The following is a 72,089-nucleotide window of genomic DNA, read 5'->3' as shown; positions in this document are numbered from 1 at the left end:
CATTTTTGTGGATTGATGACTCTACCCAGAAAGGGCATTTATACCTGATGGAAGAGGAAAATTCTGTAGACAGATTTGTGCCTTTCTTCAAACCTTTCACCATCTGAATAACCCCTGAGGTTAAATAGCTGGTAGACATCTGTAGGCAGAACTAAGAGAAATGAGATCATCAAGGAACGGTATCGTGCTTACAACATGTGGCGAAATGAGTGGCTCTTCACCATCTGTTATTTGTGTGTGTATTTTATTATGTAAATGTTCGTACACACTGCATTCTAAACAAAGGAACATTACTTCCACTTTGTTGGTGCTGCCAAGCTTGCGTATGTGTCCTGGAAAAAGAAAGTGGCAGACAGGAAATTCAGGGTTCATCCAGCCACTTGTGTCCCCACTCCTTTCACCAAGAGGGTGAGAGACTTTCAGTAGGTTTGATTTCTTTTCTGCATCCTCTTAACAAATACAAAGCTTGACTGTGAATGGAAAACAGTGTCTTAAATACTACAGTTATGGTCTAAAGCTTCTTTTGCTGGCGTCCACGGGAAAAAGATACTGGAAGCTGGGATGCCCTGGGATGGTTCCAATGTACACTAGTGATAAATCCAAGCTAGAAAATAAATTTGGACAGAGAAAACAGGCTCTGTTCAATTTTCTCTCATCTATTTAATTCCTGGCACATATCTCTGGGTCATGGGAAGGTTCTGGTGGACTGCTGTCATTGTCTCCCCCAAAACAAGAGGGGTGTGTGTGTGCATGTTTGGGAGGAATGAAAGTGAGGAGATTTGGGCGACACATATTCTGGTTTAAATTTTCATAAAATTACCAATTTAAATTGAAATGTAATTATCCTAACTGGCATCTTTTTGGCAGCGGCTTAAAAAAAATCCCTCGGCTTTACTGTACCAAGCAAAAGCCCAGAGGAGTCCTGACACTGGCCTTTAATCAAAAGCTGAAAAGACACAAAAGCTTTCAGATAATCTATGCCAAGCTATCTTGGACAGCATGGAATTGCCTGGAGCACCCTTCTGGTGGCATTTAAAACACCTGGTGCCCTTAGAAAAAAAAATACATCTGCGTCTGCAATTTCTCCTTCTGTAATTTCCTTAAATCTCTATCTCAACCCATTCTCCTATCTTGAAAAATAGGGATGCTGCAGTGATAGTAAAATAAAGCAATTTTATTTACCGAGAGAAGGATACTTGTCATTGGCTCTGCCTGGAGGTGACAGACTCAGGTGCCCATCTGTACAAACACTTCCTCACTGTTTATTTCATGTGGTTTAATATAATTAAACTATCATTGTGCTCATTGATTCAGCTCAAATTTTAATTTGATAATTGGGGAAAAGGTGTGCATTTGAAGTGGAGGCAATTAATTGACACTTTAAATGCACTTGAACAGAAATAATTTAAGTTACACCATACTTAGTGGTGACTTACACTGTTGTGTTTACGTGGATTCTTTTATTTAGCTCCTATCATTAATGGGTAGAGGTAAATAATGTTACTCAGCCTAAGTCTTTTCGATACTGGCAGTATAACTTTGCAATTTGGAAATATTTTCGCTGCCACAAACAATCCCATTCATTTCATAGTCATTGGCTTTTCTAAAATAAAGACATTTCAACTTTGAACAACAATCTAATCATTCATAACTAGTCTCCCATATATGCAACATAATTATGCAGATTGTCACATAATTTTGTCAATAGCCTGATTCTCGTTCTAACAAACTTCTTGCACAAAGAAATAATGAGAATAACAAAGACACAATTTCTCAGCTTCTAATACCCATGTTTCCCATGATTTGAATAAAAGGAAGAAAAATAAGTAGTTTTTACTTATTTAATTTTTCTCCAATACCAGTTTTACTTTAATTTGTTCCAAGGGAATTTATATATTTTGGTGAACTTACTGAAACTTAAAAAGGAACCATATTTATGGATAAAGCAAATTTTTTTGTGTTAATTATCTTCCATCTGGAAACAAATATGCTTTCATATTTTTTGAGAACTCAAGAACAAAAGCTAGTTTGTTTTAGCAACTTGCAAAATCTTCATCATTTCTACTGGAGATCTTTTTTATTCACAGAGCCTGAAATAAATAGTTTTAATCAAAACTGAAGCAAACTCAATTTTACAAAATGGTTAACCACCGCAAATGATACCTGTAGCAAATAATGTTACTTAATAAGAATTATTAGTTGTTTCTACATATGCCCTGAGAGGACTTGTTCTTAATATAAAGGATTGGAACAACCATTCTGCCCTTTAGATGAAAGCTTATGCTCTTGCCTCAATCTATTATTCAATATTTTTAATATTCAGTGTAACCATAGATGAACCTAGGAAAGTTTTGGCAGGTCATTTCAGTTAAGTAACCACACTCTTTTTATTAAAGCTGGAAAGCTCATTAAAATAGGCTCTGTGAAGATTTTGTAAACTCCAGCTTCAAATCAAAGTTGGCAATAATGCTCCAAAAAATCCTTTCATATAAATGTGGTTCTTTTGGCACTTTTAAGTTTCTGAAAGCAAGAAATGCTAAAGAACAAAAAAAGGCAGGGAACAAAGAAAACAAACAAAGGAACACATGAAATACACACACGTCACACATACACTCATATATGTAAGCGTGGGTGACCCCAAAACAAATCTGTTTCTCATATCATTTCTTCCCGTTATCTACTTTTCAGACAAAATTCTCCAAAAACATCTTTGCTAAATCAGCAATTGTAACAGTTATAAAGAAAGAAAACATAATCCTAAACATAACCTTTAACCATCCTTGAAAAGAGCCCTTGGTTACTGAGCAGAATTGAGAGGTCTTCTGAAAGATCACAGAATTTTAAGGCTAGAAAGGAGCTGATAGATCAACTGATCTGATAACTCAGTAACAGCAAAAGAGACAATGGGCCAGAGATGAAAGACTTTGCAAACTCAACAACTAGTTAGCAACGGGACCAGGATTATAAAACAAATCTTCGGATTCTCAGCTGAATGCTTTGTTCTATATGGCATTGTTTGTAATTTCAATATTCCTGGCTGAAATGTTATTAATTTGACACAATCTGACATCTAGATTAGTAAATCCATTCATGATTAGAACAATATTTATTGTTTTATTTATTTTTAATTATTTTTGCAGAAAAGCCAGATTTCACAAATCTAAGTCCTTACTTCCTAAAATATCCTCATTTTTATCAACTCCTTAAACATAAGGAACATTGATACATTGTTGTTAATATTCTTTAAAATATGAATTCATGAATAGTCCCTTTTTAAAATCTATTTTGTTTGTTTTCTTAATCTATTTTGTTGTTTGTTAATTAATTCACAGAAAGATCCTTCTCTTTTTCTCCAACATTTTCTCCTTAGTTTTGAGAACATTTTTTGAAAGCTTATTAGTCACTATTTAGGTAGGTGAAGATATTAAATCCTTAACTCACAAAATAATGGCTAGTTACTGGGTAATTTTCCTTTGGTTCAGGCTCAATATCTCATTAAAATAATAATTCTTTTTAAAAATGGAATATCAAATCAAGTGATAGACATATTCTGTTGATGCTTATTCAAATGGCAAAGGCCATCTCTCATAAAGGAAACCCAAAATTCCTCAATTTGATTTTAGTTCAGCTCAACAGAATTAGTATCTAGCCCTGGTTTGGGTTTTTACAGAAAAAAAACATATATGAGAGAGTTACTCATTTCAAACTAGTTGAGCAATTCATATACATTCACAAAACCTGCCACAACGTTCAAGAGAGGTACAAGATAGAAATAAAGGTGGTTCAATGTGCTGTGCTAGTCACAACAGGTCTTAGACTGATAATATTTTTTTATCTACAGAATAATTGAATATATTTTGCATTTAAAATTTTTTTTCAGACTAAATATCAATATAAATTGTGTGAGGAATGTAGTTTCTGGTTCTGTTAAATAAACACTTTTTCTGTGACCACTATTTGCCAAGAACCGTATCAGGTGAATAAAACACGGTGAGTTTATGTGAGGAACCTACAACCAACAGTTGTAACTGTGATAGCGATGAAAACCTAAGAGCTGGATCCCTTATCTTGTGTGGGGATAACTGAGTAAGATATTTCTGAGCTATGAGGATACTGGAAATGGGCAAAGAGCAGACAGAAATAATTTAATATAATCAGTGCCTAGAACAAGACATGAAGATATCGGACAATCTGCAAATTACTTGTTGATATCAGTAATCGTTGCATGTTGTCTACTCCTTTATATGTACATACAATATTTCTCAGTTTGGGGGAATATTTGCAATAGATTTTTTTCTAAAACTGGAACACATAGCAGTTTCTCAGAAATCCTACCCTTATTTACCAAATGATTTCTTCGACTTAGAGAAAAAGTAAAATATATTATTTTTCAGCAAATTGTGATCTCAATTTTCAAAGTTAAAAATAACCTGAAGGTAAGTTTAAACAACTCCTTGTGGCCACTAAAAGATAATTGGCGCTCATGTAAACATTTCCCTAATTTTCAAAACCTTGACGTTTAAACAGCAGCTTCCACTTGGTTATATTATCGTCTCTCTCTGCGTATTAACGTTGGCCTGCTGTTTTACAGGCTTTCCAAGTGTGCAGAAAATTTGGCTGAGTTAGCAGTTTTGTTTTAATATATTCCTGGAAATTTTATCTTCAGCAGTTCTGTGTGCTTTCAGCAAGAGGCTAAAATGGATGTAGGTTTTCTAAGTATGACGAGGTCATGACTAATAACACCATCAGTTGCAAGAAAAATCATGTAGCAGCAGATTCTGATGGCATACGAGAAATGGCATGTGTGTCAACTTGCCATCTTCCCCCTACTTCTTTACATTAGTTTCACTGTAATAAAATCAGAAGGAAGATCTCTAGGCGCTGAAGCTGCTCATGCCACTTTTGAAAGCCTTAATAATTGCACTGGCAGTTTAGAGGCCTTATTAAACCAAGAGAAGCAATGTGTGCATGACTCCTTTTCTAAAGGATTGCCAGGGACAAAGACAGATACTCTGGAAAGCATCACACAGAGAGCAGTGAAAGTCCTCTAATCAAGAGTGTGTCCATTTCCCAGCATTTCTGTTGTTATCAGAATACGTTTACATGCAGTCTCAAGGAGAGCTTCTCAGAATGAATGCAAGGGTAACACTCACTCTGCAGCCTGCAAGCTGCGTTTAGGGCTCATGTGTGCTTCACTCTAATTTCGGTCTTCGGTACCCAGTTCTGAGCTGATGTGGTTTTCCGCTACACCGCAGGCAGTGAGAGCCATCTACACCTCAGAGTCCTCACTGAGGAACCAGCCTTCCTCTAACCCAGTTTCTCAGTCCAGATTCACCTACTGAAGAGCATCGGGCTGCTCGAATATTGGCTTTTATTTTCCAGGTGGGAAGGATATTGCCTTGGGCATGTCATTAGAGGAAAGGCACCCAAAATTTCGCCTTGAGTTCAAGGTATGAAAAGCTGAAACCGACCTGCAACTTCGACTTTAATCCCAAAGAGTTTAGATTCAGTCTGTTTTAGACTGAGAAGGGGAGTACTCTGAGATGAAAGCTATTGTTTTATGTGTTAATAAGGATAAGAATGGGTTTTCTGTAACTAATAGCACTCTTCTGAATCACTGCTTTATTTACAGTGGAGGAATGTCGTAGATATCGTATTTCATCAGCCATGATGGCTTGAATATGTTCCGTGAATAATTACAGTATCTTTTCATCTCCCTTTTGTTATAGGAAACCTTTATAGTAAAGGCTTTTAAATATGCAGTGGGAGTGTGTAATCCAAGTATCAAGTCTGACGAGAAATTGTTTTGGCAAGTTCAGAACCCTCTCAAAATTCATGGGTTTGGAGTTTCATATCTAATTGGAACCTTTTAATGTTGGAATAGGTTTGCTCTTATGAAAATAGTGTAAAGCTTTTAAGCAAGGGGGAAAAAAACCTATAAGAAATACTCAGCAGGATTCTGTGACATTAAAATTATGTTTATTTAAAAACAGAAACTCCCGTGTTCTGGTGTCTTAACATAAAGAGAGTCAAAAATGGGAATTATATACACATCTACAAGAATTACAAGGCTTTGAAAAATTGCTTGTGCAAAAGGCTTTGTGAGTTGCTGTTGAGCCAAATAATTGAAAAATACCTTGAGACTGTCAGAGATGTAATGGGGAATTCTGTTCAACATGTTGCCATTTGCTAGAAATTTTCTCTCAAGAGTATGTGCCAGCTGTGTAAAGACCTAATTCAGGTTTTTACTCTCTTAATATTAACTTAGACCATCGTGAGATCATTTACTGCTGCATTCCTAGGTTTTCCAGTGAGGAAAACTACCTTCTCCCCTTTTATGAACGTGTTTTCTAGTTGTCACTTTTGAACTCTCATCTGTAACACAAGGCAGGCACACTGGTCATGCTAAGTGATCAAATAAAAGGAATTAGAAAATCTATCCTTCCTCATCTCCTTCCAGTCTCTGTATGTTCAGTGCAAATGACTCCCATATGTTTAACCTTAGTGAGAATGTTATGTGTATTGAATAGAATGAATCCTTTCTAAATATTAAGCTTGGAAAGAAGTTGTCAATGTAAAGCATCATAATGCACAGGTAAACCTAGCTCAAGAAACATTGCTTCTCGTCAGTAACAAGCAAAAATTGCTTTGGCAGCATCTACCAAATTGAGTTTTTAGAAAACTGGGCTTCGAAGTTGGAAAGAATTACTAAGAAAGGTGGGGCAGCTCCCTGGTTATGTAAACATATACTTGATGCCCATTTTGGAGCTTCATGTTTTAATTTTGATAAAATTTAATTTATCAATTTTATTATTTATTTATTTATTTATTTGTGAGGAAGATTAGCCCTGAGCTAACATCCGATGCCAATCCTCCTCTTTTTGCTGAGGAAGATTGCCCCTGGGCTAACATCCATTCCCATCTTCTTCAACTTTATATGGGACATGGCCACAGCATGGCTTGACAAGCAGTGCAACGGTGCACACCCGGGATCCGAACCTGCAAACCCGGGCCGCCAAAGCGGAGCACGTGCACTTAACCACTACACTACTGGGCTGGCCCCTAATTTATCATTTTTTAAAAAGTGATTCAAGCATTTTACATTTCATTTTGCATTTGAAGGTATATTTACCTATCTAAAGGTCTCAAAGACTATCTTTCCTTATTTCTTTTAGGAATTTTCTAGTTTTGATACTTAGGTCTAAAAATTCTTTTGAATTAAGTGTTGTATATACTCTTAGGTAAGGACCAATGTTCACTTTTTTCCCCATATAAATATCCAGTGTTGCAACATTATTTTGGAAAAGACTTATCATTCTCTCATTGAAAGGCCTTTATTTTATTTATTTATTTATTTATTTATTTATTTGCAGGGAAAGATTCACCCTGAGCTAACATCTGTTGCCATTCTTCCCTCTGTTTTTTTTTTCCCCCCTCCCTAAAGCCCCAGTGCATGCTTGTATATCCTAGTTGTAAGTCCTTCTAGTTCTTCTATGTGAACCACTGCCACAGCATGGCAACTGACATACAAATGGTGTGGTTCCCCACCAGGAACCGAACCCGGGCTGCCAAAGTGGTACGAGTTCTGAACTTTAACCACTAGGCCATCAGGGCTGTCTCTATACTTTTTTTGAAAATCATTTGGCCAGTTATGTTTGGATCTATTTCTGGAATCTTCTCTTCCATTTATCAATATGTCTGTTTTTTTCTGCAATACTACATTCTCTCGATTACTGTATATTTGTAGTAAGTCATGAAATCAGAACATTTAAGTTCTCCAATTTTTTCCCTCTTTTAAAAAATTGCTTTGGCTATTCTTCTTCATTTGCGTTTCCATAAAAATTTTAGAATCAGCTTGTCAATTTCTGCAAAAACGTGCTGGAGTTTTAATTGGAATTGCATTGATATTATAAATTTGGAGAAAACAGATTTCTTAACAATACACACATGACCACCTACAATTACTAAAATCATGGTACTAACATGGGTTCAGTACTAGTAAGTGATTTATAGACTTTATTCAAATTTCATCAATTGCCCTACTAATGTCCTCTTTCTGGACCATGATGCAATCCAGGGTCACACATTGCAGTTAGTTGTCATGTCTCCTCAGTCTCTCTTTTTCTGGAACAGCCCTCAATCTTTCTTGTCATTCATGTCCTTGACACATTTGAAAAGTACTGGCCAGTTGTTTTGTAGACAACCTCTCAGTTTTGGTTTGTTTGATGTTTCCTCATGATTAAATTTAAATTATTCATTTTCAGAAAGAAAACCATAGAAATGATGCTGTATTCTTCTCAGCATACCATATTAGGAGGTAGAAGTTGTCACTGTGTCTCATTACTAGTGATGTTAACTCTATCACTTGGTTAAGGTGGTGTCTGCCATTTTCTGCACCATAAAGTTACTCTTTCTTTCCTTTGAAATTAATAAGTATGTTGTGGAGGATGTATTTCTTCACGTTGGATGCAGTCTATTAATATGTTTTCAAATTTACTGACCCTTTTATTTCTATTTATCTTAAGCATATCCAGTGGGCTTTTTATTTCAAGTATTAACATTTTGCATTGTAAAATTTCCAATTTTCAATATTTGTAGAGATACCTTATGTTTTCATTCACTACAAGTCTAATTTTCTTTATGTCACTGAGCATAATTATAACTGTTTCTTTAAAATACTTGTCTAATAATTCCAACATCTGCTAACCTCAGGGTTGGCATCTGTTTATAGTCTTTTCCCTTGAGACTGGATCATATTTCCCTGGCTATTTATATGTGAATAATATTGGACTGTATCCTGGACATTCTGAATATTAGGTTGTGGAGAATCTGGATTCTGTTACATTGCTTCAAAAAGTGTTGATGATTTTGTTTTAGCAGGCAATTAGCTTGGTTAGACTCAAAGTGCAAACAGGCATGTCTGTGGTGGGCGGCTGCTTCAACCTCAGATTGGTTCCTTAAACCATAGCTGTGAGCTGCTTTCCACTTGTCCCATTCACATGTGGTTTAGTGGTCAGCCAGAGACTTGGGCTGAGTTTAAGCACAGAAATTGGGATCCTCTTTCTCTGGCTCTCTCCTTTCTGAGTCTCCTCTCACTGTCTGGTAACTCTAGTTGCCCTGTGCTTCTTGTCCAATTTCCTTCAGCCAGTAAGCCCTCAGGCTTTCTATCAGTGTTTGAACCATCCCTACACCACTGCCACTGCGGCTGAGGCTGGCCTCAGGACAAAATACAAAAAAAAAAGAAACTCAATCTGTCTGATTGCTTTCCCCATGTTTTGGCTCTGCTCCAAAATCTGCCTATCATACTTTAGTTTCCAGGAACCTCAGGTAGTTATGACTGTAATTTTTCCTGTTAGTGGGTATTTTTTTCTGGAGGCTCACTTTGTTAGATGATCATTTCTCCATTAACATGAGGACTTAAGAGATGAGCTGGAAATTGGATTTTGAATCGTGAAAAGATGTTATCCTAAAAATTACAGTGAATATGAAGAGTAAAGTACTTAAGAAGGAGACTTTTAGACAAAACTTCACTTACATAATATAGCAGACTCCTTTGGGTATCTCCTAGCTCATAATGAACCACTTAATTACTCCCACCTGCTTCAGACCTCCTCCTACCCATACTATTAGCACCTAGCAGCCATATTTATACCGTGGCACCTTGAGTCCTTGGCCAGAGTTAATTGAGAAATGATTGGACACTCTGCCTGGTCTGGGCCCAAGGCACTTCCTTGAGAATTACGAATTAGGGTCAAGAGAGCCCATCTCTCCAATATGACTTGAATTCTACCATATATAGTTGTGTCTCTGTTCTTTTTCTGCTATCATGTGAACTGAGTAGAAGAAAAAAAAAAGCAGTTTGACAAAAAAGAGAAATAAAGTAAATGCACAGGGAGAAGCAGAATCAAGAAATGGTGAGAGAATGGTCCCAGGGGCCAATAAGCTTCTAATGCTTCTTCCAGTCCTACCTGACGTCTGGCTGCATTATTTTTTCTTTAACTACTATTAGCGATTGCTGTATCCTAATGAGAAATCCCCTCTTTTTCCTTAAGCTGGCTTTTGTAATTTGCAACTCTTAAGAATTCTGACTAATCCTTATACTTGCCGTTATTACAAGCATTGCAAGGAGGTTTACGTAACTATAGTGATGGATATACGCAGAACAAATGTGCCAGGGGATGTTAAAGTGGCAAGATATGGGCCAAAATTTTTTGGTATTTATAGTGAGATAATTTTGAAATCATTATGTTAAAATTACCATATAGGTCTTAGGCAAAGATCATAACTGTTAATTTGAATGTAATCAGAAGGAAATAGAGGCAAAAAAATTTTATAAGCTGTGGATTTTTCTCCCTTATTCAAGTATCTGCTAAATGAGATAATGTTGTGAGTTATAAACTCTGAAAATGCAACATTTGTGTCCTGTCCTGGTGCTCATTCCTCACCTTAGGGTCAATCCCATTACTGTAATTAAGTTTTTGCTTAATCAGTTTTATTTCTGTACTTAATAAAAAGAGGCAATTTTTCTAGATGTTCTGTTTTGCCAATTATATAACCACTAAGAAATCAATTGCTTAACAAAAGTTAAAGTAATATGATTTGAACGTGAATTACTCTCTAACAGAAGGACATAACGAGCCAGATGAAAAATCAGAACCTATCTCCCATCCCCCCAAATAAATAAATAAATAAATCTCAGCAAAAGCAAATCTTGGGATCCTTTGGATTTGTCAAACATTTCATGGATCTTCCAAAACATTTTGGCAGGATAATTCCCTAAAGTGATTCATTATCCCTCAATTCATATTTCAATGTCACTTAATATTTGTTGAATATTCACAACATGCCAGCATTGCACAGCTGCTGAGAACATGCTTCTCTGTCTCTCAACCTCACACTGCATGTTTTTTTAAAGATGAAAAAATAACATATATTTTAAAATTTGCCGAGAGGATGGGGGAAAATTGGTCTGAAAACAAATCAGCACATGCACCCTTCAAGAATAAATCTTCATGCCTATTAGGAAGATAATCATTGGTTATGAAAGCACAAAATCGTGCTTCTTATTTCTATTTCTATATATTATATTTATTCCCTTATTTTTATTTATGTATAAATTTATATACATATGTTTATATATATCTAGAAATCTAATTTTTATTTAATTTTGACATTACTTTTATGTATCTATATGTACTTTAGTTCTACTATTACTTCTATAAAAATTTGTTTTATCCACAATCTAATTTTCCTCCACAACATAATTTTTAAATCTGTATTAGATATATGAGTATTTCCATTTCTTAACAAATACTGAAATTGTCTCTTATTTGTATTTCTCATTTGAAAATAATTACGTATATACTTCTATATTCCTTTGGTTTCCATAAGCGGAAGTTCTTAATCTTCATTTGCCCTGTAAATCAATAAGCTTCACCTCCTCACTTCATTCAAGTATCTGTTTAGAGCGACTTTTGCAGACCACACTGTCAAAAATTACATATACACAACTCCTGGCCACACTCTTGATTCTTGGACTTTGCTTTATTTTTCTTCCCTGATGTATTGGATTGATCTGAATTTGTTTATTGTCTCTTTCTGCCAATTCTAATAAGAAGTCCATAATACAGGGATTTTGTTTTTGTTCTTTCCTATACCTCCATAGATCGGAATGGTGTGTAGCACCTATAGGTGCTTCAGAAATATTGTTGAATTAATGAATGAATTCTCTAAGAAAAAGTATTAGTTTCCTCTTTATTCCAATCTTAATTTCAAAGCAGAACTCAATTTGCAAACATTTCTACATTCTTATTTTTTTTCCCATTTGAATTTAAAATTTATTCCTTTTTGCACAAACTTCCCTCCATCCTGATTATACAAGGTCTAGCTATGCCCATTTTTGTGAAAACATGTCATTGTGAAAACATCACCAGCTTTTTTCTGGTGGAAATCTTCTTTAATTGTTTTTTTCTTTACATTTAATTCCTTCATCAAGACTTTTTATAAAGAATGTACATGGTGAGAGTTGATAGTGTAAGATAAATAAAATGAATTTCTTTGCAAAAATATTTAGATTCAAGAGCTTAGACCCTCATATGCTGATTTTGGTGTAGTTTCTCTAATATTTTAATGGATTCTAAAAGCCTTCAATTAAGATAAAATATTAAAAAACACAGGTTTTTAAATACTCATATAAAATCTCTTTTCATTCGAGTGAATGTTAATGTTTTATTACATGTTATTGACCTAAAAGATAATAAGGGAGATAATATTATTAGCTATTATATGGTGTAATTAACTGCCATTTTTCCATAATAACATTAGAGATTCATAAAGAGCATGAAACCCTATAAGAAGGCTAAGATGAGAACAACGTTATTTGGGAACAAATAATTAAATTTGCTTGTTGTAGCAATTTTGTGAGATATAACTGATTCAGTATGGCTCCAGAACTCCTATTCACTATTTTTTCTCCTTCAGAATAATGGACTACTGCTTCCCCCCAAAACACAAGAGGAAATTAGGCATTGTGGCATCTGGTTGCTTTCCTTTTGTTTCTTTCAAATAAAATATTGTGTATTTCAGTCCAAAGTTTCCTTAAAATGCTGTATTTACCAGTGCTTTACAGTGCCTGGCATATTTTAAATTAACATTAAAAGGAAACAATAGTGATGAGCATCATAATTATTCAGTAATAGCCCAAACAGCTGCCTGACTTTCTTTTTTGTTCCTGCTTGGAATTTCTTTTCATATTTTGAACGAGGGAAAGTGTGGAAAATAGCCTTTTTGATTGAAGTTGTGTGTGCTTTCTGAAGGTAGAAATATAAATCATATTAGCTGGAAGTTTAGAAAACAAATTCTCACTCTGTTTTCTCAAAAGAGTATAGAGAAATAATGAAAGGTTATGGTAATAATATCAACACATTTTTGTTTTTCTGAGAACAGAGTACTACTTCCCAATAGCCTTTTCTGCTGGTAGAAACAAGTTAAGGTGATGGTAGTTTTACTGTTATCTGTATAGACATCTGGCTGTTTTTTCTACTAATTTCTTGACCTGAAAGTCTACGTAATAAGTGATAACTTGACCACAAGTAAATATTGCTGCTATATACTCTGATAACATCTTATGCATACCCATATTTCAGCACTTACTTTGTTGAATTGCATTAATCTATTTATGGATTTTCTCCTTATTAAACCATGTGCTCTAGAGGGCAAAGTTCATGGTTACATAGCTTTTTACACCAAGCACAAAAACAGAACCTATATTATGGAGTAACTATGTTCACTGAAGTAGCATGTCGGACAGGGCTTATGTGTTCCTCCCACATACCTTACTAATAAATAGATTAAATGAAGTTTTTTCCCAGAAATTTAACCAACATTTAACTTTCTCCAAGATGTTTGGAAGCATAGCCAACTATTTATATCTGTGAGGATGTTTCCAAAATAATCTAGACATTTTTCTATCCAAAGTACTCTGAATGTAAGATAAGCAAATGACTTAGGAATTAATTTTCTCTTCATTTGCATGATGCAGTACTTGAAAGAGCATTGGGCTGGGAGTTAAAAAAATGTACTTTCTACTTTCTCTTTAGCTAATCTGCTGTGTAGTTGTGTGAAATCGGTAAACTTCTCTAGGCTCAATCCTTACAGTCTGGAAAATGAGAAGGATGGTTTATGTTGTCTCTATGGTTCTGTTCAATTTCAACATCTCAGATTCAAACTTCATCTAACAGTTCATCTGCCATGAACTGTTGCATTTGAATTCCCCCCACTTCGTTGCAATAGGTTAGAATTCAGGTCCCACTCCCTCCCTCTGATAAAATAACCTTATTATGACCCTACAAATCACTGTATCTCATTTTATTCCTATAAATCATATTTAGTTGGCTCTGCAAAATTAAACAGGGTAATTTTACCTGTAATTGTAAGCAAAGGCTCAATAACAAAATCTCAATATTAATGCTATTAAGAGCTACTATTTATTGAGTGCCTAATTGGTAAGGACTATGAGGTGACTTTTATATTTTTACCCTCATAACAACCAGTTTGAAGTAGGTATTAGCATTCTTATTGTTCCAACTACATAGTTGGAAACCAAGGCTCGGAGAAGTGCAATGCATTATCTACATTTCCAAGGCGGTACATCCAAAGATTGTTGAAGCAGAGGTTAAATCCAGTTCTTGTTTTTCTTTTCACAAATTAAAAAAATGTCAGGCAACATCTTAAATCTAAAAACATGTGTGTCACATGGGCGGCTGGAAGTCTAGAATAAATAATATATTTACAAAAACATCACATAAATCAACAATTGAAAAAGAGTCATTCAAATTTTAAAATATGAAAACAGAAAGCCTCTAAAAAGTGAATTTTGAGAAGGATAAATATTTTTTCCAGAATTTGTTGTCATTATTATTACATACACCAAAACTGTTGCCACACATGCCACTCATACTTTCCTCTTCCGTGGTGGGGTTCTTTAGAGATAATGTGTCTGTGATTTCATGTACATCTTTGACCAAATCTCTTTCATGAGGTATTTATTTTATAGCCTATCATTCCTGAAAGATACTTGAGGTAGCAATCACCTCTATAAAAGTAGTTTTATATCTATAAAAATATATATAGAAACATTAAATTTTTTAAAAGATAAAAAGATCAAAGGTCACTCTTCATTGTTTTTTGTCTTTTTCTCCAATCCTCTTTTGAGCCATAATTCAAATAAACAATTTCAACTAAGAATCACATGTCATATTTCAAATGGTTATTTAGTTTGTGTAGTATGGCTTGTTTCCATGCAAAAATGAGTGGTTGCCCCAAATTATTCTGGAAGATATTTCCTAAGGAGCTTGAAAAGGACTCATGTTTAATTTTATGATGTAGCAATTCATTAATACTGCACTGAGTCCCAGCACACTAATAGTCTGATGACTTCACGTAAATTGCATCAGTGGGGAGAGATGGAAGGTGTTCCAGAGAGACAAGAATGTGTAATTTAAAAAATTGTAATATTTAAGATATGAGAGGTGAGAAAAAAGGAAAATTCAAGGAGGAATATTGGGCTTCTCATCTGAGTAGGTAGATGCATAGTGATGTCATTCAGAGATCAAAGATATAGAAGAGGACCAAATTGAGGGCAGGGAAGAGACAAATGGTGATTATAAAATATTGGTATATTTCTTCTTGCATTTGATTTTTTTCCCCAATTTTCTTATTCTGATAAAATACACATAACATAAAATTTACCATCTTAACCATTTTTAGGTATACAGTTCAGTGATATTAAATACATTCATAATATTGTACAATCATCACTACCATCCATATTTATAACTCTTTTCATCCTGCAAAACTGAAACTCCATATCCATTAAACAATAACTCCTTATCCCTCCCTCCCCCTAGCTCCTGGCAACCACCATTCTACTTTCTGTCTCTGTTATTTTGACTACTTTAAGTACCTCATGTAAGGGGAATCATACAGTCAGTATTTGTCGTTCTGTGACTGGCTTATTTCACTTAGCATAATGTTCTCAAGTTTCACTCATGTTTTAGCATATGTCAGAATTTCCATTCTTTTTAAGGCTGAATAATATTCCATTGTATATATATACTACATTTTCTTAACCCTTCATCCAATGATAGACACTTGGGTTGCTTCCATTTTAGCTATTGTGAATAATGCTGCTATAAACATGGGTGTGTGAATATCACTTCAAGACCCTGCTTTTAATTCTTTTGAGTATATACCCAGAAGTGGGATTGCTGGATCATATGGTAATTTTGTCTTTAGCTTTTTGAGGAATCACCATACTGTTTTCCACAGTGGCTGCACCATTTTACATTCCCATCAACAATGCACAAGGATTCCAATTTCTCTACATCCTCACCAACATGTATTTTCTGTTTTTTGAGAGTAGCCATCAAATGCATGTGATGTGGTATCTCATTGTAGTTTTGATTTGTATTTTCCTAATGATTAGTGATAAGTATCTTTTTATGTGCTTATTGGCCATTTGTATATCTTTTTTGGAGAGACATCTATTCAAGTCTTTGGCCATTTTTCAATTGGTTTGTTTTTTTGTTGTTGAGTTTTAGAAGCTCTCTATATGTTCTAGATATTAAAGCCTTATCAGATATATGATCTGCAAAAATATTCCTATATTGATCTGTCTAAATGGAGATGTTGAAGAGACAATTGTATATGTGGTTCTTGAACTGGAGATGAAAGTTGAGAGTTTTCAATATATAGATGGTCATAAAAAATTTGAGTATGGATAACAGGGCATAAGAAAGTTTTAAGCAGCAGTAAAGACCTCCAAAGATGGATTGCATCTCCCTAATACTTTTAATTAAAACCCAGACATCACTAACCTTTCAGGAGTGGGAAAATAACTAAAGTACAGATTTTAAATAAAAATCCTTGCTGCTTGCAACCTGCATTTTATTTTTACTACCCTAACTTAGTTCTTTAAAATGACTTTACCATTTTACATTTTCATCTCCAGGCCACAAGTTCTGCTGTATTCTTACTCATGCATTCACTCACACACACTTACCATCAGCTGTCAATCAATATAATAATGTAACATCAAAGAAATACATTACCACATGGGATCAGTGATTTTCCCATGTAATCCCGTCAGCAAAACATAAAGCCAGCTTTTTTTTTAGAGTCAGTTATCCTAAATAAACCATAAGCATTGTGAATGACAGTAAGTCATAGGAAATGATTAACAGAGATGCTAAACTTTTGGCTCACTGGTTTCTGTTATGATCTACACTTGGTGTCATCATGAGGTAGGTTGCCTTAAGAATTACCTAACTCACTAGCTAAGTAAATTATGCCATTATAAATTATAAATACAATAGAATAATATGCAGGCATTTTAATGAGACCGATATTTGTCTACCAGCATAGAAAGAAACTCATGCTATGTTGTCTTAGGTTAGGTTCCCAGGAAACATTCTGAGAAGAAGAGGCACGTGCAGAATGTTTACTGGAGAGTGAGGAAGTGAGGATTAGGTAGAGGGACAATCTGATCTGCAGTGTAATCATCACTGAGGCCTTAAATGATATTACAGAAAATGTTGACCTGGGATGGTCCTTGAGATTATACCAAAATGTGGCAAAGTAGGGAGGAGGGATTGTATCCCTGTACTATGCGGTCCTTGGTCATAGCCTTCCTCAAAAGGAAACATAACTTTGGGTCAGGGAATTCCCTGTGGCAGAGGGCAATTCCCAGTTTGGAGTAGAGCTAAAACTGTCAGCAGCTGACATTCCCACTCTCTATGAGCGAGTTCTTTGGCCCTGATGAGGCATCTGGGCAGTGTACCATACTATCCACTATAGTCCTCCCTTTGCATTGCTCAGATCTGCTTATTTTTTATGGTAAAGTCACCCCATTTTGGAAGTGCTTCTTCAAGATTATGGTTGGTTAAGTTTCCAAGGAAAACTAAAAAAGAAGGGTTAGTAGGATGATTTACAGCCCTCAATGAAGCAGTTAATCTAGAGTCCATAATAATCATCATACCCACTTCCAGAATCCATTCTATATTGCCCTCACTCTTGGCTAACATGTCTGCTGGTCAAAGTGACTTACCTGTAGGGGTAGGCCAGACCTGTAACCATGAAACATCTGAGCCCCTGGTGACTAAGTCCTTTTTATATTGTGGTTCTATATTTTTGCCTTTAACATTAAAACTGAACCTGGGAGCACCCCCAAAGACCTCCTCCTCGTTATCAGCATCAATTACCCCTGCTAGGATGGTGACTCATCTTCTTGTCTGTTGGTCTCCTAGAGCAAGGAGCACAAAGTAACTGGGTGGCAGCCATAGCATAAGGTTCGATGGAACTCTTTTTGTGTCCCATGTATGAAGACATCTGGACATGCAGAGTTTACACTCACAACCATGGGATGCAAAAATTTCCCAAGTGGATTATTGGAAATGATGTAAACAGTGCCACTTCTGCTTCTACTTGGCTTCTAGACTTATATATTTTACCTGCTGGAGACACAGCACCATACAGTGGTCACTAATTTAAGTTGTATACCACAACCTGGAAGATGACATCATATCTTCTCAGGGTATCCTCTCTAAGCGGGAGCCTTAACTGTGTATGTGTGTTTGTGTATGTTTTCGTGGCTTTATTGAGATATAATTGATATATAACATTGTGTAAGTTTAAGGCACACAATGTGATGATTTGATACACATATATATTCTGAAATGCTTATTACCGCAATAACTTTGGTTAACAAATCCTTCACCTTATGTAATTACCATTTTGTTTTTGTTGTTATGGTGAGAACATTAAAGCTCTACTCTCATAGTAACTTTCAAGTATATAATACAGTATTGTTAATTAGAGTCATCATTACTGTATATCAGATTCCCCAGTCTTATAACTGGAAGCTTCTACCCTTTGACCAACATCTCCCCATTTTCACCACCTCGTAACCCCTGGAAACCACCATTTTACTGTCTGTTTCTGAGTTTGATGTTTTTAGATTCCACATATAAGTGATGTCATACATATTTGTCTTTCTCTGTCTGACTTATTTCACTGACTTATTTCACTTTAATGTCCTCAAGGTCCATCCATGTTGTCATAAATGGCAGGATTCCCTTCTTTTTTATGGCTGAATAATATTCCATCTTATACATATGTATATACACCACATTTTCTGTATCCATTCATCCGTCGATGGAAGCTTAGGTTGTTTCCATGTCTTGGCTATTGTGAATAGTGCTTAGCTGTGTTTTTAAGGAGACAATATACCAAGCTGTTAAGCTGACAAATTTGGGGTGGTATAATGTACAATAGAACAAGTGGATCTCACAGCTGTGTTTTCATTTACACACCACTTTTACTTAAAATAGTTTCTTTATTCTAAAGCAATATTATATGGAATCTCATGTTGGTGGATCAAATACTATGTAAGACCTCAAAAATAATGTTAACTGTGGCCCTCTTAGGAGAAAAGGTGAACACATAACAAGAAATATTTATCAATACAAGGCAAAATGACTTTATTTACCTTTCAAGGTAGTTAACTTGCCACAAAGTAGATGGTTGGATGGTCTTAGAGGATGGGGCTGTATGGAGGCTCAGCTTTGGTCTCTGTTGCTGGCAGGTTGGACATTCAGAAGTGGCAGTAGCTGGATAAAACTTGTTCAGTGGAAGCCCATACTGTTGGGCCTGTGCATACCCTCTATCCTTGCTACCATTGTTACTTGTTCATATACCTTTTGTGCCAGCACAGGGGTGGCTGATTACAGGGACTGGCTGATGTAAACTGGCCATGGAATTTCATCAACTTGATTGTTTAGGGTCCCTTTCATGATAGGTGCTATCTGGTAAGGATTAACAAATGGTACAAAACTCTTCATACCTCATTCCTTCTTCTATCTTCTTCTCCAGTCACATGCCGCTTGCTCAAAACTCCTTGTGCCCAGTCTTATAATTTGTCTCTTTTATAGCCCTTTGACAAATCAGCTAAACCACTGCCCATGAGTTTGTGTATATTCTTACATTGTTTATTTCTCTTGCCACACCTTACTTATGCCTCTGGCCCTGTTTTTGCCTGATCCCTGATTTATCTGTTCTGTCTTACAAAGGCTCATCAGTCTTATGACCTGGTGGGTTTCACAGAACACATGATTGTGATTCTTCTATAAGGGTTGGATATGAACTTTATATGACATCTTTTTGTGTGACTGATGGCGTCTAGTAAGTGGGGTCTTCTAGGTAATATGTTCCAAGTGGCAGGGCTGTTTGAACTTCAGTGTAGACCTGCTGCTGATGCCTTTCCTGCTCTAGAGTCCTCTCAATACCAGCAGGCTCTTATGTCACCTAGCAAATGGGTTGAAATAATATTCCAAATTGTTAAATTTGCTGCCTTCAGAATCCAAAAAGTCCTACCAATTAGTGTGCTGCTTCTAAATTGCAGGAGTTTGGAGAAGTAATCATTTATCTTCAACTTCAGAGAAAATGTTTTGCCATTTTCCAGTTTTCTGGAACCCTAAAAACTTCACTGACATGATTATTTTGTAATGTATATAAATATTGAATCACTATGATACACACCTGAAACTAATATGATATCATATGTCAATTGTACTTCAATAAAAACACTGAAGAATAATGAAAAGAAGATATTAATACTCCCATTTTTAAATAAGAAAAGAAAGATTAATAAGGCTGAGCTAGTAAATGGTTGAATCAGGTTTTAAACTTACATCTCGGGAAAAAAAAAAAAAACATTTACTGATGTGAAAAGTCCCTGAATCTTAGCAGGGTTTGTCTCCTCTGGGGCACCTATGTCTTACCAAGGCCTCCAATGTACTTGCCAGTTTTTTCCCACCTGGTTTGATTAGCATGATGTCATCTCTTCAGTGGACCTGTGTGATATTCTGCCAGATGTCCAGATGGTCTAGGTCACTTTCGACTGTATTACGTCAGAGGGAGGGAAAGTTAACATAGCTCTGGGTCAAGGTTGAAAATGTAGACTGTTATCTCACATGAAAATGATCTGCTTCTGAACCTCTTTGCTGATGGGGATGGAAAAGAATGTAGCTGCAAAGTCAATGGCCACATACCACAGCCAGGTCTATGTTCATCTGCTCTAGTAAAAAATGACGTGGGGGCCGGCTCTGTGGCCAAGTGGTTAAAGTTCCACGTGCTCCACTTTGGTGGCCCAGGTTCACATGTTCAGATCCCGGGTGCAGACCTACTCCACTCATCAGCTATGCTGCAGCCGTGACCCACATACAAAATAGAGGAAGACTGACACAGATGTTAGCTCAGGGGAATCTTCCTAACCAAAAAAAAAAAAAAAAAAAAAGACATGTGGCACAGTGGTGCAACCAGGAGTATACTGAGTCAAATTTGCAATAACCCATGGTTATCTGTCATGATCCATCTGGTTGGTTTTTGTCTTTGTTTTTTTAAGAGCCAAAATAGTGAATTAAATTGTGATATGAAAGGAACCACAATTCTTGCATTCTTTAAGTTTTTGAGGGTGGCACTAGTCTCTGCCATTTCCCTTGGAATGTAGTATTGTTTTTGGCTTTCTATTGGGGAAGGGGCACAGTTTCAGAAGTTTTCGTTTGTCTTTCCTATAACAGTTCTTACACAGATCAAGTAACCAACATGCAGGTTGTTCTAATAATTAAGTATGTTTGTTCCAATTATACATTTCAAGGACTGGGTTACTTACCACTGGATGAGTCTGTGGACCCAGTGGACCCACAGTGATCCTGATATGGACCAGAATTCCATTTATCACCTAGCCCCCTATAGTGTGATTCTAACAGGGGTCCATAGTGGTGCTTGGGTCCCTAGATATCAGTGTCAATTTAGACTTAATTTACGTGATTACCTGAGCACATAGCCATAGGTCTTTTTGGGGAAAGATTGAAGAAGTTACTACTGAATATGCTTACTGTGGTATTCCACATGTTATGGGTCTGACAAAAAATCATGATTTTTGTTGGGGCTTCTACTCTCAGGATCCTGATCACACATACAGCCTTGAATCCTTAGGCAATACATATGTTGTCTACCTATGTTTCTTGCCCATATTTCTAGGGCTACTGCATTTCATTAACTAATTCCATAACTCCCTGCTGATCAGCCCCTGACTACTACATCAATCTTGTCATTTAATGCAATAATTGCATGCACCTTGTTTCAGATAGTTCATGCCTCCACCAGAACCCTGTTATTTTCAGGATCCTGTTATCCTCATTACTATCAGGGAGCTTAGTTGTATAAAGGCATCTCCTCTTTTTACCCTAACCTACAGATAATCCCCATAATTCATCTTCTCAACAATGCCAGTGTCTCCCTCATCGTCACAATCATTATTGCTGTAATAAATGAGTATCCTCTGGACCATTCCAAAGAACATAGTTGTCTGGTGAGTTTTTGAGCTGGGAGAGTATTTCCATTCTAGTATGCTCTATTTTCTGTGTCTTTTGAGCCCTTCCTTCACTATCTGCCACAGTATTTTCTGGAATTTCTGCTTCATTTGTATGAGTCATTATTTTCTCTAATCTTTCAAGGGCTTTCCTAGAAGTATTGGCGCCATCTCTAGTAGTCCTTGCCATGATGTTAAATCCTACATTTTAGCAATGTATTGACAAATTATTTCTTATTCAACCCCATCTTCTGACCCCTTGATCTAGAACCCCCAAGATCCCATCCCATACTCATCCTGCTCCTTTCAGAACATATTAACCAGATCTTGTAACAACTTCAATACAGAGTCTCTCTTCTCCCTTAGAATACATAGTGCTTCCCTAATTAGGCTTTGCTGGAATCTGGTCCTTGTTATGGGTGTAGATACCAGGAGATACTGAGGGAGCAAGCATTGTTTTATAATGTCTCTGGCTCATATGAGACCTCTGTAAGATCTCAAGTCAGAGTGGGTGTGTGTGCTCTCTTCTACTATGGGGAAGTAGGCCACTTCTGTAAACTCATAAGGTCAGGGGAATCTAGAAGTTTAGGTTCTCAAACGCATCTACCCAGATAGCCCCATTTCAAGTCTCAAGGTCTCATTCCTTCTGGAACTGGAGATAAAATTCTTGGTGTAGGAGACCTTCTGAGATTGAGAAGTCAACTTTTTCTAAATCTCCACTTCTACTGAAATCCTAAGAGTGGTCCTTCATTCCCTCCAGCTACAGGAGATTAGGGTTTCCTTAAATACTGCCAAAGGTACTCTGAGTCTTTCATATTCTGCCTTGAATTATTGATTAATCATCCTGAGCTATCATTATGTCTCTAATCAGTAGAATTCAACAATAGTCATCCAATTCTACTGACCTTGTAGTTATCATTTTTCTCATACCTCATAAGCCCCAGAGAAATTGTACCAGGCAGTGTATCCCCTCCCACTGGTATCACATTCTGTTTACCATCAGTGAAAGGTTTAACGACAGATCACTACAAAATGGTTCAGGCTATCCATACTCCACCATCCACTGGTAATAATGTTTTCATTACCCATTGACCAGGAGGTAATCCAAATGGAAAATTCCATTTTAGAACATGCTCCTTAGGGCTACTACTGGAACTAGTTGTTTTAGATTGGAAGTTCCCTGGAAACAAATTGAGATAGGAAATTGTATGCAGCACGTTAATTGGTGAGAGGTCTCAGGATTTACATCTGTAAGTGTAAAATGAGTGGGGAAAATAGGATTGAGCAAAGGGATAAGCTAGCTCATAGGCCTACAGAGAGCTCTGGATATATTACGGCCCTTCAGAATTGTCCAAATTGAGCTAGAGAGGCTGAGTATGTGTGTCCCCACATCAGCCAGTTATTGGCTGTGGATTCTACCCTGGAATGTGAGCATAACTTTGTGCATGGCAGTTGCCTGTAACCAGAGGCAACTACCAGTAAGGGGAGTGGTTATGAGTCATCAGAAGTGCCCTGAAGAGGGGATCTGGGCAGAATAGGACACCATCTACTATGTGTGATGATGAAGATGATTATGATGATGTTGATAATGATTATCAAAATAATAGCTAACACTCATAGAACACTTTGATGTGTCAATACTATTCTAAGATCTTGTAATATAGTCCCTCATTTAATCCTCATAGCAACTTTGAAGAGTTAGGTACCACCACTATAATCTCCATTTCTTGATGGAGAAACTGAAGCATACAGAATTTGAGCAGCAAGTCTAAAGGTCACATGGGTATTAAGTGATAGGGCCAGAATCTAACTCCAGGAAGTGAGACTGTATTGAATGAAAAAAACGAAATGTGCATAAAGGTGTAAAATATGAACCCATTTGTGTCAAAAGCATATGTGTATGTATAGATGCAAATACACATTTATATTAGTAACTATATGTGTGAAAGTAAACAAATTAAAAATATGTATGTGTGTGTATATATGTATATATACACACACATACATATTTCTGTGTATGTATATATATACACACACACATACATATTTGGAACACTGGTTTGTAACAGTGGTTACCATTAGATACTAAGACTAGGGGGGCTAAAATAAAGGATTTTTTTTTCTTATTCACCTTTGAGCTTTTTTAAAGTTAGCCTATTTTATCTTTGTAAAGAGCCAGTCAAAATAGAATTATTCAACTCCCCAAATTTAGGTTGTGTCTGTCACTTGGCTACTGGTGCAACTTTCCTTACTTATTTCATCCAGGGCAGAGATATATTTCAGATATTAGAAAAATTTTTTATGCCAGTTCCCCCAATGTTTTATATTTTGATTCTAACTTTTCTTTTTTTCATTTTATCAGACATCCTTATTTCAACTCTGAGTTTTCTACCCTCGGGGATTTTATTTATTTATGAGTTCCTGTATTTATTGCATGATTCACTGTCCCTAGTTTTCATGTTTCCATCTGAGCTAATCTGCACATGAATATAGGTCATGTGGATTTAACTTCTTTAGCAGTGAGGAGATCGATTGCAATGCCATCATAATGTCTTTTTCTCTGTGGAATTCGTGTGTATTTTGAATGACTGCACCTGCCCACAGTGGGGATGAGGGGCGTCATTGCAGGGGCCTGGGGGTTATTAGTCAGGACTCTGCAGGAGGAGAAGGGCTAAGGGGAGTTGTGAAAGCAGCGGGAGAGTGTTTGGCAGCTTTCTGTGGTTGGGGGCTGGTGGAGAGTGTGCAATCCATTTACAAACTCAAATGCCCATGTACCCAGGATCCTCTAAGTTTAGTGTACTTATCTACTTGACCTTCCTGACACCTCATTATTGCAGGTTCCCATCTTTAAAAATTATGTGCATTTGGTGCCTATGATCTCACTTTCTCCTCTCTCTTTTCTCCGTTACTTAAGTTGTTATTCTCTATCTTCTGTGATTCACACTGAGCCCATTAATTTTCCTCTGTAGAAGTAATAATCTATCACCCTAACTATCTCAGAAAAGGAAATACCAAGACAAAACAGAGCTGGAAGAAGAGCAGAAGGAGAATATGAGGGTCAGTGATTGACTTTGAAGGCAGAGAAATATCCAAAATCTTTTAATGTAATTTATTGTATGTCATTGGGGTTTCAAAGCTCATAACAATAATTAATCACTTTGCAAAAAAATCTTGCAAAGAAGGAATGTAAATTATTGGAGCAGGAATTGATTTTAGTTGAGTATCTAGTCTCTTAACTTCATTTTATAGATGAGAAAAGAGATGTATAAATATTAACCAAAGTTCTTAAAGCAACACAATTCTACAAGGAAGGAGTTTTATAATCTAGAGTATACTTAAAATAAGGTTGAGAGCTGGCATAGCAGCTGGTAAGTCAGGCTCTCAGAGTGACCTATGGTGTCTAGAATACACAGGCCACTGAGGCAGAAACAGTCCTTTGTCCTAGATAGGTCTATGGTCCAGGAAACCCCCTTAAATCCATCCTCAGAGCCACAGGCTTGTCTGTTTGTCCACACTTTTTCTGGAAATTTCTGTTGATAGTGACACTGGGCCTCATCTTCCCAGATTTAATCCTAATGTTAAAGAAAGCATCCTATTCCACACAAAATCTTTCCAACTTTGCATTGGAAAGTACCTGTTTTTATTGGGGGTTCCATCTTCAGGGTGGGAGTGGGAGAGAGAAAGAGACCCTTGGTTCATGGACAGTTCATTCTCAAGATGTCCCATTAAAGAAGGTACGTGAAAACCATCCAAGGGATTTTTTCAAACTACACATAATTTGCTCATAGTTGAGTTCTACTCTTTTCCAGCAATATTTCTCAACCCTAGCTATGTATTAGACTTATCTAGAGAGTTCTAAAATAACACCTATGGCCAGGCCCCACCTCAGACAAATTAAATCTAATTCTCTACGGGTGAGATCTAGACATAAATATTTAATATCAAAGAGATTCTCATGTGCAACCAGAGTTGAGGATTTGAGAACCCCTTCCTGGAGGAACATGTGTCTAATCCTTCTACCCCATTCCACTGAAAAACCCAGCCATTTTGAGCCATCATTACTAATTGAAGAAAACTGAGGCAGAAAAATCTGAGAACTGTCACTATTTCTGTTTCTTTAAGGATGGGCAAGAGCCTGACTTAGAGTTGACACAGTGATGACCAGGAGAGGGAATTAAAAATATAATTTACCTCCTTAACACTATTACTGCAAAAGCAATATTCATGAATATTATTTCTCCTACATTAGTCAGAAGTAGGATAAGCATTTCACCATTCTATTTTTAATAGCCAGATTTATTTTTGGGAGAAAGTGGTATCTTTACAAGTAAGTGATAATTTTAGTTTCTTGAGGTTATCATAACATCACTACTGAAATTAACTAATATAAATTTAAAAATTACAATGAATTAAAGCATAAACAGAAATATAGAAGCTATGCTATGTTTAAATTTATAGAGAATGGGACATCCACACAGTTCAAATTTATAAGGTCTCACATGAATATAAGATTATTTAAAATTTACCTCTTATTAGGTTGAAGGATCTCATAAGGAAGAGAAACTACTTTGTTTAAAGCTGCAAATACACAAATAGGTGCTAATAACTGTTGAGGTAGTTTGCTTAAATGAGTTTTATCCTTATTTTAAATATTTTCTAACAACCTAAAATTGGAAAATATATTTCTAAAATTTGGAAATGCAAAATTATCATGAGATAAAAATTATGTATTCTGGGTGTTATTTTTTTGTTTCTATTTATTTAAAGCAGGCTTTGGACTTCTCCCTCTTATATAATTCTATCTATATCAGTGGTTCACAATTGGGGGCAATTTTGTGTTCCCCTCCAGGGGACATTTGGCAATGTCTGGAGACAGTTCTGGTTCATGCCTGAGGGAAGGAGGGTGCTACTGGCATTTAGTAAGTAGAAGCCAGATGTGATGCTAAATATCTTACAATATGAGCAGCCTCTCACAAGAAAGAATGATCTGGCCCAAAGTGTCAATAGTGCTGAGGCATAATTGTTTTAAACTAACTTGTTAGAATCTTCATATTTTCTTTAAAAAGCCAATAAACTATTGATATTTTAATCAATAACATAATTCAATAACTATTCAGAAAGTATCAACTTGAATCTCTAAAATGATGCCTATACTTTGTTGTAAACCGAAACATAAATATATCAAATAACGCTTTGAATGTCCACATCTTGTTTGTTATTGTTATAAGTCACAAATGTGATCAGAGCAGGTATGGATACAGTATGACAGCTCCTATGAATGGGCTTGCTCAACAGGATTTCTAACCTCCTTTTAGCATATGAAACAAACAAAAATAAACAACAAACTATATTTCCTACATGTGATTTATAGTCCTATAGTTCTAGATGTGAAATAGATATACATATATGTGATTTATAATCCTTTGATCTAGATGAACTAGATCATCCAGATATGATTTATAATCCTTTCTGTTTTTTTTTTTAATTTTTTGTTTATTGCAGTAACATTGGTTTATAGCATTGTATAAATTTCAGGTGTACATCATTATACTTCTATTTCTGCATGGATTACATCATGTTCTCATGTTCACCACCCAAATACTAATTACAATCCATCACCACACACATGTGCCTAATTATCCCTTTCACCCTCCTCCCTCCTCCCTTCCCCTCTGGTAACCACCAATCCAATCTCTGTCTCTATGTGTTTATTTGTTGTTGTTATTATCTACTACATAACGAGTGAGATCATATGGTATTTGACCTTCTCCCTCTGACTTATTTCACTTTGCATAATACCCTCAATGTCCATCCATGTTGTCACAAATGGCTGGATTTCATTGTTTCTTATGGCTGAGTAGTATTCCATTGTGTATATATACCACATCTTCTTTATCAATTCATTCCTTGATGGGCACTGAGGTTGCTTCCAAGTCTTGGGTATTGTGAATAACGCTGCAATGAACATAGGGGTGCATGTATCTTTATGCATTGGTGTTTTCAAGTTCTTTGGATAAATACTCAGCCGTGGAATAGCTGGATTGTATGGTAGCTCTATCCTTAATTTTTTGAGGAATCTCCATACTGTTTTCCATAGTGGCTGCACCAGTTTGCACTCCCACCAGCAGTGTATGAGAGTTCCCTTCTCTCCACATCCTCTCCAACACTTGTAGTTTCCTGTCTTGTTAATAATAGGCATTCTGACGGGCGTGAGGTGATATCTCATTATAGTTTTGATTTGCATTTCCCTGATAGTTAATGATGTTGAACATCTTTTCATGTGCCTGTTGGCCATCTGTATATCTTCTTTGGAGAAATGTCTGTTCAGGTCTTTTGCCTATTTTTCAATTGGGTTGTTAGTTTTTTTGTTGTTGAGATGCATGAGTTCTTTATATATTTTGGAGATTAACCCCTTATCAGATATATGCTTTGCAAATATCTTCCCCCAATTGTTAGGTTGTCTTTTTGTTTTGTTGATGGTTTCCTTTCCTGTGCAGAAGCTTTTTAGTTTGATGTAGTCCCATTTGTTTATTTTTTCTGTTGTTTCTCTTGCCCAGTCAGACATGGTGCTTGAAAACATGTTGCTAAGACCAATGTTAAAGAGCGTACTGCCTATGTTTTCTTCTAGACGTTTCATAGTTTCAGGTCTTACATTCAAGTCTTTAATCCATTTGGAGTTAATTTGTGTGTGTGGTGTAAGGTAAGGGTCTACTTTCATTTTTTTGCGTGTGGCTATCCAGTTTTCCCAACACCATTTGTTGAAGAGACTTTCTTTTCCGCATTGTATGTTCTTGGCTCTTTTGTCGAAGATTAGCTGTCCATATACGTGTGGGTTTATTTCTGGGCTTTCGATTCTATTCCCTTGATCTGTGTGGGTGTTTCTGTGCCAGTACCATGCTGTTTTGGTTACTATAGCTTTGTAGTATATTTTGAAATCAGGGAGTGTGATACCTCCAGCTTTGTTCTTTTTTCTCAGGATTCCTTTAGCTATCCGGGATCTTTTGTTATTCCATATAAATTTTAGGATTCTTTGTTCTATTTCTGTGAAAACTGCTGTTGGAACTTTGATAGGGATTGCATTGAATCTATAGATTGCTTTAGGAAGTATGGACATCTTAACTATGTTAATTATTCCAATCCAAGAGCACGGAACATCTTTCCATTTCTTTGTGTCTTCTTCAATTTCTTTCAGCAATGTTTTATAGTTTTCGGGTACAGATCTTTTCACCTCTTTGGTTAAGTTTATTCCTAGGTATTTTATTCTTTTTATTGCACTTGTAAATGCAACTCTATTCTTAATTTCTCTTTCTGCTACTTCGTTGTTAGTGTATAGAAATGCAACTGATTTTTTGTATGTTGATTTTGTATCCTGCAACTTTACTGTATTCTTTTATTACTTCTAAATGTTTTTTGGTGGATTCTTTAGGGCTTTCTATATATAAAATGATGTCATCTGCAAATAGTGAGAGTTTCACTTCTTCCTTTCCAATTTGGATCCCTTTTATTTGTTTTTCTTGCCTGATTGCTCTGGCTAGGACTTCCAATACTATGTTAAATAGGAGTGGTGAGAGTGGGCATCCTTGTCTGGTTCCTGTTCTTAGAGGGATAGCTTTCAGTTTTTCACCATTGAGGGTGATATTAGCTGTGGGTTTGTCATATATGGCCTTTATTATGTTGAAGTACTTTCCTTCTATACCCATTTTATTCAGAGTTTTTATCATAAATGGATGCTGTATCTTATCAAATGCTTTCTCTGCATCTATTGAGAAGATCATGTGATTTTTATTCTTCATTTTATTAATGCGGTGTATTACGTTGATTGATTTGTGAATGTTGAACCATCCCTGCATACCTGGAATAAATCCCACTTGATCATGGTGTATAATCTTTTTAATGTATTGTTGTATGTGATTTGCTAGTATTTTCTTGAGGATTTTTGTATCGATGTTCATCAGTGATATTGGCTTGTAATTTTCCTTTTTTATTTTGTCCTTGTCTGGTTTTGGTATCAGGGTAATGTTGGCTTCGTAGAATGAGTTAGGGATCTTCCACTCCTCCTCAATTTTTTGGAAGAGTTTGAGAAGGATAGGTATTAAGTCTTCTTGGAATGTTTGGTAGAATTCACCAGGGAAGCCGTCTGGGTCCTGGACTTTTATTTTGGGGGAGGTTTTTGATTACTGTTTCAATCTCCTTACTGGTGATTGGTCTATTCAAATTCTCTATTTCTTCTTGATCCGGTTGTGGAGGGTCATATGATTCTAAGAATTTATCCATTTCTTCCAGATTGTCGAATTGGTTGGCATATAGCTTTTCATAGTATTCTCTTATAATCTTTTGTATTTCTGAGGTGTCTGTTGTAATTTCTCCTCTTTCATTTCTGATTTTACTTATCTGTGCCTTCTCTTTTTTTCTTGGTCAGTCTAGCTAAAGGTTTGTCAATTTTGTTTCTCTTTTCAAAGAACCAGCTCTTGGTTTTATTAATTTTTTCTATTGTTTTTTTGGTCTCTATTTCATTTATTTCTGCTCTGATTCTTATTATTTCCCTTCTTCTACTGATTTTGGGCTTTGTTTGTTCTTCTTTTTCCAGTTCCTTTAGGTGCATTGTTAGATTGTTTATTTGAGATTTTTCTTGTTTGTTGAGATAGGCATGTATTGCTATACACTTCCCTCTTAGAACTGCTTTTGCTGTATCCCATAAATTCTGGCATGTCATATTTTCATTTTCAGTTGTCTCCAGGTATTTTTTCATTTCTCCTTTGATTTCTTCATTGATCCAATCGTTGTTCAGTAGCATTTTGTTTAATCTCCACATATTTGTGGCTTTTCTGATTTTCTTCCCATAGTTGATTTCTAGTTTCATACTGTTGTGGTCAGAAAAGATGCTTGGTATTATTTCAATCTTCTTAAATTTATGGAGACTTGTTTTGTGGCCTAATATATGATCAATCCTGGAGAATGTTCCATGTGCATTTGAAAGGAACGTATATTCTTCAGTTTTTGGATGGAATGTTCTATATATAACTACTAAGTCCGTCTGTACTAGTGTGTCATTTAAGGCCAATGTTTCCTTATTGATCTTCTGTTCAGATGATCTATCCGTTGGAGTAAGTGGAGTGTTAAAATCCCCTACCATTATTGTGTTACTGTCTATTTCTGTTTTTATGTCTGTTAATAATTGCTTTATATATTTAGGTGTTCCTACGTTGGGTGCATAGGTATTTACAAGTGTTATATCCTCTTGTTGGATTGTTCTCTGGATCATTATGTAATGCCCTTCTTTGTCTCTTTTTACAGTTTTTGTTTTAAAGTCTATTTTGTCTGATATGAGTATTGCTACCCCAGCTTTCTTTTCATTGCCATTTGCGTGGAGTATCTTTTTCCATCCCTTCACTTTCAGTTTGTGAGTGTCTTTAGGTCTGAAGTGTGCTCTTGTATGCAGCATATATATGGGTCTTATTTTTTTATCCAATCAGCCACCTTATGCCTTTCAATTGGAGCATTTAGTCCATTGACGTTTAAAGTAGCTATTGATAAGTATGTACTTACTGCTATTTTTTAACTTTTTTTTTCTCAGTGTTTTAGTGGTCCTTCTCTGTTCCTTTCTTCTTCTCTTGCTCTCTTCTCTTGTGGTTTGATGGCTTTCTTTAGTATTATGTTTGGGTTGCTTTCTCTTAGTTTTTTGTGTATTTATTATAGGTTTCTGGTTTGTGATTACCATGGGGTCCATATACAGAATTGATGGTCCCTTTAGTTTGACCTCTATCTGAAAGCTCTACTCTTTCTTTAACTCCCCTCCTCCCACATTTTATATTTTTGATATCATATCTAACCTCTTTTTTGTGCATTTGTATCCACTACCCTCTTATCATGGGAATAGATAGTTTTTCCTATTTGTGATCTTCTCTTTTCCCCTTAAATCAGTCCCTTTAGCATTTCTTGTAGTACTGGTTTCTTGGTGACAAACTCCTTTAATTTTTGCTTGTCTGGCAAACTTTTTCTCTCTCCTTCCATTTTGAATGATAACCTTGCTGGGTAGAGTATTCTTGGCTGTAAGTTTTTTCCTTTTAGCACTTTAAATATATCGTGCCACTCTCTTCTAGCCTGTAAGGTTTCTGCTGAGAAGTCAGCTGGTAGTCTTATGGGGTTTCCTTTGTATGTAACTTGTCTTTCTCTTGCAGCTTTTAGGATTCTATCTTTATCTTTAATTCTGGACATTTTAATTATGATATGTCTTGGTGTGAGCCTCTTTGGGTTTATCTGGTTTGGTGCTTTCTGTGCTTCCTGTACCTGGATGTCTGTTTCCTTCCTTAGGTTAGGGAAGTTTTCATCTATTATTTCTTCAAATAGATTCTCTGCCCCTTTGTCTCACTCTTCTCCTTCTGGGACACCTATAACACTGATGTTAGTGCGCTTGATGTTGTCCCAGAGGTCCCTTAGACTGTCGTCACTCTTTTTAATTCTTTTTTCTTCTACCTGTTCAGCTTGGGTAATTTCTTCTAGTCTTTCATCCAGTTCGCAGCTCCATTCTTCTGTATCTTCTACTCTGCTTTTGGGTCCCTCTAGTGAATTTTTCATTTCCAATATTGTATTCTTCATTTCTGATTGGTTCTTTTTTGTATCTTCCATTCCTTTGTTGACATTCTCACTGAGTTCATCTATTCTTCTCCCCACCTCAGTAAGCATCCTTAACACTCTTTGTTTGAACTCTCTGTTGGATAGGTTGCTCATTTCTGTTTCACTTAGTTCCTTTTCTGGGGTTTTGTCCTGTTCCCTTACTTGGAATGTATTCGTTTGCCTCCTCATGGTGCCTCTTTCCCTGTGCTTGTGTCTTTGTATTAGGTAGGTCAGCTACATCTCCTGCTCTTGGATAGGTGACTTATATAAGTGATGCCTTAGGAGGCCCACAGTGTGCTTCACTCAGTTCTGAATGTTCCAGGAGTGACTCCTATGTGGACTATGTGTGTCCTGTTGTGGCATGTTTGCTCTCCCTGTAGGTGCCCAGAGAGGCTGATCTATGCTCCTGGACAGCTGCTTGTAGTTGTTGTGGGCTCTTCGGGTGTGGGGAGCCCCAGCACAGTTGGCTACAAGTTCTAATAGCACATTTGTGTTGCAGTATTTCTTTTAAGTAAGTAGGCCCCCAGGGTGGCACGTTTTTAGGCTCAGGGGCTTACAAGTGCTATAAGCCTCCAGGCTTTATGTCTCTTGTCAGCTCTCTGAGGATTGCAGCTGGGTGGCCCTGGCCTCAGGCATGAGAGCACCCAATTGTTTCAGGCTTTGGAAGGTGGGGCAAACACCCTATGTGGGTCTTTGAGAAGCACATGTCTTCTGCAGCTGACAAGGCCCACCGCCCACAGGTCTGCACACACAGCCAATACAGTCCTGCCCTATGTGCACACCCTGAACTCCTGAAGTGGTCCCAGTCTCTCCACGGTGGGAGCCCCACATGCTCCACCACTGCCCCACACTCTCCATCCACTCCTTGTGCATGCCCTGCCCCTCTGAAGTGGGCTCAGTTGCCAGGCTGCAGAGAATCCAGTCACCAATCTATGCGGGCCCACAAGTTGCCTGAGGGCTTGTTGTTGGGTGGGGCCAGTCTCTAGGGTGGGCTGCCTGCCGTGGCTGAGCTGGATTAAATCGGTGTTCTAGTGGGTGGGGCAGACCCTGGGCTAGCAGGCCCCAGGGAGAACTCCAATGGCATCTGTGTCAGCATGCCCACACCAGGCCACAACAATGGCCGCCGCCAATGTCCCAGTCCCTGGAGAGGTCTCACCTCTCACCGAGATGCACTCAGAGCCTATCAGGTGAGTCTATGTTCACCACAGCACTGTGCACCTTTCTTTCTGGTGATTTTAGGTTGCTTTCTGAAACGGGTGAGTTTGTGCAGGGGCCCTTTAAGAGCCAGTTTTAATTTCTTTGTGAGCCTGCTTTTCTGGGGGTGCTCCCCAATGTTTTAGTAGCAGGCAAAGTCAGATATTATGCCATTCATCTCGATTGTGCTGGGTCCACAAAATGCCCACAGCGGGGACGCTCCCAGCTCAGGGCCCCGCGCCTCCAGGGAGGGCTGCGCACCTTTTGGCTTCCCCCTGGGCGGCCGTGAGGCGCTGTGGCTTGTGAAGGCGGCATTTTTCTCTCCAGAAGGGAGTTTCTGCCTCTTTCACCTCAATTAGGATTGTCCGTTGTTGCAGGAGTTCCTCTTATCTAGTTTTCAGTTCTGTCTCAGGGGTAATTTTTCCACGAGTAGTTGTAAATTGGCTGTGTCCGTGGGAGGAGGTGAGTTCCGAGTCTGCCCACGCCGCCATCTTGGCTTCTCTCCCATAATGCTTTGATTAGATGAACTAGCACAAAATTTTGATTTCAAACTAAGTCACATGCCTAGGGAGTCAGGGTATCAGAAATCCATTTTACTGATGCAGATATTGGCAGATGCAGTGTGGTCCTGGAGCTGGAAGATGTTGTAGCAACATCTTCCTGATTTTACATACAGTTCCCTGATTTCACAGCTTCTGGATTGTGGCAGGGACTGCAGCTCCCTTGATGGCCCAGTTCTGCAATGTAGCTTCATGAATTATTCCTAGAAATTCAATCAAGAGTCTGAGTCTTTGGCCCTCCTAATGATCCTGTGTGGCATTTAATGCCCTTAAATAAATCCCTTCTGGTTATACTGGCTAGAGTAGATTCTTTTCTCTGCAGCTGAACACTGCCTGATACAAATATAACAAAAAGACAGGGTGGGGAAGAAAAATTCAATTTATGTGACCACAAAGAACGAATATTTGACTCTTCAACCTTATAACTCCATTCTCAGACCCCAAATGATGCCTGTGGGAACAACATTTTTGTTGTTAGTGCCCACCAAGAGATTTTGACACCTAGCGACCCTGAGTATAGCAGAGTGGAAGCCTGCCTGCTCTTTTTGTGCCATCCTCTCACCTTCCGGCACTGTATCAGACAAGGCTCCACTGCTATTCACAGGGTTTTCATGGCCAATTTTTTCAAAAGTGGGTGACCAGGTCCTTCTTCCTAGTCTGTCTTAGTCTGGAAGCTCCACTGAAACCTATCCACCATGGGTGACCCTGCTAGTATTTGAAATACTGGTGGCATAGCTTTCAGCATCACAGCAACATGCGGCCACCACAGTATGACAACCAACAGATGGATGGTGTGGTTCCCTGACTGGGAAACCAAACCAAGATGGAGTTGTGAGAAAGCTGAATCTTAACCACTAGACCACCAGAGCTGGAGGGAACAACATAGCACATTACTATTATTTATATCATCTCAAAATAGTAAATTATAAACACAAATTGCTACTTTCTTCTCTCTTTTTATTCTCCTCTAGTTTTCTTTTTCTTTTTTTAAATCTACTTGGAAACCAGCTGTCCTCACCTCACATCCAAGAGAAGTGAAATTCTTTCAATGGCTCAAGAACGGCTCATGGAGAATATAAAATCCCATTTATTATATTGTGAAAAAGTATAAATCAAACAAAGAAATCCTTTTTGGTATTTGAATATTAAATTGTATTGATATATAATATAGTAGTGATAGTTATGTTTAGGAAAAAAGATACTAAAATGTTATTTTGTCTTCATAATTCTGAAAAAAGGGTAGTTATGGAATGATGAATAGGTGTGTTTATCTATAACACCTTTCCTTGCTTTTATTAGATTGAGCATTATAATTTTTCCAAATTTATCTTTATTATTTTTATTTTTCAAATTCAACATGATTTCCCTTTCCTTCCTTCTGTCTATTCTCTCCTTCCTTCACAATCATTTTCTTTTTGCTTTAGCTTTGGGATCCTCCGTTATCTTCCATCCCTCTTTTACTCAATTATTAATTAATCAGTACATGTTTTTTGAACACCGGCTCTCTGATGGCATTGTGCCAGGTTATGGGAATAAAGCAATCACCCTCTACTTTTCTGTAACTCTCAGTGTAGTGAGTATGGGAGATAAAAGAAAAGTAAGCACACAAAAAAATGTGAAATTGTATTTTGTGCTTATTTGTGATGAGCACTGTGAGAAAAAAGAACTGGGCTATATAAAAAAGAATAGCAGACTGAAAGGATATCCCTAATTTCCATTGGTTGAGTCAGTGGAGAGCAATCTGAAGAAGTGATATGTGAGTTTAGGACTCAAGCAAGAGAAGGAATTAGCTAGGTTAAAGTGCAAGAACCAAGATTTCAGAGTGATATGAAAGGTCAGTGTGGCTGAGGAATAGTGATTAAGGAAAGAATGGCTTAAAGATCATGTTAAAGAGGCAGGTGGAGGCCAGAAAATGTGAAGAGTCGTAGATCCAGTAAAGAATTTGGATTTTAGTGTAAGTGTAAAAGGAAACTGATGAAGGTTTTCGGGGGGGTGGGTATGAGACATCATATTGATATATCAAAAGATGATTAATGTTTAGAGAACGGACTGGATGGGAGGAGCAAAGGAGGTAGGCCTGTTAGGGGTTATCCAGTGCCTCAGGTAGACCAGAAGAATGCAGTACAGTTGAAGGGGGAAACGGATCAAAGAATTCTTCTTATCTTCACTGATTTGAAATGCCATCTTTATCAAATATTTAATTATATGTCTGAGTCTCTTTCTGAACATTCTATTTAGTTTTATGGATTTTATTGTCTATTCTTGCATCAGTACCATAGTTCTTTTAAAAGTACTCCTTTATATCTTTTGACATTTGGTAGGAAAGATTCTCCTTTCTGTTCATCTTCAGATATATGTTAGCTATTCCTGCAAATTTACTTTTTACATGAAATTTTGAATCAGCCTGCAAAATTCTATAAAATCCTATTGGATATTGATTTACTTTGCAAAGACTTTTTATGTTCATTAGGAAAAAACTGTTAAGACTTATCAATAAAGATGTTATATCTCTATTTATCCAGGAGTAATTATGCCATTTGGTGTACTTTTATAATTTTCTCTTTAGAAGTCAAAATATTATCTTACGATTTTTAAATCTGTATTCTATTCTGTCTCTAAATATACCTCTTTTTCTTTCTTGATATTTCATTTAAGCTTTCTCTTATTTTTCCTAGATCAGTCTTATCTAATAATTTTTGTTATTAATCTAAATCTTTTCATATAATCCAGTTTTACTTTTATTGGTCATCTTTGAATTTCTAATTTCATAAATTTTAGCATCTTTTTGTTTTGTTTTTTTGAGAATTTACCCTAAATTTTTTCTGCTATCATAATTTGAATACTTTATTCATTATTCAAAAATCTTTCTTATAAGATGTATTCCTAAGAACTTTAAATTTTTTGTTATTACTGTGAAAGTGATTGTTTCTATTTTATGTTGGCAGGATTTAGGAAAGCTATTGATATTTGTAAATTGTACTTTAAACCTCATATATTGCTAACCTGACTTAGTGGTTCTAACTATTATAAATATGATAGTTTTCCCTCTCATATATCTAAAAAATTATTTTTCCAATCTCATTTATTTTCTTATATTACGTTGACTAGGATCTTTAGTATAATGATGGATAGTAGTAGTGATAGCAGAAATTATAATCCTGTTTCTGACTTTAATAGGAAAGTGTGTAACATTTTTCATTAGCTGTTTGGGGCATGATATGCATCTTGGACTTACAATGTATATGCACTATCAGAATAAGAGAGTTTTATTATCTTCCTGTTTGCTAGGATATTTTCATTTGTTTTTTGTTTTGTTTTGTTTTGCTTGAAAAATTATAGAATTTTTTTCTTTAATAGTGAATATAAATAATTTTGTTAATTTTTACTTTTGGGGCCTTCCTTTGTGACTTTTTATGTGGTCATTTTTTGTAAATATTATATGAGTGTTTCAACTGAATGTGTATTGCCTTTTGAATGCAGCATTGTTTATTTTTTATGTTATTCCAATCCTCTCTTGTCTTGTGAGTTTTGGTTTATTTTATCTGTTAGTTTCTGGGAAAACTGTGCCAAAATTTCCCATTATGATTGTAAAAATGTTAATTTCCCCTTTTCCTAGGTTCAAAAGTTTCACAATTGTTAAATCTTTTTTTGTTGGTGAATCATTTATTTTTCAACATGAAATATCCCAGTTGGTATTTTCTAATGATCATAACCTTAAATTTTAGTTTTCTGACATTAATGATGCTACTTCATTATTATGTAGACTTACAAAGCAACCCTCAACTCAATAAATCAATTCTATGAGAGGTATTACCAGTGTAGTACTCAGACCTCAGAAAAGGTAAGGCTTGGTGACTGATTTTACTTGAAGGAATGCAAGAAAGAAATAAAAATATGACTGAAACATAAAATGCCGTTTACAGGGACAATTAAAGAGAGGTTAATGAGTTTAGTCTCGTTGATATTAAGATTATGGGAAAGATAATTCTATTAGGCCTTTGCTAATGGAGTTTTAGAACTCAAGTTCACATAGTTAAAACTTACATTATAATTCTTTGAATTTTTTTCAAGAATTCATCAATCATCTAACAAGTCAACAATCTGTTTTTCTCCCCCCACCTTTATTTCTCTAGCATTTAAATAAAGTGTCCAGGATATAACAGGACCTCAACAAAGGCGTCTTAACTTTGAGAAGGAGACAGCTTTCCAATTTATACCTAGCTTCCTAGTACTACTTTTCTTCATACTATACCCCTGCTCCACTTGGTTTAAGCAAATCAGGAAGGAGGGAAGTTTACTAAAAGTCTTCCAGGATCTTCAGTGAAGCAGCCTTCATAGCTTTTAGTGCAGCAAAGAGGTCTAAGAGAAAATGTAGATGGAGATAAAGCAGGAACAGAAACCAGATGGCTGTATGTAAAAAACTGGAAAAAAGAAAACATATGGTTTGGATGTAAAGTCTTTCAAATAATTTTGTCAGCAAATAATTCTAGTCTTTCAAATAAATTTTGTCAGCAAATAATTCTATCAGCAGGAGGAAGGTAACTATTGTAAGCCACAGGTCAAGTGACATTTGTTTTCAAGGAAAATAGAGAGTGGAAGGAGTACTGCTGAACATAGGCTACAGAGTTAGAAATCGAAAGCATAGAGACAAAATTTGAAAATACATAAATAGAAGAATGATTTAAATAGAGCAGAGAGAGAAGAGCAGAAAGCCAAGGATTATATCTCGGGAACGGGAAAAAGAAGGTCCATTCAAGATGATAGATGTAAAGCAGAGAGTGGCGTGGGGAACCAAGATAACTTAAACACCCCCCGGTCAGAAACCTCTGGCATTCACGTTATCAGAGAAAACAGAATATCTTGGTATGTGTTGTGGGCAGATGTGATTCCCAGGGTCAGACAAAATTCTAACAGTCTCCCACTTCCTTTTCTTTATTCCTTTTCAATTTAGCATCCCCACACACAGCCCTTAATCACATACTCAGAGCCCTGATAGTGCTTCTGCTCAACCAGAGCTCTGTTTCATCTCCTCGTGCATCAGACTCAACTTCCAGACAAGGTGGAGCCTCTGAGCACAACTAGGTAATGGTGCAGTGTTTTGGGAATTGAGGCCAAGATCGGCAAAGGGGCCGGACTGCAGAGATTGAAGCCAATCAAAGGAGAGGAAACTTACAGGGGAGTAATTTACAGCCAAGTCACAGACTGGCCAACTGAGTCCCTGTTTAGAAGGTGCCATGAAAAGATAATTAAAAATCCAGGAGAATAGAGGGAGAGTCTTTAAAGGTGGGAGACTAAGGAGAGACTGAGTGAAACAAAGACTAGTTGCTTTGTAAAGGGCGCTTCCGGCCTGCAGCATGGGCATGCAAGGAGTCGCTAAAAGCTCCGACTCTGACCTGTTTCCCTACTATGTTTCTTGCTCCAAAACTGTCTGTTCAATCCTGCTCCTCTCCTATTATCTCAGCTTCATATTAGGAAAAAAACAGAAAACATAGGATTGTCTGATTAAAATTTATGACAGACTTAACCTCCCTAAGGAGTAATTTGTAAGTTTAAAAGGAGTGGTTTTTTCCCCAAACCCAAATGAGTCTCTAATCAGTAGAATGTGTTGGAGGAAGTGAGCAAAACCCTGGCTTGAATGTTGGTAACTTGTGGCTTCAATTTAACTATGTTTGAATCAGAAATCTGTATTTTATTAGGCTAAACCTTTTCTAACTTTGAAATTCCTTTATTTTTCTTTACTTTCTCCTTAGCTCTTAGTAAGGTTTTTTCAAGTTTTGGCTTTTCTTTGTTAAGCAAGGAGCAAGATGGGAAAGGAGTTTTTGTCCATTTCTGGGTGTTACAGCAAGGAGACAACTGTGTGCCCCTGGAGGCTGAAGTAAAGACAAAAGAGAACCAAGAAGGAGGTGTAAATACCGAGAAGAGAGAAATCACTAATACAGGTGTGCTTTTTTGCCTGTGATAATCTCTGTCTTAGTCCATTTAGGCTACTATAACAGAATACCATAGACTGGGTGGCTTATAAATAACAGAAATTTATTTCTCACAGTTCTACAGTCTGAGAAGATCAAGATCAAAGTGCCAGCAGATTCAGTGTCTGGCGAAGGCCAGCTTCATGGTTCATAGATGGCCGTCTTTTTGTGGTCTGTGTCCTCACATGGTGGAAAGGAGTGAGGGATGTCTCTGGGGGCTCTTTGATAAGGACACTAATCCCATTCGTGAGGGTTCCACCCTCGTGACCTACTCGCCTTCCAAAGGTCCTACCTCCTAATGCTATCACATTGGGAATTAGGTTTCAATATACAAAGTTTGGAGGGCACAGTCTATAGCAATCTCCTATATAGACTTTTCTCTTCCCTTCACAGAGTTTCTGTGTATTTATTTTTAAAACCTAGCTCTGTAATACTATTTTAAGAAGCTGGCTGTGTAGTCTTGCTAAAATAGAAACTCCAAGATTAGGGCTCAAATTCTGCGTATTTATCAAGCTCTTTTGATGATGAGCAAAGCATGCTCTACACGATACAATGAAGTAAAACTCTACTCTGAATTAGTCTTATTTTGTTTTTGCATTTCCATCAAACTCTGAGAGTCGGAAAGGATTCAACTTGAAGAATATAAGACTTCAGTTATTTTGTGAGGGCTAGGAATTTCCCAAACAAAAAATATCTGAACTGTTTTATCACTGATAGAAAAATTTCCAACAGTTGATTTTTGGAATTGTTGGAAATGATTAATTTTTCCAATGTTCTTACAAATGATAAAGACAAGGAAATATTAAGTTCAAACAACTCACAACTTAATTAACTAGCTAGCTATCTGTTGTGACCTATCAGACATAGGAAACCTGAGATTACAGTGCCTCATATATAGTGGATCCTCACCAAATATTTGCTGACTGATGAGAAAAAGAGGAACATTTTATAAGGAGAAAGAGCAGACAATATTGAGTTATATGGTCACGAAAAACAACCAATTTATAATTTGGTTCCGAACTTCCCAGAAATGTTGCAATGTGTTGCCTCTTAGTAGCTTCCTGACGTATAACTCTACTTCCTTTTTTTTTTGTTTTTTGAGGTATAATTTTTACACAGTGGAATACACTAATCTTGAGTGTAGAGGTTATGACAAATGCATATACTTCTAGAGTGTATAAACAAATGCATACATCTCTTTTACCCACACTCCTATCAAGATAGAACATTTCCATGAGCCCCAGAAACTTACTTCTTTTGCCTTCTCTGTCAATTAATCCCTCAGAGGTAATTATTGTCTGATTTCTATCATGATGCTTTAGTTTTGTCTGTTCTAGAAATTTATATAAATGGAATATTTTTTGGAATCATCCAAGTTCTTGAGTGTATCAATAGATCATTCTTTTTATTACTGAGTAGTATTCCATTGTGTGAATACAGTACATATATTTTACTGTTGATGAATATCTGTATTGTTTCCAGCTTTGAGCTATTATGAATAAAGCTCCTTTGAACATTCTTCTAGAAATCTTTTTTTGACGTATGTCTTCATCTACTTGGGCAAATACCAAGGAAAGGAATTGCTAAATCAAAGGATAGATATGTGTTTAACTTTATAAGAAATAGCCAGTTTTCCACCAGCAATGGAAGAATTTTGGTTGCTCCAAAAAAGTCAATATTTTAGGCTGTCAAACACTTTAATTATAACCATTCTAGTTTGTGAAGTGATATCTCATTGTGGTTTGAATTTGCATTTTCTCGACGACTAATGATACAGAGCACTTTGTATGTATTTATTTGCCTTTTGTATATCTTCCTTTGTGAGGTGTTTCTTCAAGTCTTATGCCCATTTTTAAAATTTTGGTTCTTTTATTGCTGTTACTGAATTGTAAGAGGTTTTTGTATGTTCTGGATACAATTCCTTTGCCAGATACATGTGTTCTGAATATTTTCCCCAGAATGTGGCTTGCCTTTTTACTTTTTTAACAGGTGATTTTGAAGGAGCAACTGTTCTAATTTTGCTGGAATCTAATTTATCTTTTTTTTTTTCTTTTTGTGGTTCATGCATTTTGTGTACTACCTAACAAACTGAAAGGGCTTGGAGAAGTTCTCCAACAATTTCTTCTATAAGCTTTATGATTTGGGTGTGTACTTAGATCTACGATCCATCTCGAATTAACTTTTTTGTATGAAGTAAGGTAATGGTGTAGGGACCAATCGTCACTTTTTTCCATGTGAATGTCTGCCTGTTTTAGCACCATTTGGTAGGAAGATTTTTGTTCTCCATTAAATTGCTTTAGTGACTTTGTAAAAAATTAACTAATTAATTAATACATATTGGGTCTATTTCTCAACTCTCTGTTTAGTTTCATTGAATATATTTTTTCATCCTTATGCCAATCTAAATTATTTTGATTAACGTACATTATTCTGTCAGTTGAAGTCAAGTAATGTAAATCCTCCAAATTTGTCTTTGTCAAGATCGTTTTAGACCATCTAGATACTTATTAGTTACATATACAATTTAGAATCACCTTGTCAAATTCTACAAAAATGAAAAATTGCAAAAATTTTTAATGGGATCATATTGAATTCTAAAGGACACTTTTGGATATTTGACATCTTAGCAATATTGAGCTTTGCAATTTATAAATATATATTTCCACTTGTTTAGGTATTCTTTAATTTATTTTCAGGGAAGTTTTTGCAGTCTTCTGTGTGTAAGTGTTACAGGTAAGACTCTGAGACAGATTAGCTTGCAGGAAGTTTATTGCAGAGTGCTCTCTTGGGATAAATACCTACCTATGGTGAAAGCGATGGAAATGGAATTAGTTAGAAGGAGAAGTTGGGCTAAAACGCAGTCACAACAAAGGCATCAGCTGATTCTAATGGGACTATTAAAATCTAGGATAGACCTTCAAATTTGTCCTGAAATAGAGCAAGGTGATTGGACTTTTATGGCCCTGTTTCAATCAGTTGTTGGTTTCAGGTTGCAGTAGGAGGAGGTGTAGCCTTAGATGAAGTGGCTCTCTTTAGCTGAGAGTAATCTGCAGAGAGGGCTCACATCTGAGAGCTATCTGCCAACAACACTTCCAGCAGCTAGGAGAATAATTCCTTCAGTATTAAGGGGCCAGGGTGCTGGGTTGCACAGGACTGTGTTCACTATATTTCATCCTTTATGTGACTTGGATCCACTTGATTCATAAAATTTCTAGGAACAGATCCATCAGGACTCTGATGGGCCTCATTTCCCAGAGGAAATGTGTAAAAGGGAGTTTAGTGGGATTAACTATGGCCTCTCCCACTGAAGCCAGTCTCTTGGCCACAACTGATAGTCGTCATCTCTATCCTCCACTCTCCATTCAAGATTCCCCTCACCTTTAGCTAGCAACAACTCGTTTAGGGGGTTTATTTGGTGACAGAGGAAGAACCTCATACCTGAAGGTACTGAAAGCCTGGTTACCATGCCATTCTTGGGATGTGGCTGCTACACTCATTCATTAACTGATTACATTGTGCAAAGGGGGCACCAAAAATTTTCAGGTATGTCATCTGAGTGCCAAACTTATTCCTCCGTTGTGTAACCGCAGCTCTATCTCCTTGTGATAATCAGGGACAATTACCCCTTTAGGTCAGTGACTTCTCGGTGTTTCTGCTGGTTTCTTGGCATGAGTTCAGAGGGCATGGGCATTATCCAGAAAATAAAATCTATTGAGACTCTTGCTGGCACCAATTGGAAAAGTTAACCATTTGGATAACCAGGATCTCCCAAGACCTTTGCAGAGTTCAGTGTTGCAAGGACCAGAAACATGGGTTAAGAAAAGTGATGGTCAACAGGTAAACACTTTTACATCTTGATTTCTGAACTTATGATTTCTATTAATTGAAGACATAGCACCATGTATTGGTTGTGAATTAAGAGTATATATTGCATTCTTGAGGGTGGTACTTATCTTCACATAATAACATATCTGAGCTGGTTCTTCAGTTGTAACTTCAATAAGCCACTCTATTGGAAAGCCAGTCTGGCAGCTTCTGGGTGGTGGTGTATGCATCAGGACCAGTGGATCCCATTGTGTTCAGGTTGCCATATGACTTGCAGTAAAATGAGTTTCTTGGTTTCATGCAATGTTTGTGCTTGTAGATATAATACTCTGTAAGCACTTGGATATTGGTGCTGGCTGAGATCCTGTCAAGCAGAAAAGGCAAAGCTATACAGAATATGTGTCAATTTCAGTCAAGATGAATCACTGTCAGGGTGAAGGGGGTCTAATGTCAAATGGACGCTAAGTAGCTGTTTGGTCTCCTCCCAGAGTGGTGCTGTATTGGCGGCTGAGCATTGTTCTGTGTTTCTGGCAGATTGGATACTATCTGTCTGTTAACTGCAGTGTCTAGTCTACTTGCATTTAATATAATTATGATTATGATTGGGTTTAAGTTTTCATCTTGTTATTTATTTTCTATGGTATTATTTGTTCCTTATTTCTTTTTTCCCATTGTTTGGTATCAGGAGTTTGCTGCTTCATTAAATAAATTGCCTTCTGTTGGATTATTCAAGTACTTTTAGAAATCCACTTTATCTCCTATATTATATAATTAAATATACCTTCATTTATTTTTATTTTAAAAGATACATCTTTAACTTATCGCTATCTATCTCAAAGTAATACTCTATTACCTCTTATATAATGTAAGAATCTGATGACAATATACTTCCCCTCACCCCTCTTCTATTTTTGTGCTATTGTTTCATACCATTTACTTCTAAATATGTTATAAACTTCAAAATACATTGTTATTACTATTTATTTGAAACAGTCAACTGTCTTTTAAAAATAAAGTATAAAAGCATATTTAATATTTAACAACATATTAATCATTCCTATTCTTTGTTCACTCAGATAAATTTGAGTTTCTGTAAGGTATCTGTTCCTTCAAAAGAACTTTCTTTAACATTGACTGAATTTTAAGTCTGCTTGTGAAAAATTCTCTCAGCATTTGTTTAAGAAAAATGTTTTCTTATTTTCTCTTTATTTTTGAAGAATTTTTTTGTGCAATACATTGAATTCTAGATTGATATTTTTTTATTTCAGCATTTAAAAATGTTGTTCCATTGTCTTCTGTGATGTATAGCTTTCTATTTAAAAAGTCAGTAGTTTCTCTTGTTATATGTTTTTCCTGTATATGTGTCTTTTTTCATTTTGCCACTTTTAAGATATTTCTATTTATCTTTGAGTTTTAGCCACTTGACAATGATATGCCTAAGTGTGATTTTCTTTGTGTTTATCCCAATTGTGGTTCTTTAACTTTGTTGGATATGTGGGCTGATATTTTTGAAAACATTTTTGTGCATATATACCTGTGCTTGATATTGACCAATAGATCACTGAGGCCTTTTTGTTTTCATCCTTTTACAGTTTATGCTTTAGTTTGATAGTTTTTATGGCTTGTCTTGAACTCACTGATATTTTCTCTGGCCGTGCCCAAGCTGTGATTCTTTTTTTTCATTTCAGATATTATACTTTTTAGTTTTAGGACATCTTTTTTATAGTTGTAATTTCTCTACTAAGTTTTTCTGTTTATTATATCCATATTGTCCTTTAAATCCTTGAACATATTTATCATAGGTACGTCAGTGTCCTTGTCTCATGATTGCACTATCTGTGTCATCTCAATATCTGTATCTATTGACTGTCTATTCTTTATTTTTATCTGTTTATTCACATGTCTAGCATTTTTTGTTTGTATACCGGACACTGTGTTTGTTACATTCCTGAAATCCAAATTATGTAGTCTCTTTTAAAACACATTAGGTTTTGTTCTGGCAAGTGATTAATTTACTCACAGATAAGCTTGGTCCTGTTAAGGCTTGGGTATGTCTATAATAGCCCTACTTCCAAAACTTGGTCTTTCTGAAGTCTGAGATGAAAGTTCGTGGTTTTTCAGTGAGGTTTATCTCCCCTGACTGGTTAGAACTTTAGTACTCTCAGCACTGAGAAGCCTCTAGAATTGTCATTTAGCTTCCATTCAGATCTCTTTCAGACCCCGTGATGTCACACCCTGTGCCAATACAACTTAGCATTTCATAAAATAATCAAGAAAGACCCCATGCAGTTTTCTGGATTTTCTTCTCTATGTATGTCTTTCCTCCTCCATATCCTGTCTCATAAATTTCGGCCACGTCAGCAGCCCCCAATCCTCCTTATTTCTGTTGGTCTACCCAACAATACTGTTGCTCTATGTTTGCCTTCACTTCTCTATGGCTCAGTTTGAAAAGTGTCCGAAGATAGGAAGCTGGAGTAAATAGAGGGTTCACCTAGCATGTGTTCCTTTTTTTAAGGATCACAGTTCTGCGCTATCTGTGCATGACAACATCATTTTATAGTTGTTTATGATGGGAGAGTAAGTCAACACTTCTTGTTCCATATTGGCTGTAATCACAATTTCTCTCCTTCCTCTGTAAAAACAAACAGTTACCTTTGCATTGTGGCTTATTCTTTTTAGAGAACTTTCATACATTATCTTATTTTGTTCTCAAAACGTTATCAAATGAGTTAGAACTCATGATGATAATCAGGAAAGAAGGGAAATTTTAAATTCCATATTTCTGATAAGAATATTAAGCTTCAAGAGGAGTAAGTGATTTTAGCCTAAACCATCTGGATTGGTAACCAGTTTTCTAATTTTTATTTCAGTACTCTTTCCACATGCGATACTGTCTCAAGGAAAAACAAAATTCTTTACTCTTTAAGTATATGTTTTCTGAGTTTTTATTTTTGTGTTTTGTTTGAGCGTATGCATTTTTTTTTTTACAAGTTACAATTTATCAACAATCTAGATGTTTTATCATTTTTTTCCTTAGGTTTTTCCTTTTATGGTTTTGCTTCTTTTACACAATCTAAAAATTCAACATTAGAGATGTTCATTTTAATGACTGACCTTATTGGCGAACTATATGAAAACATAAATGACCACTAGTTTTATTTTAATTAAAATTTTGATGTGGATGTTAAAAATACCAACATAATTTTAGATTTTTGTAATGTAATTATAATGTCCAGAGAAAGACATTTCATTCACCCTGTTCTGATCATAAACTTACAACAGTTGTAATTTAGTATTAATATGGTTATCTCTACCACAATCTCAGCACCATCTTGACTCCAAGCCTCCTAAGGCAGGTAAAGCCTATTTGTCTTGTTTAACCACTAGTCTCTACTACAATAGCTGGTTTATAATAGGTACTCGTTAAATCTTTACTGAAAGAGTGAACCATGAATGCTGATTAGTTTATATCTAGAACTTTGAATTCAATTCTAAGGCTCACAATTTAAGAAGGTAATGACAAATTAGATGAAACAGAGGGAAGAATGGCCTGGGTGGTGAAGGGTATAAAAAATGGTTGAAATTGGAGATGTTAAACTGAAAAGAGACCCCTAAGAGAGCATATAATGACTGCTTTAAAATATCTGAAGTTATCTTATGTAGTTTGGGGATAGACTTTCTTTGTCTATCACTAGGCCTAATGGGTGATATTTCAGAGAGACAATTTTCAACTCAGTATAGGTAGGAATTCTCTACATAAAGGTATATGATTGGAATGAAAGGCTTAAAGGATATAGTCAGACCCGTGCCTTTTCTTGGTTCTAGAGGCTGAATTTGTTTGTTGGAAAACATAGAAGGAATTTTTGCATTGTCTTGGATAACAGACCAAGTAAGCTTTAAGTTTAATTCCTAATCAAATTTATAAAAATATGATTCCATTGCTCAACAAATATTTATTGAGGTCCCAGTATATGCAAACTCCCTAGGAAAGCATTTTATACATAGAGAGAGCTTATTTTCAAACTCTTACTTCACAAGAGATTCAGAAATTCTTTTCCCTCTGCCTTGTTTGGAATTGTGGCTTCCTTTGAGAGATGTTATTGCTAGAAGTGTTTGATGCATGCAAGTACATGCATATGTGCACACACACACACACACACACACAGAGAAAAAAAAGAACAAAGAAAGCTCAAGAACAACTGTTGACCTGGCATGTTCTTTGCAGAAAATTAGAGTAATTATATTTTCAAAGGATTGTCAAGATTTCAGAAAATAAATTATTAGGGCAAAAGATCATTGAAACAGAGATCATGAGAAGCACAAACACTTAGGTAAGGAAGAATTGCTCCTTGTGACTTAAGCTAAGAAAACTCCAAATAACATGTTTAGGATCAATTTTAAAAATATAATCTTTCTAAAAGTTTTCCTTCCTCTGGTATGCTTTGCAAACAATTCATGGGGAAACCAAATTGCTCCTTGAACTGCCCTTAAAAAGTAAGCAGCATAATTTAATACAAAATTACCTATATGTTTGAAAATGGTGACACTAAGAAATTTGAACTTTCTCAACCTCACCATCTTATGAGTATCCGTGAGCTCATATACATGTCTAAATCAAAAGGAAGGATGATTACCCTCATCTACTAATACCGCACGTGCTTTAACTTCCTGCAAAGACTCTGGACTCATATATGTTAGTCTCTAAGGGTCTCTCGAATGTTCAAAAGTAAGCACACATAGAGGGACATAACTGGATAATGCCAAAAACTGCTCTCTGTGGCATAGTCCTTCCTCGCTGCTGTGGCCACTGTCTGAGGCTGAGTGTCCTCAGATCTGGAATATTCTGCCACTTCTCCTTGCCCCTATTTTGGCCAGAGCAATTTATCCTCTGATGACTGCTCCAATTCCATCAGTCACAGAGGGTGTACTTGCTGCTCCCTGGGTGTGGTGGACACTTTCATTGCTATATACTACCCAGATCCAGCATCTTCTTTCTGATGGCTGCCTCCACTCTGCCAGCAAAGCTGCCACTATCATTCCTCTTCTTGGTGTAGCATGCACTGGCATGACTTGTTTTCCATTTCAGAGCATGGTAGTCTCTCTTGTTGCTCTGCTGGGCAGAGACATTCTCTTTTAGTGGTTCCTTGAGCTCCATGGAATCCCAAAGCTATGTGGAGATTATGGAGGGGATTATAGAGAAAAGTTCCCTCCTTTTTGTGAGGTTCAAACACAGTGTTTCTTGGGTACTGGTATGTGACAGAGTTAAAATCCACCCTTTTAGTATACTTTTAGGCTTCTCTCTCCCTAACATATGGATGTGCATGCAAGGGCCTGGACTGGCATCAGATTTTTACAGGAGCCATCACACTATACTGAGAATCTCTAGTCCCTTCCAACAACTAAGGTCTTATAAGTAGGTCAAACTCATAGTTCCAGGATCCAATTTACTTCAAGAATAGATCTTTCCTAGGAGGATTTTCACTCTTCATGCAAATAGATGCTTTTCAGTTTTGTTCCATTTACAATCTCCCAAATGTTCAGTTATGTCTAAATGTCCAGGAGTAAACACAATACAGATATACACTGTAAGGCAGGGTACAGGATACAGTAGCACTTTTGGAAGAATCTCTGATGTTTGGAAATCATTAGTAGAGTACTTGAATTTCCTGGTATACATTTTAGAAATAATCTATAGAGCATACATGAAGCTCAAAGGAAAGATTTCATGCTACGGAAAAATCAAATTACTAGGGATTGACTGTATAAAAGTAATCATAGGCTGACCTTACATTTTTTCCTTCTTTCTAGAATATCTGCAGTGTTTTCTCATTACTCTCTAAAGCAAATACTGATTGGATAAAGAAGGTGTTGTCTGCTTACCTTTTGTGATTCCTGTAATATACTCACTTTTGGGGAAGATAATCTTGGAATCACTGACTGCCGATGCCATGTGTGAATCATCGCACTAGGAGATATGAATCTGATCTTTGATTAAATGATTTTCCCTCTGTAAAATTTGAACATACTGCATCTTGATAACACCTTTTTTAAAGTAAGCAAAACTTGTATTCATTATTGGGAGATTTTATGAGTGGAATTATAGTTTGGATTCATTCAGTCTCTCTCTCTATATATATATATGTATAATTCAAACATAGTATTATTATTTTTTCAGATACTCTGTTGGCCTTTCTGGACATAAACACATCAAGAGGTTTCAGGCTAGGCACAATCAGAAAACTTGACTTCATAAAGTTCTCAAATGTGGCTGTTGGAGAAGACATGGAATTTAGATAGTCATATTCTTGTTTCACTCAGGGACATATTGGGTAGGGCACAGTGTTTCCAGTGTTTCCTGATTCATTGATAATCTCTTTCCATGTCTTATTTTATGAAGTATGAATGATATCCAAGTGCTACAGATTGAATGTTTGTATCCCCCAAAACTCATATGTTGAAACCTCATCCCCAATGTGATGGTGTTAGGAGGTGGGGACTTTGGGAGCTGATTAGATCATGTGGGTGGAGCCTTCATGAAGGGGATTAATGCCCTTATAAAAGAGACCCCAGAGAGCTCGCTAGCTCTCTTTCCACCATGTGAGGACACAACAAGAAGACATCTGTCTATGAATCAGGAAGCCAGCTCTCACCAGACACTGAAACTGCCAGTGTCTTGATCTTGGACTTCCTAGCCTCCAGAACTGTGAGAAATAAATGTTGTTTAAGCCACCCAGTCTATGATATTTTTGTTATAACAGCCCAAACAGACTAAGACACCAAGTTTCTCTAAGACTCTTACCACAGGGACTACATTCTCGCCCCTGAATAAAATTTGCTGTTGATTGTTTTTTTGCAGTCTTCTCTTCTCACTTTCTTCTCTGTGATTGTGCCACCCTGCTTGAATTTGATATACTCTCTGTATCTGCATCTCCTATTATTGCCTTTTCTCTCCCCACTGCTTGCCCCACAACTTTGGGGCAAAAATAACAACATTTGCTCTAATGTAAAGGGCTACTCTGGAGAAGAGGCATAAAGAGCATATACCTTGCCATAGTCATTAGGGCTGTTCACAGATTTCTGGTTTATTTCTCCTTCCTGGTCAACAGGAAGGTTGTACTTCTCTACACTTTTGGAAATTAAGAGTGGCCATATTGTTTTACTTTGCCCAATAATATGTGAGTGGAAATGATGTATGTCATTTCTTGGCAGAAATTTAAAGAAGCTATGTGTTTTGCCGTATTCTCCCTTTTCCTGCCTTAGCCACATGAGATCACGTGTTGAGATGGAGGCTCTATCAACCTGTAACATGAATGACTATGATAAGCAGAGTCCCCATGCTAACCTGCAAGGCATGGGCAAGGTGAGTAAAAAATAGACTTTTGTTATGAAAAGCCACTGAGATTTGAGTGTGCTTGTTAGTGCACAGCCTCACCTATCCTGCTTAGTATACTCATTTATGTCAATTAAAAAGTTAGTTTCTTGGCATATGATCCCATTTAATTTATAATCACTTATTGAAATCATCTGTGCATAAGTAACAGCCCTACGTATTTATTTGGGATGCAGATATAGAAATCAGCAAGACTCAGTCATTGCTCTCAAGATGCTCAGAATTTATTCCCATGAGACTTTTATCCTTAATAGCAGGGTAGAGGTCATGTTATGCTGGGCAATTCTGAATGTTGGAGAAATAAGTATAAGAATTATCAAGGGTAGAGTATTCCCTTCTGTGTGGGGGGCGGGGAGGTGAGGGGGGAAGGGAGGAGGTGTTTTTCCAGCAAACAACTCCCTAAGTGCAAAGCATAGGAAATGCATATTCAAATGGTTCAATATCCAAGGCCTTTAAACCAAAGAAACAAGGCAGGAAGTGGTAGAAGATGATGACAATAGAGAATCCCCAGGGGAAGAATAAGGCTGAGGATACATAGGGGAGCCTCTTAATTTGCTTCAGCCTGCAATTGGGGTTCAGTGCAAATGTAGGTGTAAAAAGAGATCTGGGATGGGAACTCCAGGTGAAAACAGTTCCCGGACCCAAGTGGAGAGTGGGCATCCAACCAAATTCCTACAGTTCATGAAACCAATGTAAAAAACAAAGGTTTTATCCTGGTACTGCCATTTCCTTGTTATGTAAATTTGAGCCTGTTACATAGCTTCTATGTGCTTTAATTCTTTAATCTGTACAATAAGAATAATTTAATTCAGTGTCTACCTCATAATTGTAATGTGAGCATTAAATGAGTTATTCTCTATAAAGTTTGTACAATAGTGTCTGACAGATAGTAAATGCTTAGCAAAAGTAAACTATCATTTTTATTATGGCTACCATTATGTAATTATCTTTTCCCTGGAGTTCCCAGCAGTGAGTATATTGATTCACAAAATTGGAGGGATTCCATTAAAAACAAACATGTAAAATAATACTGAAACCTGGCTGATTTGGTTGAACAAACATGCAATGTTAAGCCTAGTAATTAAATAATTATTTTTCTTTATTTACTTTGGTGTCTACTTTCATTATTTGGGTTATATGAAAGTATATATTTGGCTTTCATAAGAGAACATTAGCAATTCTCTCTCGAGGGAAAAGAAGAGCTTTTGGTGAAGCCTTTACCAACAGTTGCTTTTTCTGATTTTTATTCCTTCCTTTTTAATCCATTATGCTTTTTTATTATTCATTGAGTACAATTTGGTTAAAATTCTTTCTCCTTCCTCCCACTTACTTCCAAAAATGCATTTGCTATTAAACTCATTTTGTAAATGTGATACATTGATATGAGTTTCTTTCACATTTTTATGATGCTGACACCAGCAAATGCTAAGAGATTTGAAACTGTTAAGGTTTTATGTGACTTTGATGACAGATATTTTTAAGGCTTTCTTTCCTGTTATATGACTTGAGCAGTGGTACCTCTTGTTTTCACAATGTATAAAATGACTTTCTTACAATGTTGAGAAGAAGAAACAGTGATTAGAAAGATTAAGCAGACACCCTGGCTCTAAGAAATGAAGACAAAAGAAAATGAAATGTACAACTTAGACTTAGCCAAGGGTATTTCAAGGCTCATGTCTGTTTTTGTCAATGATTATTTGGGTAATAAATACTTTATCTTCTTTTATAACAAAGCCAGGCCTGCTTCTGAGTCAGACATTCTGATAAACAATGAAGAAGTATTTTTAAATATTCTTTGCTCTCTTAAGGATTGTAAAAAGGAAAGTGACATCTGAATCTTTGCATATGTTTAGGTTGAAGTCATACTACAGAAGACTAGTATTTGAAAGAAGAAGGAACTATTATAAAAGGAGGCAGATGGGTAGACAATTATTGGGAATGGGTAGAGGCTAGCTAATTTGTGCAAAATAAAAACACTAATATTTAGCAGTGATATGTATATTTTCAAAACTGTATCATCCTATGCCTATCCTGTCTCTTCTTCCTAAATATTAGGCATGCACTTTTGTTTATGTGACTATTTAAAATTCTCTCATTTATTTACATGAATCCTCATCCCCTCCCCCACCTTTTTTTTTTCCCAATCCACTCAGATGTGCTGCATGCCTGTGAATTATACCCCAAGTGTGACAGACGATGACTATTTGGAGGATGCCAAGTAGCAGTTGCCCTAGCAACAATAACCAGGGGATGCTTCTCAGAACTTCTACCTCCTCTCTTCCCCATCATTTTCCCTGTTTTGAGAGTTAGATAACATGGTTACCAGAATTAGTCGAAGAGGGTTCCCACCCCCACCCCCCACCTAGCATAATGAAAGAGAGAAAACTTAGAAATGTCTGCCTTTTTCTTACTATCAGGGGCAATTCAGCATATCTCTGCAGTCAAGACGGAAAGGAGGGCGACTCTTAGAGGGAAAGAGCTGTGCGCTCTCATCCTAATAAATGCTTGGTGGTGGGAGAATTAATTGTCAGAACTGCTACTGCGAACCACTTGTGAGGAATGAAAAAAATCCTTGTTGAATTTCCACACGTGGGCTAAAAGAACAGTATGTAAATTGGATTGCAAGATGCTATGTGCTGTGAGTGGAAATTTCTGGTCTCTTCTGAATCTGATATGGCAGATTTAATGTTACTTTCTTAAAAAAAATGAAAGTGTAATCTAGACAGGGAGATGGAAATTTTCTTTAATTACCTATGACTTTATTGATATGTACATCCCCTCCCCCAAATAAATATTCAGATTAAAGCAGAGAACGAAGTTTAAGGGAAATTCTATGTGCTAAGAGCAGAGTGGATTTCTGTGAAGCAAAAGAAGCCTAAGCTTGAGGGTCTCACACCTACAAGGGCCCCTTCCAAGGCCCTGAATCTAAATTTGCATTTGTAAATATATTACTATTATTCTTAAAAAGCCGCTCTGATTATATACACTTTGAGCTCCACAGATTCTGGATCCACCCCTCAAGAAAGGGGTGAAATATAAGAGATTTATTTGATCATATATTATTGCTATTGTATCACTTTTTTATGACATTCAGATTTCTTACCTTGTAGTTCTATTTTGAATATTCGTGTCTGTTTTTACTATTTTTCCTCTTGCTTTGGGGGATATTATTGATTTTCCATTAATCTTAAGCTTACACATGTTTAAACAATAATAAAAAATGTATAGTTTGCATGCATCATTGTACTTTCAAAACTAGTTAATAAAATTTTGAGTAGAAATGAAATGGTCGATAGTAGAAAATAAATAGAAGAGATCAAGACATTTTAAAATAGTGAATTTATCTGCTAACCATGTCATTTAGAGTCTATTCTATGTAATTTCTGTGGGAAACATCAAATTTCTGACTGGAAGAAGTTTTTGTATAATCTTAACAATAAATATAATTAAATAGGTGCTTAATGTAGGTTTCTTTAGAATTCCTTTTCCATATCTTTTGAGTGAGTAGTTTTCATCATATATATGCCAATAATATTTGAAAGGTATGTCCCACCATACTTTGGGGGTTTATATCAAATAAACAATATTTTATAAATAATACACTAGAAATTTTTAGTAATTATTTAAACCCAATACTTTATTGTAACTTGAAGAATTTTGAAAGGTATAGTAAAACTGAAAAGTCTTTTTACTCCTACTAATTACATTTATCACCATTTACCTTTTATGGAAATTTCCAGTTCCTCCATTGAAATGTATTCTCTTGAGAACAGGGTTTATATTTTAATTTTATATCCCAAGAACACAGTACCTTGAACTTAATAGATTCTAATGTGTGTTTTTTTAGTTGGATCTGACATAGTCAATGAATTTTTCAAGAACTTTTCTCTCATAACTTCTCTATAACTTATAGAGCTGGTAATGTAAATCCCATAGTAGACACTACTGGGAATTTTTATCTTTACAAAAATATTTAAATATTTTAAAACCGATATATTCACATAATTCAAAATTAAAAAGATACAAAAGGAAAAAGTACATCGAAAAAATTCTCCCTCCCACTCCACTTTCAGAGATATTTTAGGCATATACACACAAAAATATTCACATTCTTTTTTGCATAGTATGCAACTGTATAGAGTCTCAATTGTTTTCAGTTAACACTCTTGTAGAATGCTCCATATCTGCAAACTAACAAACAAAAAACTGTGTTCTCATTCTATGTTATGGCTACATTGCATTCTAATTTATATATGTATAGTTTAATTTATTAAACTGGAATTTTGTTGATGGATGTTTAGCTGTTTTTCAATTTTGCTTACTACAAACACATTGCAATGAATTATCTTGTACATGACACCATTTTGTACAAATAAGAAAAAATTTATAGGCCGTATTCCTATTTCTGAACTGAGTCAAAAGATATATGTTTTTATATATTGATAGATATTGCCAGATTACTTTCCATATAACATGAATTGATTTACATTCACAATCAAAATACCCCTTTCCTTCATTCTTACTTGTAAAATGTGCTATTCAATCTTTGTTAATAAAGCAGGTTAAAAACACTGTCACTGTAGTTTTAATTTATATTTCTTTTCTATTTTTGAAGTTTAGACTTTTTTCATACATTTAAGAACATTTGAATTTCTTTTCACTTTATCAGAATACTGTTTATCTCCTTCTTGCACTCAATACAATGTGTAAGTATTTTATTTATTTACTTGTGTCCTTGGTCATCATTTGTCTCTTCGATTATTGTATACGCTTCTTAAAGGTCAACGCTTGGCTTTCTTGTTCATCATTGACTCATTAGCTCCCAGCACACCTTCCCCCACAGGCATTCAGAAAATATTTGTTGAACAAATGGTTTAGTGGAGTAATGTGAGTCACCAGGAGGCCTCTAGTGTGCTGCCACAGGTCTCTGTCTTTGGTTCTGTTCCCAATTACCTCTGGGTCTCCTAAAACAATTGGTTATCCTTTAGGATTTTTGAAAGCTTGCTGAGCTATTTGAAATAGAATTGAGAAGCACAATAATTAAATCAAAGACACTCATATTTAATATTTTAGAATATGACTTCCTTATGGCTTCTCCAGAATATCTAAATTGCAATCACGGTTGAGTTTCCCATAAGGGAGAGAGTTCTCTAATGAGAATTCTAGACTAACTTAATTTTTTAGTACTATCACAGAAAAGGAAACAAAGGTGAATCTAGGAAGTAGGGAAAGAATAAATATGTTTTTTTATAGGCCTCAATATTACGTATGGGGAAATGCAAAACTTTTCTGTTAAATGATACACACAAATTTGCTATACTGAACTTTGTCATTGCATAAGAATGTAGAGTTTTCAGGAATTTATTTTAAAAATTAACTGTCTATTAAAAATTGAGCTCCAATCATAAAATGGATAATAATTTAAAACTCCTTCTTTCCACAGGGAGTATCATACCTATGCTGTATAAATTCTTTCAGCAGTTACAGATACATAGCAATTGTTGAAATGTAAGGTAGATTTGTAGTGTATTTGAGTGGCTAATATTAAAAAATGTTAAATATTACTGTATTTTTAAGCAGATTTCAACAAATAGTATCTAAAGTTTTTTTTTCATTTGAATATTAGTGGCTCTAGTGTAAAGAACGGGGCGTTTCAGGGTCTACCTAGTCTTGCTAGTCATATTAGATTATTGGAAGCCGAGAAAAAAGTCATTGTTTTCCTCTGCATTGCATCAGAGTTACAAATCTTAATAAGACCCAAAGCTTACTCTGTAGGAAGTGTTTCAGATGAGAGGGTTTAAAGGGCTTTATCTATTATATAAAAGTCTGGCTTCATTCTGAGCAGAGCCACACCTCTGATGTGTCCCATTATTAACTGATTTTGGGATTTGCACTGAGGAAATCAGAGAAAGGAGGTTGGAGATCTGGGTAGTTGGGAAAGAAGAGTCTTTGATTGCAGGGGAAGATGGAAGGGCCTTGCATTGTGGCTTGGCAAAAAAAGAGCAGGCGTAGGTGACACCCTCCAGGAGACATGCTACTTTATAACCAATTTTAAGTTTCTATTTCTGCACTGTAATTCTTTGATGCAATCCTTAAGACTTCAGTTCAGTTTGTTAAACCAATACAATCTCAAGTAAACTGCTGTAGAGAAGCCAAAGTGTGGGTATATATCCAGTCTTGGGGTGAAATTGACTAGACAGAACAGACTTAGCAAAGAGATCCAATGATGGGATGGACAGAGACAATAGCTGAAGAGTCCCAGCTCTGTAGTCAAAACTGAGAGGTGACAAGTGACAGCCTAGATATATATATGTGCAGCCCACATTGTGAGGACCTCAGCAACAGCAGATATAGGGGTCTGGACTTCCTGTAGTCGTGAAGGTAGGACTTTGATTGCAATTAAATGGTAACAAGTAAGCTCAAAAGACTGGGAAAGATGGTGAATGTACAAATGTAGCTTAAAGAAATTGTTTCTAGATATTTGTTACAAGTCCTTGGTGTAGCTCAAGGTGGTTCTTGTCTCGTATTTCAGTGCTTACATTATGCACTTTCAAAAAGTTACTGCTATACGTTCATACATTAGTATCTTCTCCCTAACCAGATTATAAACTCCTTGAAAAAGATAGGGATCAATTCTTATGCATCATGCTTATCTCTCATAATATCTAACATGGTACTGAGCCAATATTATGGTGTTCAGCATATATTTATTAAGTAGACACTGTATTGGACAATTCTTTTTAGGACTATATGGCCTATAGTCTCAAATGACTGTAATCACATAAAATAGGATCGTAACTGTGTTTTACATCTCCTTTCTTTTTGGAATGTGGAATTTTCCCTTATGATGCATTTGCTTTTTTCCTTTCATTACCATCTTCATTTAACTTTGACTGTCTCTCAGTACCACTGGATTTTCAGAATTCCTTGTAAAGAACAACATAACTTCTTCTCTTATGCTAAAATAAAATCAACAATTAATTCACATCTCAAGTCTCTGCTCATGTTTTAGGCATAATTCATGAATGCTCAAGTCCATATGTCATTTGGCTATCCAGCTATTTATACAAATATGAAGTACAAATATGTTTGAAGCTCTGAGCAGACCTGTGACCAGCTGATACTTCTAAAAATACATTTTTTTCCTCCAAAGGATCTTATTCTCAAAGTCTTATAAGTTTAACTTATATAAGTATTCTCAAAGTTATATAAGGTGAACTTGTTTCTTATGATTGTGAAAGCCTACAGATTAACAAGTGTCAGGAACAGCAGTGAAGAAATAACACACATCTCACCCCCTCTATGGGGTGGGAAGAACTGAGGAAGGGGGGAGAGGAAAAGAAAGCAATTGGTGGTACAATCCTCTGTGCACACAACCCTCTCACTGATGGAAGTTCTGAGTTTGATCAGAAATCCTGCCTGCTCCAGCCCCTGAGTTAAGAGAACAAACCACCCTGAGGATGGATGTATTATTTGCTTTTCCAATAATTTTCCAGAATAATACAACTAGTACTTCCAATCAAGCTGGGCATTTCAGGTGGTTCCATCATGGTTTTGAATAGCGAGTTCCCAGGATTGGTAGCTGAGAAAAGATCTTCTCAATAAAAAATAAAAAATAGACAGGGGAGTAGAATTAGGGCTTGGTTGTTCCCTCTGCTGCTGCTTCTGCTTATGCACAGCACGTTCCCAGAGACCGTGCAGCTGACGCACAGCAGACTTTTAGTTTTTTGTTCAGGTCTGGTTTTGATCTGCAGTGTTCAAGGATGAGCAATTCCTTTCAAGTTATTTGCAAACCTTGTCAAAGCCTGACTGCAGCATGACACTGATGACAGACTGATTATTACTTGTCTCAAAAAGCAGTGAAAGAACATATTGGCTTTCATGCAAACATCCAGCTTGTCATTAGCGTACAGTGCAAATGACAGTGGTTTTATACCGGAATCCTGGAAGCATAGGCAAAAGGAGGCATCTCTGTTTCTATTGGTTCTGGAAAGATTTCAATAAAATTTGGGGGACAATTTTTGTTAAGTGAAATTCCTACAGGCACCAAGACAAATGGTCTAGATTTGAAATTTCATTGGCTGTCTTGAGAGACATTTATTCCAGTAGACCAGATAGAAAAAAAATAAAGATATGTAAAATGAGATTAAAATATAAACTTCTTTTTCCAGTAAGGCAAATCTACTAAAACTCAGAAGAGAGTTCAGTTACAAAGTTCTGTGTGCTTGGAAGCTCTAAGTACTAAGTTTTAATAATTTCTCAATAACTCAAGGCAGAGCCAACCAGATGAATAAATCAGCTACTTGCGATGTGAATTAGACCTTGCAGTAGGTACTTATCCCTTTCAAACCACAGGAACTCAATTTCATTAAAAGAAGCATATGGGTTCTGAAATCCTTTCCAGGAATTAAAAACTCTGTAATTTCCATTTTATTCAAGAGTCATGAAACTTACCTACACGTCTACTTGATACTTAGGAGAAGTTACTGGCTGGCAACTAGGGTTATCTACAATCAGGATCTTGTATTGCCTCCTCATTTATGTTCCTTTTGCTATTTCTTGCTTCCCTTGGTAGAAAGGTAAAGGGGTGATCTCATTAGGCCAGAGTGACTCATTCACAGAAGGAACAATCACATCAATTTCTTTTAAAAAATATTAACTCTATAAAGAGATAACTTTTTTAAGGTTCACTGGAACATTTAATTGAAAAAGCTATGTATGTACATGACAAAATTTAAATCAAATGTGTAAACAAGTATTTAATAAAAGGAAAGTCTTTCCAAAATCGTCCCATTTGCAACAACATGGATGGGCCTGGAGCGTATTATGTTAAGTGAAATAAGCCAGAAAGAGAAAGACAAACACTGTATGATCTCACTCATATGTGGAATATAAACCAACACATGGACAGAGAAAACTGGACTGTGGTTACCCGGGAAGTGGGGGTGGGGGGTGGGCACAAGGGGTGAAGGGAGTCATATATGGGGTGATGGACAAACAAAAATGTACAACCCAAAATTTCACAATGTTAGAAATCATTAAAATATCAATAAAAATCAAAAAAAAAAAAAAAAAAAAGGAAAGTCTTTCACCCTCTGCAGATTCCAAATACCTTATCCAAGAGGCAATCACTGATATGCATGTAAATGTTTCTTGTCCCCAAATTTTTACATAAATTGAAGCAGAACTCAGCATAGTATTCTTAACCATGTTTTATTCTCTTAGCAATATTGGAAGCTGTGGAGATAGGACCCTAGACAGTCTTGAATACCTATCTTACTTGGGATGGCAAGATCCCAGTGATGACTGGAATTGACATTAGATTCATGTAAGTCTGATATATTTGCTCATGATTGTGCTTTAACTGGTCCATATTTAGCTCATGAATTGCTAAAAGAGATAGAGGTAATTATTCCAAGAATAAGAAACGCTATTGCTCTGACACATTTGAGTTATAGTTTGTGGTAGTCAATTCTGGGCCACAGGGAATAAAGAACACTCCACCCTCATCCTGAGCAGGACTTTAGCTGGCATTTCTCTGATCCAAAATGATCATCACCTTTCTCATCTAGCTCAATCACCATCATCCACAAAAGGGAATCTTGAAGGACAGGGGAGCTTACATCTCCAACATGGAGACTGTGGCTGAACCTCTAGCTACGTGCAACTGGCTTCGTACAATTAAAATCTCACTTCCTTTACCTAAATAAAAAGACTCAATATACTTTGCTCATTGGAGTCTGTCAGTCACCCTCACCTTTGTAATAATAATTCAGAGGCTATAGTATTAAACCATTTTCTTCCCTAATCAAGATTATAAAACATAAACTTCCAGTCCAAGATGGTGGACTCAGTATACATATGTAACTTGTCTAAGTCCCTAAATCCCATTAAAATAAGAAATAAATACTAAAAAATCATAAATACTTTTTATATCCTGAAAAGCAGAAACCAGAATCCAGAACAAGATTCTTTCTGAAATCAGAATTGCATGGTTTTGGGCCGGCCCCGTGGCTTAGTGGTTAGGCACGCGTGCTCCGCTGCTGGCGGCCCAGGTTCGGATCCCGGGCACACACGACGCACCGCTTCTCCGGCCATGCTCAGGCCGCTTCCCACATGCAGCAACTAGAAGGATGTGCAACTATGACATACAGCTATCTACTGAGGCTTTGGGGAAAAAAAAAAAGGAGGAGGATTGGCAATAGATGTTAGCTCAGAGCCGATCTTCCTCAGCAAAAAGAGGAGGATTGGCATGGATGTTAGCTCAGGGCTGATCTTCCTCACAAAAAAAAAAAAAAAAGAATTGCATGGTTTTATGTTGACGGATGTGATGGTTAATTTTATGTGTCAACTTGGCTGGGCCATGGGGTGTTCAGATATTTGGTCAAACATTATTCTGGGTGTTTCTATGTTTTTGGATGAGATTAACATTTAGATTGGTAGACTTTGAATAAAGCAAATTGCCTTCCATAATGTGGTTGGGTGTCATCCAATCAGTTGAAGGCCTATATAGAATAAAAAGACCAGCCTCTCCCAAGCAAGAGAGAATTCTGCAGCAAGAGGCCTTTGGACTTGAGCTGGAACATCAACTCTACTGGATCTCTGCCTGCTGGCCCACCCAACAGATTTTGGACTTGCCAGCCTCCATAATTGCAGGAGCCAATTTCTTATAATAAATCTCTTTTGATAGATAGATGATAGATGGATGGATAGGTAGATAGATAGATAGATAGATAGATAGATAGATAGATAGATAGATAGATAGATAGAAATACATCCTATTGGTTCTGTTTCTCTGGAGAACCCTGGCTAATATAATGGGCAGATCAAAGCAGAGTTAACTGCCATTTTAAACATGCACAGTGTAAGGTACACTGAAAGTGAGAATTGCTTTTTCCATTAAAGTTAAGAAAAGGCTTTAAGTATTGAGTTGGAAGATAGAGAATAAGAATGGGCAGTAACATCAAAGTCCAGATTTAGTAATCAAATGACAGATTAAAAATATACTTACAGTCCAACTGACGCAGTCAGCTTTGTGTATGTATATGTGTGCATGTGCATGTGTGTGTGTGTCTGCGTTATCTCTTACCTACCTGTCTACCTATCTACTATCTGTCTATCACTTATATAAAGAACTAACATTTGAAGGCTTGCTGTGTCAGGCACTGTGTTGAATATATTACATAGATCATCCCATTTAATTCTTACAACTACCCTACAAAGTAAATACTATTGTTATGTTTGTTTAACATATGAAGGTAAATTTTAACACAGCGAATTAAAAATTTAATATAGGGAATAATTTTTCCACGTTCACATAGCTAGTATGAGCTGAGATTTCTGACACCAATGCCTAGAATTATTTGGTGAAAATTACACAGCCAGTAAATGATGGAGCCGAAATTAGAATCCAGGCAGTCAAAGACTGTGCTGTTAAATCACCATGCTCTGTGAAGAATGCTTTAAAAATGACATGGAGCCAGCATATCATTAATAGCAAACCCTGATTAGGACATTACCATAAAAGAAAATTAGAAGCCAAAATCTCCCATGAACACCTTTGCAAAAAATCCTAAGCAAAATATTAGCAAACTGAATATTTACATATATTTTTTAAAACATGGTAAGTAATAACCTAATGTGGTTTATCAGAGTTGTAAAGTTGGTTTTTAATGTTAAAAAATCAATCACTGTAATTCACCACACTAACACCATAAAGGAGAAAAACAATGTAATCATCTTAATACATTTAGAAGAAGCATTCAATAAAATTCAGTATCATTTCATGACAAAAGTCCTTAGCAAATTAGAAGTAGAATGTAATTTCATTAATCTATTAAAATATATCCAGAAAATAACTTACAGTGAACATATTACTTAGTAACAAGTGTTATCTTTTCTCCAGAGGTAGAAAATAATAATTGTCACCATTTCTAATTTTATTCAGCAATGTACTAGCAGGCCTAGCCAATGCAATAAGGCAAGAAAATAAATTAAAGAGGTAGAGCTTGGAAAGAAAGTTTTAAACTGTCATTGTTTGCAGATGACATGAATATGTAATTAGAAAATCCAAAAGAATCTACAAAAATTGTTAGAATTAATGTCAGCCTAGTAATTTACAGGGTATAAAATCAATATACAAATAATTGCATTTCTATAAATTAGCAGCAAATATTAAGAAAAAAATGAATAGTGCCAGCCCCAGAGGCCTAGTGGTTAAGTCTGCTTTGGCAGCCTGGGTTCGGTTCCCAGACATGGACCTACACCACTTGTCTGTCAGTGGCCATGCTGTGGTGGTGGCTCACATACAAAAAAAAAGAGGATGATTGGCAGTGGATGTTAGCTCAGGGTGACTCTTCCTCAACAAAAAAAAAAAAAAAAAAGGGAGAAAAATGAATAAATACCATTTACAATAACACAAATAAAACCCCCAGATATTTAGAAATAATTCTAATGAAAGGTATCCAAGTTCTCTACATTGTAAATAACAAAACAGTGCTGAGAAAAAATTTTAAATCCAATAAATGGAGGGATAGAACATGTCTTTATATTGGAGGACTCAATATTATTAAAATGTAAGGTCTTCTGAAGTTGATCTGTATATTCAATGTTCTCTCAATAAAAAAACAGGATTTTTTCTTTTTTTTTAAATGGGAGAGGTGTGACTGGCCTGCTAATTCTAAAATGTGTATGGAAATGCAGAAGACCTAGAATAACAAGGCAATCTTTAAAAATTTACTGGCTAAATTGTACTAACAGAGATCAAATCTTATTGTAAAGGTGCAGTGATTAAAACAGTGTGGTGCTGATGTGAAAATAAACAAATAGGCCAATAAAACAGAACAGGATATCCAGAAAATGACCCACACATATGGTCACTTCATTTATCACGAAGATGCCACAGCAATTCAGTGCGGGAAAGATGATTGTTTTGATAAATGATTGAGTCAATTGAATATCCATTTGAAAAATAAATTAATCTGTACCTTACCTCATACCATTCATAAAATTGAATTTGCAATGGATTTTAGACATGAATGGGAAAGGCTAAAGAGCAACACTTCTAGAAGAAATCATAAGAGAACATCTTCATGATGTTGTGATAGGAGGATTTCTTAAATTGGACAAAAATTATTAGCTATAAAAGAAAAGATTAATAAATTGGACTTCATTTAAATTAGTTAATTCTATTCATTAAAAGATAACCTTAACAGTGTTAGAGTGAAACTACCAAATGGGAGAAAATAATAATTTATTTTATATATATATATAAAATCAAAGGACTCATATGCAAGATATATAAAGAATGCCAACAAATAGGTGAGAAAAAATTTTAAGCAAATTTTGAGCAAAGTGCTTGAACAGTCACTTAACCAGAGAGGATATCCAAATGACAAGTCGGCATATGAAAAAGTAGTCAGAATGATTAGTCATCAGCTAAATGCAAATTTCAGCACAACAAAATAACACAACATCCCAAGCAGAATGACTAAACTTTTACAAACCTGAAATATCAAGTGTTAATGAAGATATGAATCAAAGAGTATTCTCAAACATTATACAAATTAATATTCCAACCGATAATCACTTTGTTGGAAAATGTTTTGGTAGTATCTACCAAAGCAAAATATATGCATAACCAATTCTGCTCTGAGTTATATACACGATAGAAATGAGTGCTTATGGCAACAAAAAACATGTACAGTAATATTCCCTAACTTTATTCGTAGTAGCCCCAAACAGGAAACAACCCAATTATCCATAAGCAGGGAAATAAACAAATACATTATGATATATTTATATAATGGAATATTTAGCAGCAATGAATAACAATTACAGTGAACAGTGATAATGCAGAAGTAAGAAATTGCTTGGTAGAAGTGGGAGGGTCAGTAAGGAGAGTAAAAAGGAATTCTGGAATTCTGACTTTTCATTTACATAGTAGGGAGCAAATAGATATTTTCTGATATTGGTGAATCAATAAAAAAGGTGAGATGTAAGAATACTATTTAGAGTAATTACTAGAAAAGATTAAAAACAACTACTTAAGCGGGCATCTTATTCCTTTATTTCTTATTTTTAAACAATGTGTATGTATTGTTTCATAATGAACATTTTAAAATTATAAAACATATTTCATATTTGAGCTTACTGAATATGAATTAAAAGCTGCAGGACTGCCATTTTGCTAATGTTGATGTAAGTACAACAGGACAGTCATCAAAAATATAGCAGAAACCCAAACTCGTCCAAGTTAAGACTTCCAATAGGCCTCGGCTGAAAGTCTTCTCACCTACCAGCCTCAATAGAGACCATTCGCTGGAATCTTACACAAACAAGCATATGTATTAGTCAGTGCGTGAGATTCAGTGGGGAGGACTTGGCAGAAAGACAAAAAAGAGTCTCCAAACTTCTTTGGAAAGTGTTTTGCCACTTATCCTAAAGCTATAACTCTGCCAACTGGAGTCAGTGGGCTATTATAAATTTATATATGCATTTAATCTGCCTGGAGAATTTTTTTTACTTATATGGTACATCAACATTTCAAAACATCCTTTTAAGATACAGAATCTTCCAAGAGGAAGGCTCCTTCTATGTGAGAGGCAGCTTTCCTTCTGAGGGACAGCAATGACTAGTTTGTTTGAGTACAAAACTGACAGTTGGGAAAGTCTGAAATATAATTCTGGCTTTTCTGCTTCCTTAGGTTGGCCATACAGAATAAACACGAACCTGTTAAGCAAGCCGAATTTTGGAGGAAGTACACACACATATTAAAGAAGAGCTGGAAACTCTACTGTAATAAGGGGTAGGGAAATCCCTTGACCACTATCTGAGGGATCTTGTTTGATTAGGTCAGGATGGAAACCACTGGCAAAATTAGCTCAAAGACTTCCTGAGGCTTGGCAAAATGAAATGAGAATGAGATAAAAGGATTCTGTAGAAAAGCTACATAATTCTGTAAAATTGTTTTGCCTTTATAATCTGAAAGGAAAGAAATTTAAAATATTGCAAATGAGTGATTTTTGAAATTAATTAAAATGAATGAAACAAATTAGTGAAATAATGTTATAGCATGAAAGAAGAGTTCTTATAGAAACTCATTTTGTGGCATTCTGGAGGAGGAATCTCAGCCTTTGATAAGTCTCCTACACAGATACTGTTCCCTGTCAGATATGGCCTTCAGCCTTAGGCATCTCAGAGAGACTATGACCACTAATTGCTGGTTGAAGTACACTCTGCAAAGAGTATGACTAGTTATTTATGTGGAATACTTGCAGTCTTGTTAGTTTAACTTGCTGTAAGGGGACAAAATTCACCATAGACTGAGAAATGTTACCTCACACTGTATCTGATGGAAAATGGAAATAAAACAAAAGGACCTAAGATCTCAACAGGAAGCAACTGGGAGATTGCAGGATTAAATAGAGGATATAGTAAGTGGATACAGGTGTCACTAGAAGGATTCCAGTATTACAGAGACCTCTTTCAAATGAGCCATCTAAATCCTGGCTTGGGAACTGGTGGAATTACGAAATCAATTTATCAATTAATTAGATTATTTGTCAGGGATTCAAGCTTCTCCGAAATGGAAGCCTAGTCTCTTAAGGGATGATTAGGAAATTCAATCTTTAGTCAAATCCTTGAAGTGGTCTAGGATATTGGAACTAGAAATGAAAAATAATTGACATAATCATGTATTATTTTAGTAGTTCTAGACCTGTAACTTACAAAAGTATACCTGTGACCATTTCACAAATTCTGAAGTGAAACATCATAACTTGATTGAAGAAATGTACCAACTCAGAGAATCTTTATAACTTGTGGAAAAGGAAAATTGATTATGATGATTAAGCATGTTGTAGGCTTGCTCATATAAGCATGATTCCAAGCTCTTTGTTATGGTCCCCTTGTAACTGTGTCCATTGCAAGAGGATTCAGTAGAACATTGATACCAGGTTTGAAATATTATGCCTATCTGTGGGGTGTTGCATGACCTAAAATTCTTTGGGCTATGTTGAGCTCTTATGATTCCTTTTTTTAAACTAATCTTCATAGTGGGATTACCCCTGGGCCAAGATTTTCAATTTCCATCTTTTTCTTTTTTTTTTTTGGTGAGGAAGATTGTCCCTGAGCTAACATCCATGCCAATTTTCCTCTATTTTGTATGTGGGATGCTGCCACAGCATGGCTTGATGAGTGGTGTGTAGGTCCGTGCCCAGGATCTGAACCCGTGAACCCTGCTGCCGAAGCTGATTGCACGAACTTAACCACTACGCCACTGGGCCAGCCCCTCAATTTCCATCTTTTTGATGACTTCCAGTCTCTGGGATCAAACTACTAACCTTAGACCGTACGTCGAACTATTTGCATCTGCACTTAGATATCTCAGAGGAGTGACTTCAGACTCATTATGTCCAAACTGAGCTCACATTTTATTCAAACCTTGTCCTATTCCTAAAGTCTCTATCTTAGGAATGGGGACTGCCATCTACCCAACTACTTGGAGGCCTCCTTCTCTCCCACACCACATTTCCCACCTTATCCTGCCTGAACCTACATTCCCTTCTGTAACATTGGGGGAAAATTACCCTTTGTTGTAATGATTAAATGGAAAATTAAGGTTCAACACTTCATTTGATTTAAAGTATCATGACAAACTCTTTTATTACACACATACACCTATGCATATACCAATATACACAGATACATAGTATATTTAGTAGAAGAAAAGTAATCAGAACACCATTAGCATAAGCAAATTTCAAAAATACTGGGCAGGAGAAGGCTCTCAGGTAAAATTCTAACTTGAGAAGGAGGAAGGAATGCCTTATAGGGTTTTAGTAAGAGGGATCAGGTGAAGTTCAACTAATTTCAGAAAAAGGATGGTTCTCAGAAGAGGCAAGAATTGTTTTGGGGGAGGAAGAGTTAGGGGTTAAGGTTGTGTGCAAGAGGGTGTGGACCAGAACATCTGTGGGAACAAGAACATGTGAGTGCCACCATGGAAAAGTCCCTCGGGCCTGCAGGGTCCCTCACAGTTTCCAAAAAGAGAATAATAAAAATAAAGGAGTCCTGGGGCCAGCCCAGTGGCATAGTGGTTAAAGTTCACACACTCCACTTCAGTGGCCTGGAGTTCACAGGTTCGGATCCCAGGCATGGACCTACACACTGCTTATCAAGCCATGCTGTGGCAGCATCCCATATAAAATAGAGGAAGATGGGCACAGATGTAAGCCCAGGGCCAGTCTTCCTTAGCAAAAAGAGGAGGATTGGCAATGGATGTTGGCTCAGGGCTAATCTTCTTCACAAAAAAAAAATAAATAAATAAAAATAAAGGAATCCTGAATAACCACTATATTAGAATACAATTAGCAAGCTCATGGTGTCTGCTTCTTTTATTGTATTCCATTTGCAAGGCTTTTTGATTTGAAATCTTCCTTAATTGTAGCCCTTACTGAACAAGGGTATGCTTATATTTATATAAATATATTTAAATTACTTAAATATATCTATTTTACATCAAATAATCATGTTTAGAAAACATCTCCATGACCTCATTTTAAACAGAAGTGTCAAGAATAGTAATTTAAGAAGTATATGCACCAATATATTTTTATAAATGTTTCAGTATTTGCTAACAAAGCCCTCAGATGTATGATTGTGCCTATCATTCTAAATCCAAAGGTGGAAATAAAGCACAATTTCTTATATGATTTCATTATTTTTTTTAAAAAAAAGACATCTGAAAGATCCTACTCCCTCTACTTTTATTTAAAGTGTATTTCTGGTGGGTTTGGGATTAAGTTAAAGAGTTCTGGAATTTGTAGTAGCACAGTTGGTGTACGTACTCAAAAATAGACATCCAAACTACAGGAGTAATATACAATGTGTTGAAACAATGGCACTGAGAAAAGAAGAAATACAAATAATACAGAAATCTCTTGAAAATCAATAGCAATACTGATGTAACATGGGATTTCACCAAAAACTGGGATCTAGGATTGAATGAGACATTAATGTTTGGGTAATAATAAAGAAACCATGAGCTAAAGTTAAAAACGTTGACTGGGTAAATATCTGATAGAATAAATGGGGTACTGGAATGTATCAACAGAGGGCTTGAAAGAAGAAAAATAGGAGAAAGAAATGTTTAATAGGCTTGCCATAGATTCTAAATGAAATCAAGTATTATATCTAAACAGAAGACCTGGAATATTTATAGTCAAAGCAAGAAGAAAAAGGATTTAAAGGTAGCACTATGATCTTCTGTCAGTCCACTCTGCTTTCCACTTCTGTTCTCTTTCTTAATAGGCATGTCTCCAGCCCTCTCTTCTAGTTAAATTCTTCTCATAGTCTTAGGTTTTATGGTTGTGCCTTGAGGCACAGCCTTTTGGAATGCCAACAGTCTTTGAAGAGTCCTCACTAACTGCTTCATCTTGTAAGATTTCAGCAGGTATGTATTTTGCAATCTGTGAGACAGAAATTTCTGTGAGGTGAGCAACATGAAAGTGAGGATGATTTCTTTGCATCAAGATTACAGCTAATAGAGGAGTCATTCATTCAGCTTTGGCAAGAATATCACAAAAATGATGTTCTGTTCTTCTTAGCACATCATATCAGGAGGTACATGATGGTGTTTTATCCTATATTAAGGATATGAACTTTGATCCTTTGACTAAGGTGGTATCTGCTAGGTTTCTTCATGGCAAAATTGCTATTTTTCCCTTAGTAATTAAGAAGTAATTTGTGGTGAGATTCTTTGAGACTCTCAAATGTCCTTTTTTCCATCAAATATTCACCTACTATTTTAGCATCCATTGATTATTAAAGATTGATTATTAACTCTATCATTATATATTTATTAGTTAAAATTCTATAAGGTTTTCCTTCCTTCTTTCCTTCCATCCTTCCTTCCTTTCTCTCTCTCTTTCCCTCATTCTTTCTCTCTCATTTCGGTAGAACTCAGAGATTCTCATTTTATTCAATGAGTTGATTATTATTATGTATTTTGATCCCAAAATGGCCAGATTTGGCCAGTGGGAGCTGCTTTAAGTCCTTTACCCTCTTGATATGTTCAGATTATTTTTGAGCACTTCCTTATTTTCTGGGCACAAAGATGTCCTAGAAAAACTTTCCCTTTTGCTAAGATGTCCTGGAATCCAGCCTGGAACTTGCCACTTCAAGTTAAAGGGGGTTAGGTTCTGTTGGGTCTTCTCTATCCCCTTCCTCCTTGATTTGATGCTGTGTCCCAGCCAGGAGAATGAGTCAGTCCCTTATGTATCCATTGATATGAAATCATTTCTACTCAGTCTAGCAGATTCCTTAAAGAATCTGGAAGGTTTTTGACAGCTCTTTTAATTTTCTTAGAAGATGCAGACTTTAGTCGCTTCATGTTCTCCCAGTCTTTCCCATGGGTGTCAAAGGTGAAGGCAGTTAGACAACCTTGCTCACAATGTCCTTCCTACTGGAAGCCAATTAATCAATCCACGGCTATCCAGTGGGTTATTTTATTCAAGTGACCATTTACTTAAAAAAAAAAAGTTGCTGTCTTTATCATTTCAGATCCTAGCAGGACACTGGATTCATCTCAGATAGTTTATATGAAAAGTTTTAAATAAAAGAATAACATATAGAGTTGTGAGTAGGAATAAGAAAGCAAGCAAGAGTTGATGAAGCACCCAAATACTAGCAATATGAGGGAGCCTTGGCTACTCCAAGGACCAAGTGGATATAGGAAGGACACAGAGTTATGGTGGACCACTAGAGTGAGGACCATGGAGGAGGTCTCTCTGATGAAAATATTAGTTGTAGAGGAATACAGCCACTGCCACACTTGTGGCACCAAAGCAGGGAGGAAAGGAAGAGTAAATGCAGATTTTTCTCTCTACGCACCCTCTTCTCCTGCTGATGCTCTCATTGGCCAAACCTAACTGAAGGTCAACCTGCAGGACAGCCAAGGATATGCAGTTCCCAGCAATAATCTGTACGAGCACTATATTAGTCAGGGTTCTCCAGACAAACAGAACCAATAGGAAATATATAAAAAAAGATATTTCTTATACGAATTGGTTCACATGGTATGGAGGCCCAGAAGTCCCATGATCTGCCATCTGCAAGCTGGATACCCAGGAAAGCTGGTGTTATAATTACGTATGGGTCCAAAAGCCTGAGTATGGAATGAGATGGGAGGCCTGATGGTATAACTCGCAGTCTGAGTCTTAAAGTCTGAGAACCAGCAGCACAGATGTCCGAGGGCAGGAGGAGATGATGTCTCAGCTCAAACAGAGAAAGCAAATTTGCCCTTCCTCCTACATGTTGTTCTACTGTATTTGGGCCCTCAAGGGATTGGATGATGCCTACCCACACTGGGGAGGGCCCTCTCTCTGCTTTACTCCGTCTACTGATTCAAATGCTAATCTCTACCCCAAACAGCCTCACAGACACAGCTATCTGGGCATGTTTTACCAGCTATCTGGGCATCGCTTAACCTGGTCAAGTTGATGCATAAAATTAGCCATCACAAACACAGAGAAGCCAGACAGGGGAGGGAAATGGGTTCTGTGGGCAAAGGAAGAAGAGCCAGTGCACATGCTCAGACATAGTCTTCTTCA

The 72,089-nt window shown here is 36.3% G+C and overlaps 2 long non-coding RNA genes across 2 annotated transcripts; both read left to right on the top strand.

Annotated features, from left to right (window-relative positions):
- The first annotated feature begins 33,555 nt into the window (after positions 1-33,555).
- LOC131392778 (uncharacterized) lies at positions 33,556-66,557 on the top strand. Its single transcript, XR_009215769.1, has 3 exons — positions 33,556-33,729; positions 60,706-60,808; positions 66,185-66,557. It is a non-coding gene; the product is annotated as an uncharacterized LOC131392778 (long non-coding RNA).
- Positions 40,071-54,671, top strand: LOC131392777 (uncharacterized). Its single transcript, XR_009215768.1, has 3 exons — positions 40,071-40,235; positions 51,351-51,450; positions 53,634-54,671. It is a non-coding gene; the product is annotated as an uncharacterized LOC131392777 (long non-coding RNA).
- Positions 66,558-72,089: the final 5,532 nt, after the last annotated feature.

This window comes from Diceros bicornis, chromosome 27 (assembly GCF_020826845.1).
Source record: "Diceros bicornis minor isolate mBicDic1 chromosome 27, mDicBic1.mat.cur, whole genome shotgun sequence".
In the NCBI taxonomy this organism is placed as follows: Eukaryota; Metazoa; Chordata; class Mammalia; order Perissodactyla; family Rhinocerotidae; genus Diceros; species Diceros bicornis.
This window is presented reverse-complemented; position numbering and strand designations above follow the sequence as displayed.